The sequence below is a fragment of the Cupressus sempervirens genome, chromosome 6 (genome assembly GCF_028749045.1).
Source record: "Cupressus sempervirens isolate cs-2001-9-10 chromosome 6, ASM2874904v1, whole genome shotgun sequence".
NCBI lineage: Eukaryota > Viridiplantae > Streptophyta > Pinopsida > Cupressales > Cupressaceae > Cupressus > Cupressus sempervirens.
In genome coordinates this window covers 80,637,047-80,709,135 of record NC_143123.1, presented here as the reverse complement: position 1 = coordinate 80,709,135, position 72,089 = coordinate 80,637,047, and the positions used below count along the sequence as shown (strand labels likewise).

At 36.2% G+C, this 72,089-nt stretch overlaps 1 protein-coding gene across 1 annotated transcript; it reads left to right on the top strand.

The window, feature by feature from the left end:
- Positions 1-13,306: 13,306 nt before the first annotated feature.
- On the top strand, positions 13,307-39,925 carry LOC149551257 (uncharacterized). The gene is made up of 3 exons (XM_089790073.1): positions 13,307-13,399; positions 36,543-36,690; positions 39,801-39,925. The coding sequence occupies exons 1-3, from the start codon at positions 13,307-13,309 to the stop codon at positions 39,908-39,910; spliced, it is 351 nt and encodes a 116-aa protein (XP_089646199.1). The 3' UTR covers positions 39,911-39,925.
- The last annotated feature ends 32,164 nt before the right edge of the window (positions 39,926-72,089 follow it).

Below are 72,089 nucleotides of genomic sequence, written 5' to 3'. Positions count from 1 at the left end.
CAATGTAATAGGTTGAATATCTTGAGCTAGGGCTCATATTAGATTAGCATGTTGTTGAGAGGGTAGACACCTTTTTATAAAGTCACATGCATCATGCTCTAGAGTAGGCCAATAATATCCAGCCTAAAGGATTTTCCTAGCTACAACTATTCTGCTCATGTGAGCACCAAAAAGTTTGACATGTACATCCTTGAGAGCCATTCTAGCCTCATTTTAGTCTAAAAATCAAGAGAGAGTATCTTGATAGCCACAATGATATAGGGTTTGAGCTATGATAATATAACGAGATGCTTTATGAATAAGGTTCTAGCATTGGGTTTGCATGAGATGGGGAGATATGATACCATTTAGTAGGTAAGCATGAATTTTGTGGTACCATGGGGATTGGGGACCAATCAAGACACATACCCATGTTGATTCATCATTCTCATATGCAGGCTTTTGTATCTACTCAACTAAGAATTCATACTATGTAGCCTCTCGAGGGATCTGTAAAAGTGAACCAATAGTGGTCATGGCATTTGCAGCCTTATTTTGCAATCTAGGTATCTAGGTGAAATAAATCTGAGTAAAATGTTCTTTCAATAGATCTACCAATTCTTTGTAAGGCTACAACTTGTCATCTTTGGTTTGATATTTTTCCAAAATTTTATAATAAGTTGTGAGTCTCCAAAGACCTATATTTTTGTGATGTTCCATTCAATTGCTATTTTGAGCCTTGCAATAAGGGACTCATACTCAGAGATGTTGTTGGTACATTGGAACTATAGTTTAAATGATTTAGGAATGTAATCACCCTAAGGGCTGACCAAAATTATGTTGGCTCTGGAGCCATGGAACGTGTAAGATCGATCAAAGTATAGCTTACAGGATGGTTGTTCTACTAAGTAGAGGTATTCATCTAGGAATTCCATAATGAGAGGGTGATCTACAACCAAAGGTGCATCTTCCAAGTGATCTACTAGAGCTTGACCTTTGATAGCCTTTTTGTTGACATATTAGATGTCAAATTCACTGAGAAGCATGACCTATCTAGCTAGAGACCCCTTGAGCACTATGCATGACAACATATACTTTAATGGATTAATTTTGGATATTAATTTCATAGTATAGCTTAACATATAATGACACAACTTTTGAGTGAAAAATACCATGGCTAAGAAAGCTTTTTCCATTGGTGTGTAATTAAGTTCATGCCCAACTAGAGTATGACTAATGTAATAAATATCCCTTTCCTTGCCTGCATCATCAAGTTATGCTAGAAGAGCACCCAATGCTATTGGGGTAGCTTTGATGTATAATATGAGTGGGTGTCCTACAACTGGAGGAACCAATATAGGTAGATTAGCTAATTATTGCTTGATCAGTTCAAAGTTGCATTAGCAAATGGGGTCCCAATTGAAATTTTGATCCTTTTTGAGTAAATGTGTGAACGTTTGGCACTTATCAGTGAGCTGGGAGATGAAACACTTAATTGATTGTAGTTTCCTTGAAGAGAGAAAAGATGCCTAAGTGTCTTAGGAGGAGGCATATTCATGATGCCTTTGACCTTTTTAGGGTCAATCTCAATACCACATCATGATATAATGAATCCCATGAGCTTTCCCAAGGTAAAACCAAAGACACATTTCTTGGGGTTGAGCATGAGATGATATTTAGGCAATTGATCAAGCACTTCCTCTAGATGAGATAAGTGATCAAGGGAATTAAGAGATTTGACTAGAATATCATCCACATAATCCTAAATAGTCTTATGGATTAGGTCATGGAAGATGACTATCATGGTGTGCTGATATGTTGCCCCAACATTCTTTAATCTGAAAGGCATCAAGTTATAAAAAAATGTCCCCCAAGGGGTGGTAAACATTATTTTGTGTTGATCTACCTCTACTATCTAAATTTGAATATATCTAGAGAAACATCTGTGAGTGATAAGAGTTCATGGCCTATAGTGAGATCAACGATCATGTCTATGTTTGGCAATGAGAAGTCATCCTTCGAGCAAGCTTTATTGAGATCCTTAAAGTCCATGCAAATCCTAATATTTCTATAATGCTTTCTGATAGGTACCATGTTGGAGATCTATATTGAATAGTCAATCAAGAAAATGATCTTTACCTCTAGCAATTTTTCTAACTCTGCCTTTAACTAGTAAAGAACCTTTGGGGTGCATCTTTTAGAGTTTTTGATTGATAGACTTAGACTTTGGATCCACGACCAAATGGTGTACTACTAGCTTGGGGTCCAATCCCAACATGTCTTGATAGGACCATGCAAAGTGACCAACATTTTCACAAAGAACTTCGATGAGAAGTTCTTCCTACTTGAGTGCTAGAGATGTCACAATGTATATGATCATTAGTACCTTAGTCAAACTGATATTGACCAGTCTAGTTTCTTCTATCAATATTGATGATATGGAGGACCTGTGATCCTATGGGGAAAGGATGAAATCTCCATCCTTAGGTGCCTCCAAGAGGTTTTCACCATCAGATGCATCCTTTATTTTCTTTTCATTTTTTTAGTCATCCAATGGTGCCCTAGAGGAGTTTTCACTAGAGGATGACTTTGCTTTGCTTTTTTTCTTTTTTGTTTCATTTTTTAGTTCAATTTTGTGACTGGAGATTTCCTCCTCCTTGCAGTAGCTTGCTGGATCTAGTTTGTAAACATATGCTGATGGTTGTGGTGGTAATTTATGTAGTGTTTTTGCTCCCATGAATCTAAGGAGTGCATGTTCTATAGAGAATTTGTCAACATGGACAACACTTGGTTGGTCCTAATCAACGAGTTTAGGGTGAGTGGGTGGTAAGTTGATGAGATTTAGGGATAACAAGAAGAGAAAAAAAGCTCCTAGGATAATTTCATAAAGGAAGATATCCTCATAGGATTTCTTTTCTACTTCGTTAGGGATGTCTTCGACCTCAATGAGACTATTTTGGATGTTTATGAAGGCATGGTCTTCCTTTGTAGTGCCCCCAGTCACAAGGAGTCTATAGCCTAAGCCTTTCTTTTTCTTTTCTTTATATACTTCCATAGGCTACTTAATGCCTAACTCTAGATGACCTAGACCACCTCCTTGATAATCCCATTACTCAGTAGCTAGGCAATGTGACCATGGGTATTTTTTTTGAGGTGATTGAAAAGTTCCTCACTTTTTAGATGTGGCTCTTTGTATAGCCATGTACTAATGTTAGGAGCAATTTCCTCCATCAATGATAACTTTGGTAATAAATATGGTAGGGTCCAATTGTTTGAGTTGAAGGGTTGTATCTGACCTTAGCCCTTGATGTGTTGAGTGCTCTTGAGTATGTGGATCAAGTGGTCAAGTGCCAACAACAAAAGCATTTGTGAGACTATAATCTCTACAACCTTGGTAGTTGATCTTAACCATGGAAAGGGTGGAGGCTAAGATGGTATATGGATCATGGCAAGTACTAGAGGAACTAGCCATGGTGTGGCCAATTTTGATTCTAGGATAATGGTTGGTGTAAAAACCTTCAACTACATTGCAATAAGTAAAGGGTTTAGGATTTGCGTGGATGGTTACCTTTGTGACATTATGAGGAAATTTGATGCACTGATGATATGTGGATGGAATGACCTTCATGGCATGAATCCATGGTCAACCAAGGAGGATGTTGTATGGAAGGTTAAGATCAACTACATGAAAAATTATTTCTTTAGTGGCTAGACTGACTCTAAGAGGTAGAAAAATGGTTCCTTTAGTGGTGTATTCCAAGTTGCAATATGATTTGATGGTAATGAATTCATTAAGGATATCTACCTTAGTGTATCCTGCCTATTTGATGAACTTTAAAGTACATAGATTTAGAGTCGATCCATTATTTATCATGACTTGTTTGATGACAAAGTTCAAAACAATGACAACTATGTGAAGTGGAAGGATATGATTAGGTGCGACTACTGGGATGTCAGAGGTTTTGAAGGATAGAGCACATGATGTAGAAATATGGCCAACCAAGTTGCAAAACTCAGTGGCATTTATGTTAGTGATGATGCAAGACTCATGGAGAGTATTGTAGATGATCTCTTGATAAAGTGGGCTTGTTTGTAAGAGATCTAGAATGGAAATCTGAGCTGGCATATTTCCAAGGTGTTCTAAGATATTATATTGTGGTCCTAATGGAGGTGTTCTTGATGAAGGTGGTCTTGACAATGTATATAAAGATGGGCCAACTATGTTGAGTCAAGCTCGTCGAGTAGTAACTGCGCATTAGGCATCTAGGCCTTTGATGTTTATAACACTGATAGAAGGCTGAACTTGTGATATGCATCTGATGAGGTTTCCATAATCCAAGTATGCTGAGGTATAGTTTTGAGACTTATCTCAGTTATCTCCTTGTTTGTTTTAAGTATTGTTGGGTTTTTTTATTGATGGGAGTGTTCATAGGTGCCTTGCCTATATTTGTTTTATGGAGAGGGAAAGCATTTTGGTATATCAATAATCCTGCATTGGGTGAGGCTAGTTCCCCCACCATGATCTCCTTTTGATCAATAAGGTCTTGGACATAGTCCTTGAGTTGCATGCACTTGAAGGTGGTATGCCCTTTGACATGATGAAATTTGCAAAACTCATTATCATTAGACCAAGATGCCCTAGATTGATTAGGTTCTAAGGGTTGTGTTTGTGTATGTTGAATAAGATTATCCTTGGCTAGTTTCTCAAAGATTACATCAAGGGGTTCCCCCAATTGGGTGTATACATGAGGTTTTCTTTGAACACATGGCTTAGGTCCAGCCGAAAGTGTGATAGCATTAGTCTGATTTTGATGGCCAGGTATTTGGACATTGTGTTGATTTTTTTCTATAGGAAGCTACTGATAGATTGGTGGTTGTTACTGGTAAGGTTGTTTTTGACAAAACATGGTGGGAATGTTGGTTGCTATCTTGATGACATGCACATTTCGGGTGTCTATGATGCCATTAGTAACTATGTTCTTATTTTTATTCCAATACCATGGTTTTCCATTTCTTGGACCTCAGTCCTAGGTGTTTTCCTTGTAAAATTTGATGACATCATCCTTGATGAGCCCTTTCTCAAGTCCAATCCCTTTTCCCTTAATGTCTTTATATGTTTGTAAATAGTTCATAACCATGTGATGGACAAGACTAGGATGTGCATTGTTAATGAACATCTTGACAAGGTGATGTTCAAGGATGGTGCATGAGATCTGAGTTGTGAGAGTTTTCCAAAATTATAAGTATTCTGTAAGGCTTTCTCCTCCACTTTTCTTGGTATGAACTAGGTCTACCATAGATAACTTAGTCTTTACTAGATGAACATGTTGAGCCACAAAGGCTTCAGAAAAATTAGGAAAAGTCTTAATGGTACTCTGGGGTATATGAAAAATCTATTCTAGGGTAGACCCCCCTAAGCTTTTCGAAAAAAGTCACACGAGGAATACATCATTATAGGCCACTTCTTGGTAGTGCATATATAATTCCTTGACATGTGTGACTGGGTCACTTTTCCCTCTAAATTTATCAAACTTTGGGATCTCAAAATGTTTAGGAAAAGGTGTCATCGTAATGGTTTTTTTGAATGGATATGGACAATCATTTTTGAATTTGAAAGTTTTGGAGTTTATCCCATCCTTGATGGCCTTAAATATTTTTTTCATCTCTTCCCATTTAGAGTTTATAGGTGGGGTAATGGGTGCCCCTGGTGAGAGGTATGTAGCGAATGGTGAAGGTTGGTATGGAAAACCTTAACTATCATATAGTTACGGTTGAAAGATGGGCTATGCTACTATTGGGGTAGATGCTATTGGTTGTTGGAATGTAGTTTGGGCATACTGTTGCATCTGCTAGGTAGACTAATGATGGGGAACATAGTTCTAGGGTTGTTTCCCTACTAGATGATTCTACAAGGGTGCTTGAGCATACTGTTGGTGTGATGATTATGACTAAAAATATGGTAGCATAGAAAATACCTAGGCCATGCTTTGGGAATGTATACCTTTCCCACTATACGTTGGTTGTGCTCCCACTTGAGAAAACAATTGAGAATTAACAAGTGCTAGGTAATTGATTTGAGGAAGAGTGTTCACAACTGGGTATTGCAGTGGAGGGGTGGTTTGGCTATTACCTAAGAGTGGCATGGAAAATTAGTTGGTAATGGGTGGTAATGAATAGACTTGAGGAGGAAGGGATGAATGTGACTGAGGTATGGACATGGATACTAGTGGTAGGCCCTCATGCCATACCAAAACTTAGAGGTCCTAAAGGAAATGAGGCTGAAGTATTTTGGCTAGTGACAAATAGATTGATAGTGATTTTGGGTGGGATGAAAGATGAAGTATTCAACCCTAATGGAGGCATTCCTATAGTGTACTAGGATTTAGGTTGGATGTTTATGGTACTAGTGAATGGATTGGATGTGTTTTGAGATGGAAGGGAAAATGCAATGTTACTAAGTGAAAAAGGGGTATATTGCAAAGTAGGGACATAGGTGGTCAAAACACATGTAGGTGGTACACTTCTAGTTGGTTGGGATGTGGTATGAGCTAAGGGTTGAGTTTTTTGCAGAATGGGAGCATTGACTTGGGTTGAGGGGATATTTGGGTCTACTAGTTCTGCTTGTGTTGGCTGGTATTCACTATTTTTTTAAAAGAAAGGATCATGAGGGACAAATGACCTTGTAGATGGTGGTTTCCATCCAAAAAAAGGATGTGTAGGATCTATAATGTTGGTAGGTAGTGGTCTTCCAAAATAAAAGATGCCAACATTGTCCCTTAAGATGTTTTCCATGATGGTCTCTCTATTTCAATCTATGATGGCATTAACAATGGTTGTGTGTCCATGTTGGTTCCTAAAAGCATCAATATCTATTAAGGAACCTATTTATTTGGGAATTTATGGTGGTGGGTCTGGTGGTGCTATGGAAACTATGGGGTATGGCTAAGCCTGTGCTGTACTACTACTAAGACTAGGATCCATGTCCTTCTCTTTCCATTTATTCTTGCTAAAACATGTGGTAGGTGGCATGAAATGATGACTACCTTGAGGATGGAATTCAAAAAGGATGATGACAAGTGACTATGAGGAGATGATTTGCCTAGGGGTGACTATGGTGAAGGGATTTCCTAAGATGCAAAGAAGAATGTGTGGAAATATGCCTAATGATATCTGGGGAACCTAAATGATATGATACTAAGTGAAAGAGAGTACATTTCCCTTATGTGTGAACTTAGAAGTGGGATGGTGATATCAAACCCTAAGGTAACCTTGTGACCTTTTGGAAGACAAATGGGGGTCAAGTGCGTAACCCAACCTTTTGCTCAAGGTGATGTGGGACACAAGTGATAGTTATCCTAAACAATGCTTAACTTAAGGATAACTATAATAATGAGTTGGATGGAGAATTAATTCTAGGGAAAAAAATCTTACTAAGGTGATGCTAGATGCTTCTAAGTGATGAGTAAAATAATGGAGGATGCTTGAGCTTATGGTGCTTATTTTGGATAATTTTTTGAAAACCTAAGGTTGATGACAAAAATGGAGGAGATGATTCTACCAAATGCTTAAATGGGATGAAGAGATGTGTGAAAGACTAGGCCTATAAGGGGATAAGTGCATAAGTGTGTGTAGAAAAAGGAGGACCTAATTAGAGTAAGTAACACTAGGGGTATCAATAAGGTTATGGTTGACACTGTGTTGGAGAGTTAAGTTTTGAATTTTATAATCTCATTCAGGTTATAGAGCAATGTTTGCATTGTCTTTCTCAATTTGGTCTAGTTTAGTAATCCTTGGATTGGGGATATGCTTCTTGTGTTTTGCCTCTATTTCCTTGTAAGCTAGTATTTGTGAAAGTTTAGCCTTTTTGAACTTGGTCTTAGTTTGTCCGAACATGAGATAACTCTATGAGATTGATCACAACTGTTGGTTTTTAGAGGTAGTGACTATGCTAAGTATACCTTTTAACCTTGGGTTCAAAACATAAATTAGTTAGTAAGTAACTAGGTTTCAAGAAAATGGTGTGTTTACGTAAAAGGAGAAAAGTAATTTGGGTGTTTTTAGGATGTAAGTGGTAAAGTGGGACAAACTAGGCTTAGGACTATTGCAAATAAACTTGCTAACAATCTCTTTTGAAAATAGGTAAGGACAACTTTTTTTGAAGGTGAATGGTTTTGTTGAATGTTTACAAACAGAGTTTTCGGTCAAGAAAGATAGGTAACAAGGATATTTTGAAAAAGATAATTTTAGACCAAGGGGAATAAATTTTTTTGCAACTAAATTTTGCTAATAACTATTTTTGAGACAAAAAGGATAGTTTAAAAAAAGGTAAAGTTGAACCAATGAGACTAAAGTTGTTGTGAATGGACTTGCTAACAACTATTTTTGAGATAACTAGGATAGAACTCTTTTAGATGCAACATACTATGAGAAAAAAGTTTCTCAAAGGACAAAGCAAATTTGAGAAAAATAAACAAGTGATCTCTTTAGCAAAAGGATTTGATAGTAGCTATAGAAATTGTGTATGTTTTTAAAAATGTTTCTCATGGGTCTTTTGCACAAATAAGACAATTCAAACACAATTTTTATCCCTAAGGTCAAATTTTACTTGCAATATGTTATTCAATGGACCAATTCTAGTGCAATATATTCCTCTAATAAAAGAGGTGAGTTGATACAAGAGTCAATAGACAAATGATACACATCAAAGAATCTTCAAGGAATGGAAAATAGAAGTCCCCCTTCTGCGGGGACAACAACTCTTGGAGATGAAACCCAAGTAGCCTTATGCCTCTACTAAGGGAGCATAATGGTAAGTAATCTTGAGGGATGCTATTTCCTTTGCACCAAAAATAACATACCAAGGATAAAAGGGTAGCTTATAAGTTGGTTCATAATTAGGTATGTGGAGTCAGCCAATCGATTGTTATGTATGTGATCCACTTAAGGATCTATTCTTGACATGCTGAAATTAGGGAAAAGTTTTCCCACCTTAGGCTACCCGCAAAAACACTCCACCTAAACTTTCTTGATAGAGTGAGAAAGTATACCCATCCCCTCATTTATAACTGGCTAGATTCTTTACCGATGTGAGCTTCTCACCAAAGGGGACGTGCTTCCTAGAGGCAGATGAACTCGTTAGAAGCACTCCTAGGTTGTTGTAGATGATCTTGCTAAAAACTTTTGGTACATGTGTCATGTAATTTAAGGTTTTAGTTTGTAGAAAATAGAGAAGACAAAGATGTGCTAGAGGGCACAATCTTAAAACATGCAAGGCACTTGGTTCAATTCTATTTTTGACACTTTAGTGTATCCTAACAACTAGTTTTGAAAATGTGATTTTAGCATTCAATTGTTCATTTCCAACTTCACAATGATGATCAACAGAATAAATTGAATCAACAAAAGGAAATCAATCAAGAAAGCTTTAAAGAGGAGGGAATAAGAGTGAGTTTATCCTTAGATCATTCAAGGTTTGATGAATTCCTTTTAAGCCCTAAAATTGAAGTATTTTGGCATAATGTTCATTTGCACTTTAAACGAAATGTTTATCGCATTGGTTTAGTTTTTAACACTTAACATTCAAGAGTGGATTTTTTAATTAACTACTCAAACATTCCAATGAAAGAGTTCTAAGGTCTAAACATACATTCCATCCTAAAAAGCTGAAATTTGTTCATTTTAAGCACTTAAAGACTAATTTTCTAGCAAGCATTGTAAGAAAACCTACAAACACATGTTAGAATCCTGCCCCTAGAGATACTTGCAAGAGAAGAATTAATTTTTATTCATTGATTAGTTAAACTAGAAAACACACAAGTTTTAATCTACAATCCCATAGCACAAGAACATAGTTTAAAAGTTGCAGGATTGAGGTACAAGGAACTGGTGAAAATGCAGAAAAGTGGGTCGTGGGTAAAATATAATAGGACGATCCTGCAAAAACATGGTCTCGTGGTTTATTGGGGAGTTTTCCCTATAATAGATGTATCTACAAGTTTGATGGAGGAGAGAAAAAGTGGGGTTTAAAGTTGACCAATTTGGTTGAACATTCACATAGGTATTTTATAGCGATCCTGTTGGTAAAAACTGGCATTCCTATTGGAAGAGGGTGTTGCAGGAATGCAAAGAGTAGTTTATGAGGCACATGGTGGTGAGATTTATGATAGAGCATAATCCCACCCTCATGATTTTATGTTCCCACTAGTAGAGGATGACGATCTCGTGGTTGTGGGTCTGCAATTTTGGAGCTGCGGGTTTGTGAACAAAAGTTGCTCAAAGGTTGTTTTGGCTGAAATTTGTTTTTATAGTTGAGAGCGCACTTCTTGATAAGATAGTTTGATACTTGAAAAAATGTTAGAAGACCACCTATGTATGCAAAAAAGTGTAAAATGTTAGGTTGGTTAGTCTAACATAAAGAAGCAAAAAAAATTGATTATAGTGACACGACTACGAGGTCCCATTGGGTGTGCCAAAATGCATCACCTATATTTAGTATATGTAATATTGAATACTAATATAAATGAAGCATTCACAATAATGAAATAAGTAAATACTTATGATAGGAAGAGGTTAATAACCAAGAAGGAAGGCAAACCAAGAATGGTAAACTCCTTGGGTGTAACCTATGATGATGTTGATATGTCCCTACTTCAATAGGGGATGTATGCTCACAGTGTGCTCAAGCTTCCAATAGATGGGTGTTTTATCAAGCATGGGGGTGGATAAGTGATTCAACAATGGAGGTGAAGATAGATTTTAGCATGGTAAGGGTGTAAATGGGTATGTTGTAGTGATTAGTGAAGCATTATAAGTTTGCATGGGTAGATGATATGGATTCTGAGAGGGAAGAGTTTTATTTATAGGCCAAGGGGTAGAGAGATGAATGGTTAGGATGCTTTGGTGTAAGAATGTGAAGGAAAGATAGGATGCATTGAAAGGGAGTACATGAATTGTGCTTGTTTAGGGCCCTAGCCTTGTGACAAGCGTCAAAAGGGGATTGGGTGGTCAAAATGGAGGCTCAAGGGGAGTAATGAGGGAGGATGTGTGTGTAAGAGAGATTTGAGAGGCATTAATGACATGTAAGAGCCATTAATGCTATTGAATAGGGATGGAAGAGGATAAGGGAGACTTGTTGACTTTGTTTTGGTTAGCAAGTCTTAACCCTTGCTTAAAGTTGTGCACAAGTTTAGGAGGGGGATTAGGCTTAGTCTAGGAAGGGGGTTAGGAGGCAAGTGGCTTATCTTTGATGGGATGGGTTAGTTTGGTGGCTAAGTGAGTTTAGTATGAGTAAAAGGGTTGGATTAGGGTCAAGGATAGGATTTAGGGATGGTTAAGGGGTTTGGATTATTTATTAAATGATTTATTTAAAAAAATAGAGGGTCTAAGATTAAATTAAATATATTTGAAGAGTTATTTAATTTAATAGAGGAAGAGGGTTTTAATTGATAAATTGATTTTGGGTTATCATTTAATTTTATCAATTGGACTATAGTTAATTAAATAAATAAATAAACTAGGGGATGACAATTAATGAATTAAATGATAAATATTTAACTAGAAATATCCTAGGAGATGACAAAATACAATTACCTAGTGATATAATCAGATTTAGGTGTCTATATTTTGCCTCTCTTTGACATAGCATTGGAACAACATTATTTCAAAGAAGTTTTAATGTAAATGACGGGAAGAAGATTTTTTAAAGAAACATGGTTGTCATAGTTTCAAGTAGAAGAGGAGAGAATAGACTATGTGATGCCCCCTTGAGAAGGCAACAAGGAAATAAAATGAGGCTCAATGACTTTTCAAAAAGTTGCAATAAGACAAGGGGAGATGGAGGACATAGAAGGATGAAAAGAGGGTGAAAATGAGAATTAAATGGCCAAAGGAATAAGGCTAGATGGAAAGGGGGTCATTGGAGGGGTCAATAGAGTAAAATAAGGCACCACAAGGGGCCTAGGGGGCTAGGAAGGGTTATTTGTGCTCATACGAACAACAAGATATTACTAATTGGAGCTCTGACTTGGATGATACAATGGCTGTACATGGACGACCAAAGCATTGGGTATACATGGTACGATGAGTATGAGAGTGATAGACACCAAATCAATCAGTAGGGTCAAAATATATATCTTTAGTTTTTTATTTTGGTGTGTTTGTAGTGTTCTTGCAATGTAGGAAACATGATCCTGTGGACACGAGTCTGGCAAGATCACTATAGGGATTAGCAGGATTGCGATCCCACAAAAATGGTTAGAGGGGAAGGGTAAAATAGGACTTGAAAATATTATTCATGAAATAAAAAATTAAAACATGATCTAGGTGGCAAGGACATGAGTATGCTAAAATAGGTAGGGTCAATGTAGGAATAGGATAGGGTTTGACCAATAGGGTACTATGGTTGGCTCATTCCCGCAAGAAGGTATATCTATGAGATTGCAAGGGAGAAAATGGTGATTACAAGATTGTGAGGATAGGAATGTGAGATAGGGTTTTTGTGGGTCAAAAGGTCAAAGAGTGATCTCATGATAAGCTGGGTTAGTGGGATCACGAGGGATGAGCATTTGTGGGAACGTGGCAGCAGGAATGTGAGTAAAAAAGGAAAAGGGGAAAGTGGTATAGAAAAAAATATGAATTTGGTAGAGGGATTGCGAGGGGGGGGGGGGGGGGTCAGGAGTGTGTAGAATTTAGATGGTGTATACATAAAAATGAAAACTAACATGTTGTTGGTCTATATGAGTGGTCTCTAGATGCTTTGGTGTCATAGGAGCAATAGGTAGTTGTACTATGTGTCAGAGAGTAGTTCATGCCGACAAACTAGGCAAGGACTGATGGCATCAGCTTGGGATACTTGGCGAGGTTGCCACACACATAGACCTACATGGTGATGTTGATCACCCTATGTGAGTGGTGGCACAATGCGATAGACACATTTCATCTATCGATAGGAGAGATGATAGTCATGCTGGAGAATGTTTATAGGATTTTCAAATTACTAGTGTGAGGGATGCCAGTGATGGCGATTAGGGAGATGACAAGAGAGGCAATTGTATAGTGACTGGTGGGGCCTAAAGTGCTGTACCAGATTCAAAGTAGGTAGTTTCTCCTAGATGAGCACCTGGACAAAGTATCGGTGGAGAGACATTTATTTTTGTGTGTGGGCTAGTATTAGGGTACATTGCCCCAAATTTAGGTGGGACAAAAGTCACTTTGGCCTTGATACTGGCCATTATGCATATTGTGGATGTTGGAGTCCTAGTGGCATGGGGTCATTGATGTTGGTAGAGCTATATTAGGATCTTCATTAGATAGTCTATCAAGGGGTATGATGAGAGTGGAGGAGCGTGTGGTTCCCAACATTGTTATAGGTGTGGGCTTGGGAGTACATCATGAAATTCAGGCTAATAGGGTGAAGGGAGAGGTAGGTGGAGGAGCTAGTGGCTTATAGTTAGGGGAGCCACTAACATGTCATCATACTGAGGATGTGGACTACTAGAGAGTCTAGATAGATGAGATTGGAGTGGTTATGTGGAAGCCATACATGGGTCTTAGGCCATGGGCAGAGGAAAGACAACACTTACTGTATACTATATCACCATGGTTTATTTTTGGGTGATGGGAGTATATTGCAGAGTAGCACTAACCATATAGGGCCATGCAATAGTTTGGATAAGCATAGGTGGCTTCAGAGGAGCCAAATTGGTATCAGAGAGTGACATGCAAGCTGGTGACTATGTTTGGGCTAGAACTCTAGAGAGATGGTTTACTACAGGCTTGGCAATATTTAGTGCCATAGGAGTGGGATTGGTTTGATAGATTGGTGAATTCTAGCTTGACACAAGAGTATCAAGATTAGTTTGAGTAGATAAGGCCAGTAGGCTAAGCTCAGGTGACCAGAGTAGAAGTGGTGGTGGGTGAGATAGCCAAAGTAGTGAGACAAGCTAGATACATAGCTAGGGGACTATGATAGTGGGCTAAGGTAGTTGCATAGAATGAGGGGCTAGTGAGATAGAGGTAGAGGGGTGTGTGGGGGGTAGGAGGAGGTGAGAACACATCTTGAGAGGGGAGAGGAGGGGCTAGTGGTGGAGAGGAGACCATAGGAGGAGGGTGGGCAAGGGCAATAAGGGCTAGTAGGCGAAGGAGGAGGGGGTGGTGGAGATGGTTCATCATTGTGAGGAGGAGTTGATGAACTAGCGAGCCGGTATGTGTCCCTATAGTAGACACATGAGGTGACCAGCCAATTGCTGTGAGATACCTAGTAGGAGAGGGGTCAACTAAAGATAGAGTGAGATCAACCTTGTCATGAGCATGATTTCATGTAGGGACAGGCAGATAGTAGGGATAGAGGTGGGGACATTGTAGGTGGAGGGTAGACAGTTGGAGGGGAGGTTGGAGGTGGTAACACTGGAGAGGTAGATGTTATAGGTGAGAATGGATACTATCTAGGAGGAGAGGGATAGATTAGTGGTGGAGGTGGTGACCTTGAGAGCACACGTGGTGGTAGGTGGAGATTTTAATGAGCTAAGAGGTTGCAAGGGAAGGTGGAGGAGCTAAGGGAGAGTAGGATTCTACCAGGGGAGATATCATGCAGTGGTGCCATCAGAACAGATAGAGCATTATAGACGACTGACATGTTTAGGTACAATTGGGACCCATAGAGGCATGTAGGGAGGGGAAGAGAGTGGATGGAGCACTGGGGTTTCTCAGAGGATAGGTAGGTCTTAGTGCATAGGCTAGAGCCAGAGGAAAAATAGAAGGGTTAGTGGGAGGAAGGATAAGGCAGAGGGCTTAGGCACTAGAGGAGGATAGATGAGGCCACCACCTCCACCAGTAGAAATGCTAGATATAGAGAGAGGCACCTATGAGTCCCATGATGAGGAGGTGATGGAGAAGGGGGATCAGTGATAGGCTATATTTTACATACTATTTTTGGATGTACCGTTGGATGTATTTTTTATGAGCACAAACCCAATGTATTGATATGGGCATTTGTACAATATGGATATTGGATATCTGGACTATGATGGACTATGGTATTTTTTTGTAGGGATAGGTGATTTATTCTTTATTCTTTGTGGATGAGATATATATAGATCGGATTATTCTTTGGGGTGGGATATGGACTTATGATGTCATGATGTTGCTTACTACATGCATGCTTATATATGATTACATGCAGAAGAGAGACTGATATGGTTTTATGCAAGATGCGATGTTTATGATATACATGATGTTACTGATAGTTTGTGATGTAGGAGATGATGTTTATGATGAATTATTTGGATAGTGATGATATTCTTGTGATGCGGGATATGTTGTTTATGATGAGAATTTTTTGGATAGTGTTGATAGTTTGTGATGCAGGATATGATGTTTATGACGAGTTGTTTGGATAGTGCTGATATGTTTGTGATGTAGGATATGTTATTTATGATGAGACTTGTTTGGATAGTGTTGATAGTTTGTGATGTAGGATATGATGTGCTTTATGATGAAATTTTGAAAAATTTTGTTTATGATGATGTTTATGATAACTAAGAAAATAATTGAAAAATAAACCTAAGATATAGTGATGGATGTAATGTGTTTTGACTTCTAGTTTGGGAAAGATAAATGGTAATGAATGTGGTAAATAAATAATAAGAAATAATAATAAAAAGGTAACCCAAAAAATGAATGTGAATGATGATGAAAAAATATGATAAAAGCAGACATAAACTTATGATGATGAATATGCTAAAGAAGAGACTTTAAAATATGATAAAATATGATAACAAGAACATTAATTATGATAATGACTATGACAAAATGATAAAAAACTATGATAAAGTGGATAGGATATTTATGATGATGGAACATAATTTAAAATGAACACCAACTATGATGATAAAATGTGATAAATGAACTCAAAGCTATGAGGATAACATATGATAAATCAACTAAAGATTAGGATGATAAAACATAATAAATGCACCTAACATGTGATGAATGAATTGAATCTATGATGGTGAAATATGAGAAGGTAAATCCAAATTATTATAATGGAAATGATAAATGAACACAATCTATGATGATACAACATGGTAAATAAATTTAACACTATGATGATGCCAGCTCTAGTTGGTCCAACTTGCACGTTGACATTTGGGAAGAAAAGACTTTGGTGGTAGAAGGAACCAATGGGATGGTAGTTGGTAAAACTTATTACAATGCAACCCCTTTAAATTTATTGTCCATGTTGACTTGTGTTCCCCACCTCCCAATCCATGTTTGCATAGAACATGTAAGAGGATGAGATGAATCAAGTATGGGGGGGGGAGGGGGGTGGGAGGGGTCAGGTGTCATCAAAATCCTTGAACGCATGGGAGAAGGGTTTTACTAGTGGAGTGAGTTAGGTGAGATGATATGTAGAGGGGGTAGTTTAAGAGTTTAGAATGTAGTATTTAGAGTTTTTTTTCTCTCTTTTTTTAATGAATTCTAAAAGAATTTAAGGGAGTATCTTTAAAGAATATTCCCTATTACTTTTTGTGAAAAAATTTTCTCATACAATTTCTAGAGAGCATTTTGGCTCTCTCAAATAGATGAAAACTATAAGTTTCCCTTTCTCCTTCAAAGTACTAGGTTTTTGCATAGGAATTTCATAATGGTAAAGTGTATTAATGTTTGGTCATTTTATTGAATGGATTGTAATTAAAATATGGATATAGATTGTTTAGTACCCAAGTTAGGAGTGATTTTAGGTAGTTTACAAACAATGCAATATAAGGTAAAATTCATTGATTTAATAAACTTTATACAAGCTGAGGTTTTATGATGCAAGTAAGATGATTGTATCTAAATCAAACCTTGGTTTTATCACATAATTTTAAGGATGATTTTTTTTGCACATATAGATTAATTAATTCATACATCCACATCCTATACTCTAAAAAACAACAAATTGATCCAAGATTTCCTGAAGAAAGTAGAGAGTTTTCAACTTGGACTTTTTGCAAAGCAATATAATTGAAAGTAAGGTATGATTAACAATCTAATAACACTTGATCACATAATTGTTAGAGAAAAAGGTTAATTAAATTACCTTTTCTCCCTTCTTAAGATTTCACTTTATGCACTTTTACATTCTTATTTAATAATTAATTAGTAATTATTGAATAACATTTACCTTTTAGGTTACCCTTTTACCTTTTTGGTTACCCTTTTTGGGTTTCGATCTCCTACTATAAGGATAGATCATTTGTAATAATCTTGCCTCTTTTTTTAATTTTTGAGAATACAATTTGCATATTTTCAGAGCAAAGCCTCACCTCTTCTTGTTTTTGTCTTCTTTGTGGCAAGTTTTTTACATGTAGGTATTTGAGGGCTTTGTGGAATTGTATTGCGTATTGCTCAAATCCTTCATGATATCGGAGCCAGATCTATTGTAGCTTGTTCAATATTTGAAGAGAAAGGAGAAAGAGAGTTTAATAGAATAGATTTGACATTTTTTTGGCATTTCTCTTTTATTTTTGGAGGTGAGACAATGATAATCTAGAAAAAATAATTATAGAGGTGATTTTCAAACAATGATATCTCACTCATATGAACTCCTTTTTTTGAGCAATTGTTTTTTTTTTTTTGAGGTAGAATTTCATGATCTACACATTGGTAGAGGTTGCTTGTGATCTTTGTTTCTAAATTTTTCTAAAAATCACAAATCTCAATTTTTGCAACTTCAAAGGCTTCATTCAAGTTCATATGGACACATATTCAGGTGTTATTTTTTTTAAGTTCATGATTTATTGTCTACTTTCTAGATCTAGTATCAGTTCAGAATAATATTGAATGGACGTCGTATTTTCAGCATTTGGTAATTTTTTGGCCTACAAAAAATAGGCATTTGTGATTCATATCTGAAGTTTTTTTTCTCTTCTCTCATTTACGCATTCCTTCTAGAAAATGGGGTTTGGTGTTTTGCATTGTGGGGGGTGTTTTGTCATATTGTTTCTATTATTTACTTACATAAACCAGAAGTACATTAAAAAATAATTCAACACCTTCTAAAATAATGGCTAAGACCTCTTCTTGTCTAGAACTTCTAACCCCTTATAATTATCACATATGGAAGACCTTGATGACATGATTTCTCTGGTCAAAAGGGTTGTGGTCTTGGTTAGATGCAGTGTAGCCAATTTTATAGAGGCCTTTTGAGGTCATGCAACATAGAGACAAGATGGAATGGGTAATAGGATTAATTTCTTTATAGGTCTTTGATAGTATACAATTTCATTTTGATGGGTACAATACCCCTCTAGCTATGTGGACCAAGCTTGAAGGTTTTTTTGGTATAGTGAATGAGTTCAGGGAACTTCAGATTGAGGTACAACTTACCTCACTTATACCAAATTATTTTTCCTCCATTGAGGACTTCTTGATAAAATTAAAGCAACTAAGATCTTTACTATAAGGTTGTGGGAAAATGAAGACTAACACTGAGTATATCTACCCGATTATTTCTAAGCTTCATGGAAACTTTTAGATATTTTTTTCTACCTTCTATTCCACCAAAGATGCTTTGGGTAATAGATTTACCATGCCATCCTTTGAGGTTTTTTGTGATCAGGTGACTTGAGAGCAAGCTAAGCTCTCTAAGTTGGATTCTCTCATAGGCTCACATAGTCATGTATTGGTAGCTCGACCATCTTCAAGGACAAAGGAGAAGAATAAAAAATCTCATTCTATAGAGTCTTAGATTGATTCCAACATTCAAATTTCATCTAGGCCACCTCCTCCTAAAGGGGGTAAATCAAAGCCAGAAAAACTAAATTGCATTTATTGTAATAAGCCTAATCATGATGAGTCATAGTGTAATGAAAATATTTTACATGGATATGCCAAATAGGTTTTAGATTTGATAGCTCTCCTTTAGAAGAGCAACATTGATATTCCTTCTACTTCTCAGAAAACTTCATCATCATCATTTTAGTTAGATGGTAAAGATATGGGAAAGGGTCATGCACTACGTGCAACTACTATCCTTCATTCTTCTAGTTGGTTACTAGATTCAGTTGCTTCACACCATATGGCATCTTCTTAGGATTTGTTCTCTTCTTTTGAGGCTTCTCCTAATCCACACATTTTGATGGGGAATAACACTTTTATGACTATATGCAGGAAAGGTTCTATTGACATTGATGATGGCACATTTGATGATGTACTTTATGTTCCATCTTTGTCCTCTAACCTTCTCTCCATTTATCATATTACACACAGTGGGTTAGGGAATATAGTTGAGTTTACATAGGATTCAATGCACATTAGAGATAGCGAGACAAATAATATTATTGCTACAGGGACTGTTGATGATGCTTCCCACCTATATTCCTTCTCACATTTTGGTCCACCATCTCCACTATCATAGACTCACTCTTTTTTTTCATGAGAGTATATTGAGGTGAAGTCAGGTCACTTGAACTTATATGTTATTTCTGAGACCAGTGTTGTGAATTCTACACCTCCGCCTCCTACTCAAATTCCATCTCTTGAACATGATTACTCTTCAACATTTCCTACTATTGAAGCTCTAGTCATCGAGCTACCTACTATAGTTGTTGAGGATATATCAAAGGGCACACATCTCCTCTTAGATTGTAGATTCAATACACCTATTATTCCACCTCCATTGGAGATTCCATTTTTGGATTCTCATGCTTTCTCCTTTGAGCATCATCTAGGGCTTCTAGTTGCACCTTACATGCATGGGTTTTATCATCCTTGTCCACTACCTTTGTTTCCTTAAGATTGGAGCCACATTGGCATGCTCATCAACATAGGAGTTCTACCATTTTGGGGGTAGGGCTATGGAGTATCAAGCTTCTATCATGGAGGATTTTATTATACTTATGGTCTTGAGAGATTCTCTTGAGATGTTTCATTTGTGCATTCTCTTATATCTCTTTTTGGAGTAGAGTTTTTCCCATTAGGTTTTCTCTATTTATCTATTTCATAGAGATTTGATTGTGATTGAGTACCTCATCAAGCCTGGTTGTCGGAACCCAAGTTTTCTTTCCTCATTGCATTGTAGTTTCCTTGCTCTTTCTGCATTGTTTTTAGCTACATTGTTGCTCATCTTAAGGGGGGTGTCAGAGAAAAAGGTTAATTAAATTAAATTAATTAAATTATCTTTTCTTCCTTCTTAAGATTTTGCTTTATGAATTTTTTCATTTTCATTTAATAATTAATTAGTAATTATTAAATAGCATTTACCTTTTAGGTTACCCTTTTCTAGTTTTGATCTCCTACTATAAAGATAGATTGTTTGTAATTATCTTGCATCTTTTTCATTTCTGAGAATACAATTTGCATATTTTTAGAGAAACCCCTCGCCTCGTCTTGTCTTCTTCTTTGTGATAGGTTTTTTACATGCAGGTATTTGAGGGCTTTGTGGATTTATATTGTGTATTTCTCAAATCCTTCAACTCATTGCTTATTTCATATGATAATTGAATTTTTTATTTATAATATTGAAGTTACAATATTTAATCCATTTCTTTCATGATCATTCCTAACATGGATATACAATACAATAGGTGATATTACAATGAAGAAACCTCCAATAACATGACATCAAGAAGACCATTAGTGCTCCAAGAAAACTGGGATTGCTCCATCATAAGAACCTATCTAGACAATCTGCAAAATACAAAGAATAACATTGGAGAGCTCACCTCCCATCCTAGGCCTCATAAGGCTACTCACCAAGCTAGGAGAACTGGTAACCAACCAGGTGACATACAAAATCCAAACACAATGAAATAAATCAACATATAATTCTCATCCAAGTTATGCACAATAGGTTTTGTAATAACTAGTCAAAAGGTGGATTTTACCAAGTAGGAGATTTAATGAAGAACACAAATCATATGCCTCTTCCAAGGCTACCAAATCACATAAACTTCCATTTCTTTCTCTCCTTATTTCCAAAATCAAACTCAATTTTTCATTGACAGGAAAGGGCCCATAACACCTTGGTTTCTCCCTCTCCTCAAGATGAGAAGAGACTCTGAACTGACTTGTGATCCAACTAAACCCTTCCCCCATACATGGCCAATTCTACCCTATCTAAGGGTGAGTAATAAAAACACTCCCTTCACAATTTCCCCAACAAAAAAAGGAAAAGAAACATGAAAAGAAGGCGAGTAAAACCCACAATACCTATCCCTCACATGATACAAACACAAACTTGCTACAATACGCAAGAATTTTACACATACAAGCAATGAAAAAAGGGCATAAACATGGCAATGGAGAACCTACCTTCACAAACATTATTGTTATGATCTCCACAACACACGCCCCATTCCTCACTAGGAATGGGGACCCCCTACCTTTTTTACTCTCGGACTCACAATTCAAGAGTGGGGAGAAGAAAGAATTTGTTTAAAAGTTACATCCCAAAAATCCAAAAAAAAAAAAAAAAAAAATCCAAAAAAAACAAAAAAAAAAATCCAAAAAAAAAAACTCTCCCTTGTGCACGTGCATCAAGGCACGATGCACTTTGTGTTTTGGTGCATGAGGAGGGAGAGCTATATAACTCATTTCCTCCCCCCTATTTCTTCATTTTTATGGTGTTCAAGTGTTTCAAGAGGGAGAGAGAGAGGTAAACCCTCTCCCCCACCTTTATTTTTTGCCCCATATGCTCTCATATGCGCGCATGTGCTCTGAATGTGCACGGTGCTCCCACATGGCATGCTGAACATGCGTGGCACTCCCATGGTGTGGCTGACTAACCCCCACACTCTCATGCATGCCCATGCACTAAATGCGCATGGTGCCCACATGGAACCGCCGACTAATCCCCGTGTTGTCATGCACGTGCGGCACCCACACGGTGCCGTTGATTGACCCCCACATTGTTGTGTGCGACGCTTGCACCTACACTTGTGCAAACCCCCTTTTGGGGAGCTAATGTCGCATGTGGCACTTGCACAGCACTAGCGCAGTGCCCGTGCCCACGCTTAGGTGCTTGTATCAGTTTGTGCCTTTTTTTAGCATTAATATTAAAGGGTTTTAGTTATAATTTTGAATTTTTTTTTTTTTTTTGCAAAAAAAAAAAAAAAAAAAAAAGTTCAAAAAATTTTTATTATTATTATTTTTTTAAAAAATAAATCGAATAAGTCTTCAATCATTTTTTCTTTTATTTTTTTCAACATATATTAACTGATCACGTTTTCTTTCTCATGATGCACAAGTAATACAATCAGATGGCATCTACATCTGGATCAGTAGTGAAACTAGTTGTTTACAAATTTAAAGGTGTAACTCTGAAATCATGGTTACACAATGAGTATGCTAAGATTAAAGACATGGACCTCGAGCACATAGACTTGGGAGAATTCCTAAGAGTTTGCAACAGTCCAACAGAAAGGTCAACCTTCAGGTCCGTACCAATCCATTCTGGATTATGAATGTAGCATCACATCCAGGGACTATACAGTTAGCTGAGTTGATCATGACCTTATCCCGACATTTTTTTCCTAATGAAAGGGTGGTAAAGAGAATTACTAGAGAAGTGGTTTTAGACCTACGACCTGATAATATCAAGAGAGTTTTTCATCTACCAAGAGATGATTAGTTCATTAGAATTTCGTATGAAGAAGCTGAGATGTGGCATAAATATCATTACTAGGAGGCCATTGACATCATATATTCCTTATAATACATTAAGAAGCCATCCTAGGGAAAGACAATCAAAAAAGTGGATATGACTCGAGGATACATGAAGGATGACATCAGATATTCAATCATTCTCCTAGGTAGAGTTATGGGTCTACCTGTAGCAGGTCATCTCGCTCCATTCATGGTCAACTTCATTGAGACCATCAAACACACAAAGATGCCACTGGATTGGGCCACTACACTTAGTGAGATCTTGTGTGACTAGTTGCAGATGGTAAAGGACAAGAATAAGTTCTACATGACTTCTTACGTGGTGTATCTACTTGTAGTAAGGGCAACTAACTATCCTGGGTTGTACAAGAAGGGCAGTATGCATGACCCTAATACATGGCCATATATAGTTTATCCTCAGCTGGTCAAGAAGAAACTCTCACTGCAAAGCAAGGAGTATAGAATTGTGAACGATGCCTTCATCTTTACCATCATTTGATTCATCGAAGGGGATTAAGGGAAGAGATTGTCCAATGAAGCCAAGGCACAGATCACAGCTCTCGGTGCATATTTCATCCAGTTTCAAACATTCACATAAATTTAGGTAGGTGGTGCATCCATCAATCCAAAGAAAGTCCTAAGGTATCCAAGTGACAAGTTGGTCCTGATGGAAATATCCTGATAGATTGAGTCAGCTTATGAGAGGATCAAAAGACAACAAAGGCCTTGTTGGGATTGGCCTTTTTTAATAGGAGCATACTAGGTAAAGAGGAAGCATGATATCCTAACTTTCAAGTGCAAATGGGAGAATTATCCTCTTGAAGAGTATAACTCTCCTCAACCATTCTTCGACAATGTTGGTAAAGTGGAAAACCTGGCAGGAAAGGGGTTCTATCATGATGATGCCATTGAAGATCATTGGATGAATGCCACAAATGACTACGATGTCAGTATCAGAGACTATTGTAGAATGATTTTGTATCTAGCAGAGAAGGCTCTCCATTTGATAATCTCAGATGAGATACAACTACAAGACTCACAGGATCTACTAGATCCCATATTCAATATAGATAAAGTTGGTGAGAGACCCATTCAGAATGCAAAAATTAATAGAGATGAAGGAGATGATATTAATCATCGAGCAAGGCATGTCATTAGAATGACAAAGAGTTGGATCAAGAAACCCTTTCCACTTTATCCAATTCTAAATACAGTGATCTTCCATGCACATGCTCACCCAGAAAGAGGTAAGGGAAGGAAAGTCATATTTCCTATCTTTGTGCTCTAGTCTCCTATCAGGCCTAAAATAGTCTACTAGCTTGATCATCTAGTAGGATACTACCACCCTACAGAGAGAAAGGGAAAGAGGAAGAGAGCCTCTCCTCAAAGGTTTCAAGTAGAGCATGTTGAAGAATAGGCCCCTTCCCAAGAATGGGAATCAAGTCCCCAAGAGCCCTAGGCTAGTGGAGCTTCTCATATCTAGGTTGAATTTCCATTGCGTCCTATTTTGTCAAGTAATTAAGAAGAGGGAGAAATTCTAGAGACATCCATTCCTCTTGTACATGAGACATAGATTAGTGCCTAACTCATCTATTCCTGAGACCATTCTAGAGGAAGAATTAGATGAGGGGGAGATGGAACTAGACAAGGAGGGGGAGAAAGTGCCTCTACAAAGGAGAACTCAATTGGAAAAAGCCATAGAATTGGAAAGAAAGAAGAGTACCACAAATACCTTCCCACCCACCCAAGCAGAAATGGTAGAAATCTCTTCTTTGAAAGATGAAGTACAATGATGGGTGAATGAGAAAAGAGAGCAAGGTGATGATGTTCTCTCCATCCCAAATTTTGATTTCATGCCCATGGGTACAAAGTTAGTTGGAGATAGGATCAGAGATACCCCTACAGGTGAACTTTAGTAGCAAGATTGGATGCAGATGCCACTTGAGACACAAGGTCCTCATCTCACTCCTCCATCTCTAGCTCAGGTCACAATGGTAGATAAGGGTTCAGTAACACCTCCACCTCTGAGTTGAAAAGAAGAAAATGCTCAAAAGGAACCATCATTACAAAGGCAACTGAACCAAGGGTTACTGATGAGCCATCAAAAGAGGCACAAATAGTAGAATGTGTACAACAACCTTCTCAGGAAGTTGAGGACCAAACTATAGGATCTATAAAAACCAAGACTATAGAAGAAGAGTCCTCACAATAGGAGACTCCAAGCAAGAGACATAGAGGGTAGGAGGTAGTTGAACACATCCCTTCATCATCTAGAGCTAAGGCTATAGAAAGACATATACCAAGATGGTTTCTAAAGGAAATAATGAGAAGTGCCAAGCATCAATTTCGTGCTTCAGAGGATGATATTTTTGACATTGCAGAGATGTTGAACAAGCTCGAGTCTCCATTACATAATGCAACACCATTTTTGTTCATCAATACTACATGGAACTAGGACTTATTTTCACAAGTGGCTCACCCTTTGGAAGGTACTGATGCAAAAGTTGTTAGTCTTAAGGATTATGAAGTGAAGGATATTATGTTAGGAAAGCCTACATGGGATACATCCCAACAGATGATGACTATGGGATTCAAGGAGGTTCTTAGCCATATGGAACAAGATGAGATTGAAATTAGAACACTTTAAAGGCAAGCTGAGATCCTAAAGGGATATCTAGCTGAAGTTATTGGTCCTCTTGATTCTGAACACCCTAAGGAGACTTTGAATACCATTCTTAGAGAAGGTGAAGGTGTATGGCTCAGTCTATTTTTTAGAGCTTGTTAGGATTGGCGAGATAGCCTTGTGGATAAAGGTGTCAATATAATCATAAGAATTTTGAAGTTATTGCATGCTACACAAGATAATATTGATAAGATTGTGGCAATTCTGAGGTAGGACTTTAGTATCATGGATGAGGTATGGGCATGGAGCAAAGATTTACAAACTCTACAAGCCATAAAATGGCAAAGGTACTACATTTTGATTGATGTATATACCGGAGAGGAGTTAGAAATGATAGATGATTGGATAGAAAAGATTATTGATGGAAATAAAGTGATGGGAACATTGCATGATGAGATACATAGTTTCAAGGACCAAGCCTAAGAGCAAGTTTGGAAGTAGAAAAGTTGTACAGTGATGCATGCTTGGACATTTTTGAAGATGAAGAACAAGAGAAGCTATTTCTAGTTGAGGTAGTAGTGGAGAACTTTAGAAAGACTTTAGAGGAAGCATCTAGTGATGAGGACATTAGAAAAGCTTTTAGAACAAAAGAAGCACTGATGGAGTTGGATACTAAACTAGGAGACTTTGCAAAAACTCGAATCAAGGTGGACAATTATAAGCAGAGGGTAAAGGAAAAGTATCAGGCTTTAGATCTTCTAGATGTGGCTAAGATCACCTAGATGATAGAGAAATTCAAGGGCAAACATCCAAACATAGCTTTAGGATAAAGATGAACAAAACCCAGATGCCAGGATTTCAATTTTGACACTTAGTAAAATTTTGAGATTTTGACCTAGTTGAGGTCCACACCTCCATACCTCCGCAATTTAGAGCTACACTGATAGTTGACTGCTAGTTTTAAAAATAACATTTTCCATGCATCAGGAGAGCATTCTGATGGCAAGTTAACTCTGACACACACCTAGTGAAGGGGCAACTTCTATTTTTGGTGTCTCCATGCACTTCCACCTTGACTAATGGCTTCCTCCTACTTTCTCTCTCATGTTTTCTCTATTTTTGAATGTAAAGGGCTCATGCATCCAATTAATGAATAAAATATGGATGGAGTCCCTCTAAGCACTAGTTAGATTGTTAGTTTTTGTATATTTAGTTTGTTTAAATATTTTAAAAGCATTTTATTGCATCAAGATATCTCTCACTCTCAACACAAATTGAGGAGATGATTTCTTATAAATACCCCATTGTAAAATGTAAGAAGGGCTGCCATTATTATGCAATAAAATTATGCTTTTAGTGTTAGCATTCAGAGTGTAGTTATTCTTGGCTAAATGTGTTTGTGAATTTTATTCATGAGATTGTGATTGAGTCAAAGGTTTATTGTGTTGTTTCTGGTTGTGCAATCTTTAAGTTGTGGTGTTTGCTATAGATATATGAATTCTGTTGATGTAACGAGCTTGAGAAGAGATCACCCAATTGTGTCTACATAGCTTTTTGTCTCGCATGAGTGCACTTTCTGTGGCCTTGCTATTTGATGAAGAGTGAAACATCATTTGATTTGTTAAAGGTTCTTACCAATGATTGCATTAGTGGATTCTAGGAGGCGCTGCTCCTATTTTCATTGGTTTCCTACCGATTTCTTCAAAGGTTTAACTTGTAGCATGTTGTGTCTTGTAGCTTATGTCCATTTAGGAATTTCAATTTCAAGTCATACGATTTCACATTATTTTTCTTTGCTAACCCCTTGTTATAATAGAACCTCATAATAGTTGTATTGTTAGAGTTGCGTTCATTGAAAAATATAAAATATAAAATTATTGTTCTTTTGGTGTGATGTTTTGAGACAACGGACAAATTTACTTCAATTTCAAGATAAAAGAGTTTTAGAACCAGAAAAGGCCTCCTTGTGAACACTCACATTTATCTTCTACTGAGAAAATTTTGGTACGTCACAAGACAAATACTAAACCTTGGAGTGGATCCGTAAAAATATGTGCTTTTTAAGAGAGGAATTATGCAATGGATTCCTACCATTGACCTCGTGTAAAATGAACGCCCAATAGAAGTGGCACTAGAAGGAGGACCACAAATTGAACATACTCCTAGAAAGGAAGAAAATTTGTTCAAGTTTCAAAATTTTACACTTCTACAATAACCTACGCTTCATAAAAGTTGAAAAAATTTCTTGAGTTTTTGAAAAATTCAGGTCTGCAAATCCATAGGTTCGTAGGTCCACAAAACTTTGTGGTGCACAATATCTAGAACTCTGAGAAAGGGTACTTCTATAGAGGTGCACGTTTCTCCAAAATTTGATGTAAGCTGGAGGATATTGATCCAAAATCCCTGTTTCAATGAGCATTAAGTTCTACACCAAGTACACATGAATTCCTTGAGCTTACCCATTTTTGTGAACCATGTAGTGATAAGGGAACATCCCAAGTCCAACCACTCCCTTTCAAATTTTCATCATCTTCTTCAACTCCACCTCCACTCCAACCACCTGGTGAACCACCACATACTCTGATAGCTATTCCCCAACAACCACCGTTAGGTCCGCCAAATCCTCCCATGGCCTTCTTCACAAATGCTGTAGACTCATAAACTTGAGAGGTGCACCTCATGACCTCCCAAAGAATCCTAAGAAGTTTTGCCCAAGATTCATCTATGGTGAAACACGAACTATTGAATATCATATTAAAGTTTTCAAAGAAATTTGCAACTGAAAGCGAGTGGCTAATGAGGACATGGTTCTTCATTTATTTCCCTACTCTTTGGGGGAAATTTCCTTTAATTGGTACATCAATTTGCCACCTGGATGCATTCGAGACTGGGATACATTCGAAAAATTGTTTTTGGAACAATTCAAAACATTCATTAATCTAGTAGTGATACACCAATAATTCATATCAATAAAAAGGGACCCGGCTGAGACAGTTTTATGCTTCAACCATCAATTTCATATGGCCTACCGCAAGTTGGAAACACCATACACAATACCTTTTGAAGCCACCATCCAGATTTATTTGAATGCTATGGACCCTCTTATTGCGATCTTTCTAAGAAGACTTCCCTTAGCAAATATTGACACATTGGACAAAGTATTTGCAGAAGTGATCACATTGATGAAGCAAGCTAATCCTAATGGAGGAGGAATGATGCTTCCAGCAAAAGTAGTCACTACAATTCCAACATACCCTGTGGGAGCACCCACCATGCCTAGTCAATTCATACCTATGAACCTAGTTCCATTGCAACAGGCACTCGCTCCACAAACTCAAGTGATAACATATCCAGGGTATAAGCCCCCCAAAATAGCTTTATTTGAATAGAAAGCAATGGTTCTTGTGGAAGCAGACAACAATCTCCTTTTAGAAGTTGGTCAAAGTCACAAATGAACAATGAGTTGAAATTTCTTAGATTGTCACAAGGACAAAATAACAACTTCCAAAGAAATAATTCTGGCCTCTACAACAACAATTTTGGTCAGAATTACAACAAGAATTTTAACAATAACAGTAACAACAATACAAGAAACAATGGTGGAGAAAAAAACTTCAATCCTCCTAATCGCAACAATGGCTTCCAAAGAAAAAACTGACAATGGAATACTCGACTAAATAATGGAAGCATTCCTACTAATAACAACAACAACAACGTTCAATATGTTGATATCAATTAGTATGATGATAGCCAAAATGTGTCTAGCAATGATGGTGCGTACTATAATGGTAATCAGGAGGTAAATCAAAATTCACAAGTGAATAATAATCCTTTTGTTCAATTCAATGCAATGCTATTAGAATCTTATGATTCTACATAGAATATACAAGTGGAACAACAAACAAGTGAGGAATTCTCATTCCCATTTTGTTAAGAACCCGATCTTCAACATGATGAGATGTTTGCCTTTTGAAATGACAATCGAAATACATATAACCTCAGAAATAAAAAGGATCCCTTGACCGATGGAATTCCTCATGGTTTGCAACCAACTCCACCTGATCCTAGAGAAAACAACAATCTGCCATCGGTAAGGCCAGCTCAAGGAGGACAACAGTATCAAAATCAAGTGAACATACCAACAATACTGAAGAACCCTGCTTGGTCTACTGAAAAGTATAATGTAGTAGAAGATTTGAAGAAAACTAAAGCCAATATGTCCATGTTTGACATGTTTCAGAATTGTCCACAACAAAGATAAGCACTCATGAAGACATTGGATAATACAAAGGTTTCCCATAATATGAATGGTGTCCCTCAAAAGACGATGCCACAACAAGTAAATGCTGTAGAAGCAATGCCCACTATGTTCAAGGACAAAGTTGAGGTACCTCCATTTTTGCTAAGCATAAGGATATATGGGAAGAATCTTCACAATTGTCTTATTGATTTAGGAGCTTCATGTAATGTAATTCCATTATCAATAGTTCAAAGGCTAGGAGTTAATCCTCAACCCTCTAATTGAGTGGTAATACAATTGGATAAAATAGAGTGAAAGTCATCGATGTATTGAAGGATGTGCAGATACAATTAATAGTTGATCCTAGGATTCAAGATATTATTGAGATACATGTGGTGGATATCCCAAAAACTTACAGATTACTCTTAAGTAGAGAATGGATGAAATGCGTAAGAGGATGGTTTTCCACAAACTTCACCCAACTATGTTTGACATGGAAAGGATTGAACAATCAAATCAAGATTGATGTTGAACCCAAACTAAAAACAATGATCACAGATTACAATGTCTAGAATGAGATAACATTCACGCAATCAGAGTTGGGTTCATGTAAAGTAATGACATTGGATATAGTTTCAACCAATACACCTCAAGATCAAAACAAAGAACCTAAGGTGCCAATACCCAACACTGAAAGACTAACACAATTCATAGAGAGTATGGTGACTAATCTACATTGTTTAGGAGAAGAAGCTGACCATAGCATTCTCCTCCTTCTAGGCTTTTGTCAATTACACGGAATTAGTCACTCTAAATTTGAATGTTCATCATGTCAAGAAGTAGTTGTGAAGTTATTGACCCATATGATGGAGAACAAGGATACAAAGACCTCAAAAGATGAACTCACAGAAAGTCTAGATTCAGTGAATTCATCCAACTTTATTGGACAAACTAAAGAAGAAAATGAAGATTTAAATGTATCATATAGTGATACCTCTTTAGATGGTGGATGTTTATCTTCTCCTCCTCAAGGATGATTAAAGTTCAAAGAAGAAGATGATATGTGAAAGGAAAAGGATGGACTTTAGTAGTCATTCATCTTGAACCTAAAGTTGAGGAAATCAAAGAGCTGATAGGGGAAATTCAAGAGAAACAAAAAAAACACACACTTCCTCTATCCATAGGATATGAAGGGGACTCATCAAGCCCTACATGAGGAAAGTTACAATGGGTTCCCAATAAATAGTCGTTCAAGGCTCAAGTGTAGTGCCTGCCCCTAGTTTACATTTTTCGAGCTACATTTATGATATGTTTGCCAAACTCTTTTAGGCCAATTTATGTTTGATGAGTAGTATCATTATTTTAGAGATTATCAGAGGATGTTTACACTCAGTTTATTATATGATGAGATTACTTGGTACTCTATATTTCGTGCATGTATGATGATTATTCAATGGTTTCAGTTATCGATGATAATTAGTTAAATGGTTCATTATTCCATGTGTTTCTTATGGATACTTACCCCATACTGCATGTGTATGGTGTGCGTGTTGTTTTATTTATGTATGGTGTTTCTGATATGGTTAAGGAAGGGAGTCATAGTCACTTGCTAGTCGGGATCTACACGATGCACCACTTCCTGCCATTGCCTGTTAAGCTTAGAATATTGTGTTTGTACATGCGTGGATTTTATGCAGGTTGCAGGTACCGGGTATCGACTTCCCTGAATTGTCAGGATGAGCGTACCCTATCGCACTGTCTCAATGGTAAGAGAGGGGAGATAAACTCTTAAGTCCAAATCCTAAACCCTTTAGCCAATTGTCCTAATTGATAATTAGGACAAGTATCTAAGTTAAGTACCCTCCGAATGCATCAAATGATGTAATTTGGTGATTATAACCCTTCTGTTTGATTTGGTATGTATTTTTCTATGATGGGTTTTCGTATGTTGCTTTTTGAGTCCTTGGTGTATTTTCTATTAATTAAGTCTAATTAAAAAAGAAAAAAAAGAAAAAGAAAAAAAAAAGGACTAATTAATGATTTAATTTAATAAGGAATTATTATGATATCTTTATATTTAATTAAAATAAATGCTAAATATTATTGTTATTTAAATTAATTAAATATGTTATCAATTAGGTTCTAAAATAAATTAAAAAGTAGAAAGATATAAATTTATTAAGAATTCTAGATCGCATGATCTAATCATGAGTTAAATATAAGAATTAAATTAAAAGATTAAATTATAAAAATTAATAATGTTATTTTAATTTCTTAAAAGTGCACATAAGATTTAAAGTAATAAATTAATTAAGAATTAAAGTCAAGTTAAATTTTAAATAAAGTTATTTTATAATTCAACTTAATGTGCATGAAAGTTGAATGCAAAAGAATTAGAAAAGATAATAAAAGTTAATTTGAGTTAACTGAGTTGTGCAAAGAGTCTTCTCGGGTAAACGCACAATTAGTGCCCCGAATTGAGGAGAATTTGCTTATCACAACTTTGGGGGTTCATTTTCGGGGGATACGAATTTGGATGAGAATTAGGAGGAAGACAATTTTTGGAAGCAAATTTCAGAAGGCTGACACGAAGAAAGTCTCGAAGGCAAAGGTTATTGAGAGGAGTGAATTCACATACAGTTTTCTGGAGGTTGCATAATAGCATCAGGATCAGGTAGGGTCTTGTGTTTTTTATCCATTAAATATGCAATTATCCCTTCCTGCCTTCTTCGTGTCTGGGATTTGAAGATCTGAATTCTCTGTGATAAAAGTTTTAAGCTTTCAATCTTGTGAAGCTATTAATTATTCGTCAATAATTTCTGTATCCATGGACTGGATGAATTAATTAGAACCCTTGTTTTCTTGATTTAGAAATTAAGATCTAATTTGATAAGGGTTTTGTTTTAATGAAATTGAAAAAATCTAGATAAATAAAAAAAATAAAAATAAATATATATATATAAATATATATATATATATATATATATATATATATATATATTTTTCATATTTACCCTTTTGAAGAAATTGCTTTATATAAAAAAATAAAAAAAAATAAAAAAAGAATTTAACAAAATTATTTTTGTTAAAATAAAATTTATTTTATTGTTATTAGAATTAAATAAAAATCATATATATAAAAAATATATTTTTTAAAAAAATAAAAAAGTATATATATTAATGTTAGTGGGGGGGAGGGAATTACCCCGTACCCGCCTCCACTGTCGGCGCAGGCCGACAGTACCTGCGTCGCAGGTACTGCGACGACAGGTACAGAGTACCTGCCGCCGCAGGCCCTGCGACCGCAGGCCTGCGGCCAAAGCCGACGGGCTATAAACGTTTTGAAGATTTCATTTTTTTTAATATTTTTTTTTTTATATATATTTTTTTAATTATTAAAAAAAAAAAGAATTTTATTTAATTAAAAATTTTAAATAATAAAAATTATAATATATTTAATTTTTATAATATATTAAACTTTTTAAATATTTAATAAATAAATATTAATTGTATAAAAATAGTTGTAGATTTTAATTTTGTTTAAATATTAATAAAATTAAACATTTAGTAGTGGGATTAAAATAAATAATTAGATCTAATAAATATTGATTAATTTAATTAAAATTAGTTTAATTAAGTTAATTAATAATGAATGTTATTTGACTAAATTATAAATTTGGATATTGATTTAATGTAAATTATTATAGAACTGGGTTATTCGAAAAAGGGTAGTTGTGAAAACTTTGTTACTTGAATTCGACATTAAACTAAATCACAAACCTTACCTTAACTTAAATAATATACTTTCAGATCCAATCTCTGAGACTTTGATGTTGTCTTTATACTTTGAATGTTTTGGGGTGGTTTAGCATTGACCAGTTCAGGTTGTTACCAGAGGCTCGGGGTTTTGTGAATGTGATGTCTTGATGATTTGGTCTCGATCTTTCTTAACCTGACCATGGTAATGTGATGAAGTGCTCTATGACATGATTGTGTTTACTGTTTGTGATTGCTTTCCAGTTCCTTGTGTGAAGCTGAGATGTATGTATTTGAGAATACCTAACTTAACCATTTTTGAGTCTCGATCAGTTATATTTGATAACCATTTCTGAGTCTCGATCAGTTATACTTGTATTACTTTCTCGTTGCTCATTAGAGAACCATTGGATTTTGTGACTTATCATTGATGCCTTCAGTTGCTGATAGAGAACTGTCGTGATTACTTGATTACTATTTGATGTTATCTGTTGCTCATGAAGAACTGATATATTTTGTGGATTATCTTTTTATGATATTTTCAGTTGCTCGCATAGGACTGAGATGGTTTTATTATGATTCTTTGATTTATGAGTTCATGAGCTAGGGTAGGTTATCTATGTGTAGAGTCGGGAAGTGGCTTGCAATGGGGGTCGGAGCCCTAAGAGGCTGCCTTGAGAAACCCATTGTAAGTCGTTTTTAATAAGTGAAAACATTTACACTAAATGAGAGAAAATGAACCTAACAAGATAATTGTATGTTCTCTCCCATGCCATGAGTGCTAGTACAGACTAGGATGGGGTAGAGAGGACGCTTGGTTACGACCTTGCATTCCATAGTATGCCTCGTCAGTACGAGAGGATACTAGTGGCCGCAGGATCAGTAGGGACCCGGGATTCCTAAGGGATTGCTCGGGTAACTTCTACATGACTTTTGCGATGACACTTTCCCGCTTGCATATTAGGTTTCCTACGTGTCTTGTGGTACCTCTGGGATTTAGATGTCGATCTTTTTAGGAACCCTTGAGTTAGCATACTGATAGGATTTCCTGGACTTAGAGAGTATTTATGATTATAGGTTTTGTTATCCTATTTTGGGACTTGAGACTATCTCCTCAGCGCGGTGGGAGTGGACCATTTAGGTTCCACGTGGTAGGGTGGTAGTGCTTTTACTCTTACCATTGAGATCCATTCCGTGGTCACCGTGGCTGGAGTTTTCGTGATTGGCATTTACCTTCACTATGTTCTTGGATTATTATGATGGATGGTTAGATTTTATGATAGATGTTTTATCATTATGGATGTATGGATGTATCATGTATGGTGAATAGTTTCATATATTTTTACTGTACTTTGTATCATGGATTTGAGGATGTTGTATCTTGATCTTTACATATGTATATTCTTTTAAGCCTTTCATACCCTGTGACATGTACAGTGGATGAATGAGCATTCCGAATTAATTTGCCAAGGAGCATTCGGAACAAATGTATATTATGGACATTGGAGTTTCTAATTATTCTTTTATATGTATGTGTTAGTTGTTAGACTTAGAATTAATTAAATTTAAACGTAACTCAACGTCTTGGGATCTTTAAGAAATGTAACTTGCAATGTATGTTTGTCGATGATTACATGTTATTTCTTCCGCTACTATTTGTTTGATGTGTATGTCATACTTTCTTACTTAAAAAAAAATTTTTTTAGCAAACTTAGTGAAACTTTAGGTTAATTCTTTTGGATCCCTTGGCGGGGCGTTACATCTGGTATCAGAGCCCTAGTTTCTACATTGGGAGCTCTGGGTATATTGGAACGCCACTAGTGTTAACTAGTTGAATAAAAATGCAAACCTTAAACTAAAACTTGAAGCTAGTTGAACTGAAACTGTATATAAACTATTAGTTACCTATTTTATTCATACTTCAACACTCAAAACTTCAAAACTGAAATTATACTTAAACTGAAATTATAGGTAAACTGAAAATTGAAAATATCTTGTTTGCAAAACATGTGTCTTTTATCTATGTATTTCAGTAGTATGTTTCATGGTTATTTTAGCATCTTGTGTCTTGGATATTATTGTAGGATGGTATCGGGGATGAGATCTTCCGTTAGGGGCCGTAGCCTTGGCCGTGGCAGAGGTCGTGGACGAGGCAGAGATGTTAGTGTTCATGAGTCTATCCATGAGAGCCCCATTCAGGAAGAGAATAGGGAAGAGCATGTCAGTGAGCATTAGGAAGAGAACCACGATGAGGGACATGCCGACTCTGAGGAGGTTGATCTGAGGCAAATGATGCAAACCCTTATTGATCGCTTACCTCCTATTCTTGAGCAGGATAGAGCACACCAGGTTGGACATGAGCATAGACACAGATCTAGGAGTCCTCAGAAGGATCGACATAGATTCATAGTATCTTCTCAGATGAAGGATCTTCAGAGGTCCAAGATCAAGCCCTTTAATGGGCAAGGTTCTGGGTATGTAGCTGAGCAGTGGCTTATTGCCCTTGACAGGATTTTTGCTATGCAGGACTTTGACAGTAATGTCAAAGCGAGGTTTGCCATTACCAATCTAGAGTTATTTGGAGCCACCTGGTGGACTATTGAGGAGAAGAAGTTGGGCATTGACATGGGTAGTGTCACTTGGGAGATTTTCTTGGAGAGTTTTCATGAGCGATTCCTACCAGAGGAATGGAAGCAGCATAGAGCAGATGAGTTCCATAACCTGAGACAGTTCACTATGACCGTTGTAGAGTATGAGCGCAAGTTCTATGAGCTCATGCCTTTTTCGGGATTCAGTGACAACCCAGCACAGTTGGCACAACATTTCATTCGAGGCTTGAACAACCATTTTATTGGGGGTGTTAAGGTATTTGAGCTTAAGACCCTCAAGGATGCGGTACATCAAGCTATCCTGGTAGAGCAGAGTATCAACTTTGGGCAAGGAGGATTTGTGGGAGCGCCTACTATAGCAGGATCTAAGGGCAACCACAATTCCGGTGGAATCAGGAAGCCTCCCTTCCCTAGGAGGAATCAGTATTCTCAGCAGCAGCCTCAGCAGCATAAGGGATTTTACCCTCAGGCACAGAGTGGTGGTGGTGGATCCAACCCTAGGATCAATCGCAATGCTCAACGTAATAGACAGAATCAGCAATCTCGACCTGCACAGAGCAACCAGTCTTTTGCTAGCAGGGGTAGCCACCAGCGGTCGAATGCACCACCTTTAGGGAGAGGATCTAGCAGAGGCACGGGATGTTATTCATGTAGACAGATTGGTCATATTGCAGCATACTGCCCACAGCGAGCATCTCAGTATTCAGGACCCAGGCCAGCGGCATCTGAGCCTATAGTCAAAAATACAGGTGGATCTCATAGAGTATTTGCAGCGGTGGATCACCGTCAGGCAGACCATCAGGGGACAGTAGTTGAGACTACAGGAGCTATCCGAGGTACACCTCTCTCTGTATTATTTGATTCAGGTGCTACAGATTCTTTCATTTCTCCATCTCTAGTTGATAAGTGTAAGCTAGAGTCGGTTAAGCAAGACCATGGTTGGCAAGTGGAACTAGCCTCAGGTGCTAAAGTTTCCACAGATTCGGTAGTTCACAAGTGTGGACTTAGCATAGGAGGGTTTGAGACTTCAGTCGATTTTCGAGTTATTCCTCTTGGCTCCTACGATGTGGTCTTAGGTATGGATTGGCTTGGCTCTCATAGGGCTAGTATTGACTGCAGAAAGAAGACCATTATGTGTCAGGATGACCAAGGGAAGGATGTTGAGATTGTGGGGATACCGAGACCTATATCCCTACGAATGATCTCTGCTATGCAACTTAAGCGAAGCTTTCGTAAGGGGTGTCAGGTATTTGCCGTTTCGGTAAATGAGCTCGATGAGGAAGAATCTACGAGGAAGACCCTAGATCACCCTATTTTACAGGAGTATGTTGATGTCTTTTCGAGTGAGATTCCAGGCATGCCTCCGAAGAGAGACATTGATTTTAGCATTGAGCTCACTCCAGGAGCAGAACCTATTTCTAGAGCTCCTTACCGTATGACCACTCAGGAGCTAAGTGAGTTGCGTTTGCAGTTAGAGGAACTTTTGGCCAAGGGTAGTATTCGACCTAGTGTATCACCATGGGGAGCTCCAGTGCTCTTTGTGAAGAAGAAAGATGGTTCTTTGCGCCTTTGCATTGATTACAGACAGCTGAATAAGGTGACAATAAAGAACAGGTACCCTTTACCTAGGATTGATGATTTATTTGATCAGATCAAGGGAGCTACAGTGTTCTCTAAGATTGATCTTAAGTCAGGATACCACCAACTTCGCATCAAGGAGGCTGATATTCATAAGACCGCCTTCCGAACTCGCTACGGGCATTATGAGTTCACAGTGGTACCCTTTGGGCTGACGAACACTCCATCAGTTTTCATGTGCTTAATGAATGGGGTGTTCCGTTCCTATCTTGATAGATTTTTTCTTGTGTTCCTCGATGATATTCTGATATATTCTAAGTCCCAAAAGGAACATGAGGAACATTTGAGTTTAGTTTTGCAGTGCTTGAGAGATAATCAACTTTATGCCAATGCGGAAAAGTGTGATTTCTTTCAATCAGAGATACAGTATTTGGGACACGTTATTTCAGGCAAAGGTATCTCTGTAGACCCTGCGAAGATCCAGGCAATAGTAGATTGGCCTGCACCCACTACTGTGTCAAAGATTCGTAGTTTCATGGGTCTAGCTGGGTATTATCGCAGATTTGTTCAAAACTTCTCCAGAATAGCACACCCTATTACCTCCCTTCAGAGGAAAGGAAAGAAGTTTCTTTGGACAGAAAAGTGTGTAGAAGCATTTCAGAAACTCAAAGAGCTTCTGACCAGTGCACCGATCTTAGCTGTACCTGATCCAGAAGGTGAGTTCATGGTGTGTACAGATGCTTCCCTCGAGGGTATTGGAGCAGTTCTAATGCAGAATGGTTGAGTGATTGCATATGAGTCACGCAAACTCAAGGATCATGAGTTGAATTATCCTACACATGACCTTGAGTTAGCAGCAGTAGTTCATGCCTTAGTGAGATGGAGACATTTCTTGTTGGGACACAGATTTGAACTACATAGCGATCATCGTAGTCTTCAGTACATATTCACGCAGCCTAATCTGAATGCTAGGCAAAGGCGTTGGATGGAGTTTTTGTACGAGTATGACTTTGAGGTGAAGTATATCCAGGGAAAGGAGAATGTCGTAGCTGATGCTTTGAGTCGCAGGAAACATGTGATATCATCTATGACTCTTAGTGTTGATTTGAGATGTCAAATACTTCAAGCACTCCCCACTGATTCATGGTATCTGGAGGTGTGCAGTGAGATCAATTCAGGGAGATCCTTGGAGGGTAAGTTTTTAGGCTATGTCCTAGAGTCAGATGGCCTTTTGAGACTTTCAGGAAGGATCTATGTGCCGCTACTGGATGAGCTTCGCATATTGATCCTATCAGAGGCCCATCGTGCACCTTACTCGGCACATCCAGGTGTCAAGAAGATGCATGCAGATTTGCGACGTTTATTCTTTTGGTCCGGGATGAAGCGTGACATTGCTGATTTTGTGGCTAGATGTCTTGAGTGTCAGAGAGTCAAGGCAGAACACCAGCATCCGGCAGGACTTTTGCAACCAAATCTCGTTCCTTCATGGAAGTGGGACATCATATCTATGGATTTCATAGTAGGATTACCTATGACTCTTCGTCGTCATGATGCTATCATGGTCACCGTTGATCGGTTGACCAAGGTGGCACATTTTGCACCAATCAGGTCTTCCTACACTACAGCTTCAGTAGCTAATGTCTTCATGCGTGACATTGTGAGACTACATGGTATTCCCCGAAAGATCATTTCGGATAGGGATCATGTTTTCACTTCCGCATTTTGGACATCACTACAGCATGATCTGGGAGCGCAGTTGAACTTCAGTTCAGCATATCACCCAGAGACAGATGGGCAGACAGAGAGAGTGAATCAGGTTCTCGAGGATATGTTGAGGATGTACGTGATGGATAGGCAGACTGATTGGGAGGACTATCTCTACCTAGTGGAGTTTGCTTACAACAATGGGTATCACAGTTCTATTGGCATGGCACCTTTCCAAGCCTTATATGGATGCCCTTGTCGTACACCTTTGAGTTGGGATAGCCTTGAGGATCGCATCCTGTTGGGCCCAGAGATGCTTCGTGACATGGAGCAACAGGTGGTACGTATCCAAGAGCACTTGACAATGGCACAGGATAGGCAGAAGAAGTATGCTGATGCTCATAGGTCAGATAAGCAGTTTTCTGTGGGAGAGAAGGTTTTCTTGAGAGTGCATCCGCGGAAGAGTCCGATCCGTTATGGAAAGGGCTCGAAGCTAGCACCTCGCTTTGTGGGACCATTCGATATTCTTGAGAGGATTGGTCCAGTTGCCTATCGTCTTGCTTTACCGCCCAGCCTTGCTCGCATTCATGATGTTTTCCATGTATCAGTACTTAGACAGTATATTCCTGATGTTGTACATATTCTTGATTGGAATGCTTTACAGGTAGAGGATGGGCAGCTGGCTTTGGAGCCAATACGTATTCTAGAGCAGCGAGAGTTGACCCTCAGGGGTCGAACCATAGAGCAGGTAAGGGTCCAATGGGACCCTACTGATGACTCTTCAGCGACATGGGAGGATGCATCTAGATTACGAGATTTATATCCCTATTTGTTTATAGGCTTCCAGGAGTAAGCCTAAGTCTAGGGGGGGTGGATGTAGTGCCTGCCCCTAGTTTACATTTTTCGAGCTACATTTATGATATGTTTGCCAAACTCTTTTAGGCCAATTTATGTTTGATGAGTAGTATCATTATTTTAGAGATTATCAGAGGATGTTTACACTCAGTTTATTATATGATGAGATTACTTGGTACTCTATATTTCGTGCATGTATGATGATTATTCAATGGTTTCAGTTATCGATGATAATTAGTTAAATGGTTCATTATTCCATGTGTTTCTTATGGATACTTACCCCATACTGCATGTGTATGGTGTGCGTGTTGTTTTATTTATGTATGGTGTTTCTGATATGGTTAAGGAAGGGAGTCGTAGTCACCTGCTAGTCGGGATCTACACGATGCATCACTTCCTGCCATTGCATGTTTAGCTTAGAATATTGTGTTTGTACATGCGTGGATTTTATGCAGGTTGCAGGTACCGGGTATCGACTTCCCTGAATTGTCAGGATGAGCGTACCCTATCGCACTGTCTCAATGGTAAGAGAGGGGAGATAAACTCTTAAGTCCAAATCCTAAACCCTTTAGCCAATTGTCCTAATTGATAATTAGGACAAGTATCTGAGTTAAGTACCCTCCGAATGCATCAAATGATGTAATTTGGTGATTATAACCCTTCTGTTTGATTTGGTATGTATTTTTCTATGATGGGTTTTCGTATGTTACTTTTTGAGTCCTTGGTGTATTTTCTATTAATTAAGTCTAATTTAAAAAAAAAAAAAAAAAAGAAGAAGGACTAATTAATGATTTAATTTAATAAGGAATTATTATGATATCTTTATATTTAATTAATTAATTAATTAATTAAATAAAAGAATTAAAGTTGGAAATTAAAGTTCAAGATATATTTAGAACAGAATAATATTTATTTAATTTAATAATAATATATTTGGAGTTCATTTTTAAATAAATGCTAAATATTATTGTTATTTAAATTAATTAAATATGTTATCAATTAGGTTCTAAAATAAATTAAAAAGTTGAAAGATATAAATTTATTAAGAATTCTAGATCGCATGATCTAATCATGAGTTAAATATAAGAATTAAATTAAAAGATTAAATTATAAAAATTAATAATGTTATTTTAATTTCTTAAAAGTGCACATAAGATTTAAAGTAATAAATTAATTAAGAATTAAAGTCAAGTTAAATTTTAAATAAAGTTATTTTATAATTCAACTTAATGTGCATGAAAGTTGAATGCAAAAGAATTAGAAAAGATAATAAAAGTTAATTTGAGTTAACTGAGTTGTGCAAAGAGTCTTCTCGAGTAAACGCACAATTAGTGCCCCGAATTGAGGAGAATTTTCTTATCACAACTTTGGGGGTTCATTTTCGGGGGATACGAATTTGGACGAGAATTAGGAGGAAGACAATTTTTGGAAGCAAATTTCAGAAGGCTGACACGAAGAAAGTCTCGAAGGGAAAGGTTATTGAGAGGAGCGAATTTGCATACAGTTTTCTGGAGGTTGCATAATAGCATCAGGATCAGGTAGGGTCTTGTGTTTTTTATCCATTAAATATGCAATTATCCCTTCCTGCCTTCTTCGTGTCTGGGATTTGAAGATCTGAATTCTCTGTGATAAAAGTTTTAAGCTTTCAATCTTGTGAAGCTATTAATTATTCGTCAATAATTTCTGTATCCATGGACTGGATGAATTAATTAGAACCCTTGTTTTCTTGATTTAGAAATTAAGATCTAATTTGATAAGGGTTTTGTTTTAATGAAATTGAAAAGTTCTAGATAAAAAAATAAAAAAAAAATAAATATATATATATATATATATTTATATTTTTCATATTTACCCTTTTGAAGAAATTGCTTTATATAAAAAAATAAAAAAAAATAAAAAAAGAATTTAACAAAATTATTTTTGTTAAAATAAAATTTATTTTATTGTTATTAGAATTAAATAAAAATCATATATATAAAAAATATATTTTAAAAAAAAATAAAAAAGTATATATATTAATGTTAGTGGGAGGGAGGGAATTACCCCGTACCCGCCCCCACTGTCGGCGCAGGCCGACAGTACCTGCGTCGCAGGTACTGCGACGGCAGGTACAGAGTACCTGCCGCCGCAGGCCCTGCGATCGCAGGTACTGCGACGGCAGGTACAGAGTACCTGCCGCCGCAGGCCCTGCGATCGCAGGCCTGCGGCCAAAGCCGACGGGCTATAAACGTTTTGAAGATTTCATTTTTTTAAATATTTTTTTTATATATATTTTTTTAATTATTAAAAAAAAAAGAATTTTATTTAATTAAAAATTTTAAATAATAAAAATTATAATATATTTAATTTTTATAATATATTAAACTTTTTAAATATTTAATAAATAAATATTAATTGTATAAAAATAGTTGTAGATTTTAATTTTGTTTAAATATTAATAAAATTAAACATTTAGTAGTGGGATTAAAATAAATAATTAGATCTAATAAATATTGATTAATTTAATTAAAATTAGTTTAATTAAGTTAATTAATAATGAATGTTATTTGACTAAATTATAAATTTGGATATTGATTTAATGTAAATTATTATAGAACTGGGTTATTCGAAAAAGGGTAGTTGTGAAAACTTTGTTACTTGAATTCGACATTAAACTAAATCACAAACCTTACCTTAACTTAAATAATATACTTTCAGATCCAATCTCTGAGACTTTGATGTTGTCTTTATACTTTGAATGTTTTGGGGTGGTTTAGCGTTGACCAGTTCAGGTTGTTACCAGAGGCTCGGGGTTTTGTGAATGTGATGTCTTGATGATTTGGTCTCGATCTTTCTTAACCTGACCATGGTAATGTGATGAAGTGCTCTATGACATGATTGTGTTTACTGTTTGTGATTGCTTTCCAGTTCCTTGTGTGAAGCTGAGATGTATGTATTTGAGAATACCTAACTTAACCATTTTTGAGTCTCAATCAGTTATATTTGATAACCATTTATGAGTCTCAATCAGTTATACTTGTATTACTTTCTGGTTGCTCATTAGAGAACCATTGGATTTTGTGACTTATCATTGATGCCTTCAGTTGCTGATAGAGAATTGTCGTGATTACTTGATTACTATTTGATGTTATCTGTTGCTCATGAAGAACTGATATATTTTGTGGATTATCTTTTTATGATATTTTCAGTTGCTCGCATAGGACTGAGATGGTTTTATTATGATTCTTTGATTTATGAGTTCATGAGCTAGGGTAGGTTATCTATGTGTAGAGTCGGGAAGTGGCTTGCAATGGGGGTCGGAGCCCTAAGAGGCTGCCTTGAGAAACCCATTGTAAGTTGTTTTTAATAAGTGAAAACATTTACACTAAATGAGAGAAAATGAACCTAACAAGATAATTGTATGTTCTCTCCCATGACATGAGTGCTAGTACAGACTAGGATGGGGTAGAGAGGACGCTTGGTTACGACCTTGCATTCCATAGTATGCCTCGTCAGTACGAGAGGATACTAGTGGCCGCAGGATCAGTAGGGACCCGGGATTCCTAATGGATTGCTCGGGTAACTTCTACATGACTTTTGCGATGACACTTTCCCGCTTGCATATTAGGTTTCCTACGTGTCTTGTGGTACCTCTGGGATTTAGATGTCGATCTTTTTAGGAACCCTTGAGTTAGCATACTGATAGGATTTCCTGGACTTAGAGAGTATTTATGATTATAGGTTTTGTTATCCTATTTTGGGACTTGAGACTATCTCCTCAGCGCGGTGGGAGTGGACCATTTAGGTTCCACGCGGTCGGGTGGTAGTGCTTTTACTCTTACCATTGAGATCCGTTCCGTGGTCACCGTGGCTGGAGTTTTCGTTATTGGCATTTACCTTCACTATGTTCTTGGATTATTATGATGGATGGTTAGATTTTATGATAGATGTTTTATCATTATGGATGTATGGATGTATCATGTATGGTGAATAGTTTCATATATTTTTACTGTACTTTGTATCATGGATTTGAGGATGTTGTATCTTGATCTTTACATATGTATATTCTTTTAAGCCTTTCATACCCTGTGACATGTACAGTGGATGAATGAGCATTCCGAATTAATTTGCCAAGGAGCATTCAGAACAAATGTATATTATGGACATTGGAGTTTCTGATTATTCTTTTATATGTATGTGTTAGTTGTTAGACTTAGAATTAATTAAATTTAAACGTAACTCAACGTCTTGGGATCTTTAAGAAATGTAACTTGCAATGTATGTTTGTCGATGATTACATGTTATTGCTTCCGCTACTATTTGTTTGATGTGTATGTCATACTTTCTTACTTAAAAAAAAAAATGTTTAGCAAACTTAGTGAAACTTTAGGTTAATTCTTTTGGATCCCTTGGCGGGGCGTTACATCAAGTAAAAGAAAAGTTGAGGACAGATAAGCATAAAGTCAAAAAACCCAAGGAAAATATAGTTTGGACACTCTGCTTCAATGGTTCCAAATGTAAATAAGGAGCTGGTACAGGTATTGAACTAATCAACCCAAAAGGTAGGTTTTTCTATGCCACATATCGATTGTAATTTAGATGCACTAACAATGGTGCAAAATACAGAGCTTTGATTCGAGGACTTCTCTTTGCATTGGAAAAAGGAGTCACCACTCTCATAATCAAAGGGGATTCTCAACTGGTTATACAATAAGTAAAATCCCTATACTCATGCAATGACAAAAGATTAATCGCTTATAGGAAAAGGGTATGGGATATAATGGATGACTTTGAAGCTCTAAACATCAAATCCATTCCAAGGAGAAATAATGTGGTAGCAGACACCCTTGCTATTTCAACTAGCACTTTGCAACCAATTGAAAGGAAAAAGTTAAAAATATTCTTACTAAAATTAGTTTCCATTCCTTCCATTCCTGAGAATATCACTAACTTTTAGGTCTTTTAGGATGATCAACATATACTCAAGTTTATTATGTGCAGTCACCATTTTCAAGGACAAGAGATTGATGATACACCTGAGGACAAGCTTGAAGATGATGAGCATGAGGATGATGATGGAATCCTTAATTTGAAAACCAAAACCATTCTAAAAGGAATGGTTGAACTTGAACACATCTTTGATCGTGACGAATCAACACTCAATGGAAGGAAAACTCAAGAGAAAGGAATCAAAGAACGTGACTCATACAATTTGGGCACTAATGAAGAATAAAAAATGGTGCAAATAGGAATAGCATGCAATCAACAAGAAAGAGATGACATGCTCAAATTGCTTACCGAGTATAAAGATGTTATTGCTTGGAGCTATGAAGAGTTAAAGACTTATGATCCTAAGATTCTCACACATGACATCTCATTGAAACCGAATGCTAAACCTTTCCGACAAAGACAATGACTAGTAAATCTTATTATCGAACCATTGATTATGAAAGAAGTTAAGAAACTTATGGATGCTAAGGTCATATTTCCTATCTGTCATTCCACATGGGTGGAAAATTTGGTTCCTGTACGGACGAAGGCTTGAGAGATTCATCTTTGTGTTGACTTTCGTAACTTGAATTTAGCATCTTAGAAGGATAAGTATCCTCTACCCTCATTAGATGAGGTATTGCAAATTGTTAATGGTTCAAAGGTGATGTCATTCTTGGATGGTCACTTTTGATATAATTAGGTGATGGTCGACAAAGAAGATAGCCTAAAGATTGCTTTCACAACAAAGTGGGAAACATTTGCTTACAAAAGGATGCCTTTTGGGTTGATTAATGCAGGAGCTACATTTCAAGGAGAAATGGATGAAGCTTTCAAAGGATTGATAAAAAATTCTATAGTCATCTACATGGATGACTTGACTATCTTTTCAAAAGATTGAAGTACTCATATTGCTAATCTAAGGCAGGTATTCAACAGATGTCATAGGTATGACATATCACTCAATCCCAAGAAATATTCATTCAGTGTTACTAAAGGGAAGCTCCTGGGACATGTTATTTTTGAAGTCAAAATGTCTATTGATCTAGATAGAGTGGAGTCTATTTTGAAGTTAGCACCTCCACACAGTCAGAAGGAATTGAAATCTTTCTTTGGAAAGATAAACTTTGTATGAAAATTCATAAGTGGTTTCGTAGAGATAGTCCACCCCCTCAATGATTTACTAAAAAAGTAGGCTAAAATAGAATGGGTACCAGAGATAAAGAAATCATTCGAAGATATTAAGATTTCCATTTTCACTGCCCTAGTTTTGGTGAGTCTAGATTACGAGATACAGTTCAAGATCTATTCCTTTGCTTCTGAACACTCTTGCACAGTGATCTTGACACAAAAAAGAGAGAAGGAAGATGAGTGACCAATTGCTTTTATGAGTTTTCCTTTGAAGAACACCGAGTTGAAATATTCAAATATTGATAAAAAATCCTTTGCATTAATCAAGCCAGTAAAGAAGTTTTGTCACTACATACTCAGAAGTAAGGTGTATGCATTTGTACCCGATCCAATAGTAAAGATGCTTTTGATGCAAAATGAACTTGGTGAAAGGAGGGGAAAGTGGATGGCCATACTCCAATAATTCAATCTCAAAATTCAATCTATGAGGTTAGTAAGAGGCCAAGGGTTATCAAAAATGATAACTAGTAACCAAGATGGAAATCAAAAGGAATTCAAATTTGATGATGAGATAGATGAAGATGATCAAAATAATATGGTTATATCACAAGTTGATATCAACCAAGGTGTGGTGATAGATGTATGGTACCAAGATATTGTCTATTATCTCTTACAAGATCAATGCCCCAAATGGATGAACAGTTCACAACGTAGAGGACTTAAGATGAAATGTGAGTCTTACAAGTTACTTGATAACAAGCTATATAAAAGGAACTACGAAGGGATTTATTTGAAATTCTTAGGATGTGAAGAAGCTAAGGATGTCTTGGAAAATTTTCATGACAAGTATGGTATGGGACATGTGTTGGCATTAAGTTATTATTGCCATTAGTGACAACACTTATCTGTATCAGTATAGCTACCAAGCTCATCACTCAGTCTACAATGTATACCGAGCATTCAACGGTAATCATGTATAGTAGTTCAAACCAAGCATTTGAGTGTTAACTAAGTGCAATGTCTATTGAGTGATGAAAGTACAGTGCCTAACCAATGATGAAAGCATAGTGCCTATTGAGTGATGAAAGCGTAGTGCCTACCGAGTGATGAAAGCGCAGTGCCTACCGAGTGATGATGAAAGTGCAGTGCCTACCGAGTGATGAAAGCACAATGCCTATTGAGTGATGAAAGCATAGTGCCTACCGAGTGATGAAAGTGCAGTGCCTATCGAGTGATGAAAACATAGTGCCTATCGAGTGATGGAAGCACAATACTTACCGAGTAATGAAAGTATAATGTTTACCAAGTGAAAGCAAGGTAAACGAAGGATTCAATTTTACCAAGTGATACTATATCCACCGAGTCTCCAATGGTTACCAAGTTCAAAAATATGTTAGGTGATTAGTATGGACTGAGCCTTCACTTCTATCGAGTGCATGATGATGCTGAGTAATGTAGTGGATGCCGAGTATTAGAAGGTCACCGAGTCAGTTCAGTGAACCTGAGTCATTTACTATTTGGCTGACTCAGTAATACTTTATTCACTTGTGTTTTAGCTGACCTTGCAATTGTAAATATTGGAATGGTATATAAGTAATGTATTATATCATTGGAAATGAGAGAATGTATGGATTAGAGCATAAAAAGAGACATGGAATGTTTGAGAAATGTAAAATGCAAATTAGCAAAAGAGCAGAGTAAGTAGCAAGGTCAGCAAGGAGCAATAAAGATCTATCAGTCACAAGAGGTGATATATACTTCAAGGATCTAATAAAAAAATTAAGTTTGTAAGTAGATCCACTGTTTCATCCTAATAGGTGAATCAGCTTTGTAAATCCTTTAATAGGGTAGACTTAACAGTCTTTGTATAAATCTCCTAATAGAGTGCATACTTAAGTGTATGTTTGTAAATCCTCTAACAAGGTGGACCTAGCAGTCCTTTTTGCTCCTAACAGGGTAGATCACCAGAAGTGGTCATTGTAAGCCTTAACAGGCCTGCTTCATACTGTAGGAAGAAGTAAGAAAACTTAAAAGAGAACAAGAAATCCAATCAATTAGGCTATGTGAAGTCTTGGAATAAAGAAACAAGGAAAATGAAGACTTAGAGGTAAGAAATAATCAATCCCTTCAGCATCAAGATCTTGTAAATCAACTATCCAATGCAAATGAAGAAATTATGAATCTGAGATCTGAAAATGAAGACCTGAGGAATGATCTGATCATTGAAAGACAAATCAATGAAAGCTTAAAAAGTGACTTGAGATCTAAAAGACAAATCAATGAAAGTTTGGAAAATGACCTAAACACTAAAAAGAAAATCAATGAGAGAATGATGAAATCTCAAGTAGACATGGCTCAATTAAACCAGCTAGGTGAGCAAAATCTTCATAGACAAAAAGGCAAAGCTAGAGTTGGTTACAAGGAAGAAGGTGAAACTTCCAAAGAAGGTGCCCAAAGGAATCAAAGGCCTACTTGTAATCACTATGGTAAGTTAGGCCACACATCAAATAGGTGTTGGAGCAATGGAAAAAGTAAATTCAATGGTAAATGCTACAATTGTAGTCAGCATGGTCATAAAGCTAATGAATGCAAGGAAAAACCAAAATTTGAAGGCAATTGTCACAAGTGTAAGAGGCATGGTCACAAGGCATTCCAATGCAGATCCAAATCATTCAATATAGCTATAAAACTTGTTAAAGCAATCTTTGGATGGGATTACAATACCTAGTGCATATGTCATTATTATGGAGAATATGGACACATTGGCAAAGACTGCTCAAGACATCACTTGAGAAAAAGAGACACAACAGTAAGATGTTATGCATGCACTGAACTCGATCACATAGCTAAAAACTACATGAATATAGGAAGAGTTGAAGATGAAAAGAAAGCTAAAGCTGAAAACATTTGGAAGCAAATAAGGCAATAGTGGATTCCAAAATCTACCGAGCAAGATAGTTCAAGTGATGGCAATGTCACTCAAGAAGTAGGTGACTCGATCATTTCCAATTAGATTCATAAAGGATATATAAATGTATCTTCAAGCTATATCTAGAGCAGTTCCATATGCAAGAAAGTAATATGATCAAATCAGTATTCTAGATACACAAAGAATCAAACAAAGCATATCTTTTGCCGAGTTGCATCTACTGAGGAAAGTCAGTTATAGGCCTTACCAAGCTGGGTCGGTAACAACTAAAAGTTTTGTTCAATCACCGAGTTGCAAGCTTCTACTGAGAAAGTAAATGATAGCCTATCAAACACTATGTCATTTTAGCTACCTTCGTACCAAGCATTTATGGCAAAAATTTTGTCAAAAAGGGCAGAATTCGATTTCATTCTTCATTGCGATTTTAGAGCTAAGAAATTTCCAGTGATTCCCAAGTAAATTCCAAGCAACTTCAAGTGATTTCAAGCAATTTTAAAGCAACAAAACTATTAAATTTTTTTCTTACACTTACAAAGAAGCAATGGCATCTGGGAGTAGTAGCAGCACCAAGGCGAAAAGAGGTTTAAAAATGCTAGTAAAGGGCACAGAATGGAAAGTGCCCAACTTCAAGATTGTTCTGGCCATTGCAGAATCACTTGACCCAAATGGAGCTCAATCACAAATTCTACCTAAGGTACTTCTTATCAATGATATTCATACTCATTTCAAATGTTCTGTTCAAGAAATTAGAAACCTAGAAATGGACAATGCCCTAGGAGAAATGTGTGTGGATGGTTCTTTGAAACCTGAATTCAAGCATCTTGAAACCAAAGGCTTGACCCATAAATCGCATATGCCTAGAAATTTCCAAACCAAACGGATTAGGTATATTTTAAGTTGGATGTACAATGGGGAACTATGTTTAGAATAGCTAGTTTTAATTACAAAGAAGATGATTAATCTCCCTATGCTTAGCAAAGCAAAAACCACTAAAACCCTAGGTCGGGAGGAGTTACAGAAGAAAACCCTAGCTGAGTGGGATGGTAGAGGTTTGAAGGGTAACATTGTATCAAATATCAAACTAAGGTTTGGCATTCATGTCATTACCTACAAAATCTATAGCTCAAGTTGATTGAATAGTGTACCTTGTGAGGCTATGGATTTGGCATTTAAAATTGTAAAGAAAAATCTTGAATTTGATCTGTCAAAATTATTGTTAAGACAACTGAATAAAAATATGGAAAGTATAAGGACTTCAAAGAATAACCCTTGTAAATTTTGTTATTTATTGACCTACTTATTTTTCTATATTCAAAAATTCTTTCCATCAAAAGGAACAGTTGTATGGAGAAAATACATTCCCATTCTTTATCAGATTAATGAGTTTGTAGCATAAATGGGTGAAAATTTTGATAGCATTATGGACAATTATTTTGAAGATTTCAAAGAGAGAATGAATAACAGGTTCTAGATTCCACCAAAATTAGTTGAGGACTATAGAGATGATATATGTTTTATGGTTGACTGTGATAAGGTATATATTCAAGCAGTCAGACCCCGAGTTGCATGGGTAAAACCTCTTCTATATGAGGTAAATATTGATGAGACCAGGGATATCATTGAAGCATTGGTCAATGAGCTAGTAGACCCAAGGCAACTAATCTTTAGAACATATGATGAGGCAAAGGCCAAAATTGAGCTTGAAATCAAGCTACCCTAGGCCATAAGCAAAGGCAAGAGGAAGATATCAAAATTAAAAACTGCTACTGGTCCTCTTATGCTTACCAAGGGAAAAGGTGAGGATGAAGAAGAAGAAGAAGGAGAAGAAGAAAAAGGAGAACATGAAACTGAAGAGGAGCAACCAAAGAAGAAAGGTAAGGTAACTATTACCAAACCTAAGAAAAAGCCCACTGCAGTATTCTCCAGAAGAACCAAAAAAGGTAAGTAGGAACCTATACTGGTCAAGCCTCCTCTCACATTCAAGGAAAGGCTTAAGCAATTAGAAGGAGCTGGCATCACAAATTTCAAGGCATTGAAATTTGAAACAAGAACTGATGTTGAGAAAATGCAGATTGAGGAACTGGTACTGAATAAAATGGGTAAATGGAAATACTCCCCCGACCAGCTTGCCTCTCAAATCTGCAAAGAACTATTGGAGAGATTGCAACTGAGATGGGAGTGAGCCACCCAAATGGTTAAAGACATATATGAGCAATCTCTGAAGAATCTCCTACCGAGTCTCACTGGAGCAGACATAAAGGTAGCAATGAAAAACCATGAAGGTAAAATGATGATGAGATTTCACACATGTTTGATCTTAATCAAATACATTGAGTGTGTTGTAAATGATGCAACAAACATGTGGAAAAACATCTATCATCTGCAAAAGCCTAGTGAAGATCCATTTGAGATTAAGGATGATGATAGCAGTGACAGTGATGATTTTGAAAGCACTCCATCCATCACAGTTACTCCAGGAGAGTTGCATGCACTTATGGAAGATAAAGAGGAAGAAGATAAGGAGGAATAAGTAAATGAGGAAGAAGACAAGGAGGAAGAAGCAAATGAGGAAGAAGAAGATCTAGTTAAAATTGCAGCAAAAGTGATTGCATCCCTTCCTCACTCTCCACCAAAAACTGTTACATCAACTATGGAGATAGCTTCTGCAATTGAGATTGTGAGCACAATTACCACATCAATTGCTCAATCTTCACTAGCCTCCTCTTAGCTCCAGGTATCTAAAATAGATGTGCCAAGCACTTCATCTATCGAGCTGTCTATCACTTCTTCAACCACTGAGTCAACCTCCTTAACTCCTTCATCATCAACTACAACAATAAGTTCTACAAATTTATATCCATAAACTCCAATAAGTTCCACAATTTTTTTTTCATCAGTTCCAGCTAGTTCTATAGTTTTGTTAGCATTATCTACATCTACTTTAAATCCAATCAGTTCAGATACTGCTATACCGAGTGTATCATCATTTTTGGGGAGCATTCCTATTTTTGATCTGGTTAATACTTCTATTGGCATTCAATCCTCAAGTCCTATCCCAATTTTTACTACTAGCCCTTCCATCTCCACTATTGTGTCTATCCCTAAGGTCAAACTAGTCATCACAAAAGTCAAACAAAAGCATCCATTAAGACTTCTGATCACTGGAAAGGAAATTCTAGAAGATATTGACTTAGACACAAAAATAGTAATTCCAAAGATTGACTATGAAAATGCTACCATTGAAGAGATGAGGTATGCTAGTCAACTAATTGAGATGAAAGCTACATAGAAGAAGTTAAGGGCTAAAAGGGATAAGGAATACAGAATCATTGAGAATGCCAAAAATATTATTACAGATGCTATAGGTGTTGAAGTAGATTCTACTCAACACATTTTGATTTAGTTAGAAGAGGCTATACAGAAATTCAATGAGGATTCTTCCGGACGAGAAAAACTTATTGAGAAAGTAGAAAAGAAATTTGATAATAAAGTGTTAGAGCACATTGCTCAAAATATAGCAATAAAGCAAGTTGAATTATCAACATTTTTGGGAAATTTTGAAAATTCTTTTAATAATGCAGCATCACTTTTTGCCAAACTTTGTGATGTTTCTAGCTTCACCAAAGAAATAAAAGATAAACTAAATAATATTGACATTGATATGAAATCAAGTGCATCAAAATTGAAGGTGGACTCCTCCTCTACAACCTCCCATCATACCAAAATCAGATATTTGGCAGATGTACAGGTAGAACTATTGAGAGAGGAAGCAAGGATCCAGTCTACACTCATAGACATCCAAAACATGATCCTTCCTATCATGGACACAATGCAGAAACATATTACTCATTGCAAAACATTGGTCCAAGAACAAAACTTCTTAGTAGCTGATCACTTGATTCAATTATAAGAAAAAGTTCAAATTGCCCTCTCCACTTGTCAAAATTTGTAGCAGACATGGGATAGTACTTTTGCAACTATTCTTAAGGTACATCAAGAATTTCTATCTCATTTTGGTGTAGCCATATAAATTGTATATATGCAGTCCTTTGGCATTATTGTCAAAAAGGGGGAGAGATTCAGAGGAAAGTCATCACTATAAGTGATAGGGGGAGTTAGCATTCAATAAAAGTTTGCATGTGTATATAAGTATATTTGTATACGTAGCAGTTCTACAAAGATAAATTTTGTAAAATCTAAATTCATTCAGTCAGTCTGTGTACATATGTTTTGGCTTATAAGTGTTTTTGTCACTAATGCCAAAGGGGGAGATTGTTGGCATTAAGTTACTATTTCCATTAGTGACAACACTTATCTGTATTAGTATAGCTACTGAGCTCATCACTCAGTCTACAATGTATACCGAGCATTTAGCAGTAATCTTGTACAACAGTTCACACCAAGCATTCTAGTGTTGACCAAGCACAATGCCTATTGAGTGATGAAAGTGCAGTGCCTACTGAGTGATGAAAGTGCAGTGCCTACTGAGTGATGAAAGTGTAGTGCCTACTGAGTGATGAAAGCACAATGCCTATCGAGTGATGAAAGCACAGTGCCTACCGAGTGATGAAAGCACAATGCTTACTGAGTGATGAAAGCACAGTGCCTACCAAGTGATGGAAGCATAGTAAATGAAAGTATAATGTTTACTGAGTGAAAGCAAGGTAAATGAAGGATTCAATTTTACCAAGTGATACTATATTCATCGAGTCTCCAATGGTTATCGAGTTTAGAACTATGTCAGGTGATTAGTATGGACTAAGCCTTCACTTCTACCAAGTGCATGATGATTCCGAGTAATGTAGTGGACGTTGAGTATCAGAAGGTCACCAAGTTAGTTTAGTGAACTTGAGTCATTTACTGTTTGACCGACTTAGTAATACTTTGTTCACTTGTGTTTTAGCCAACCTTGCAATTGTAAATATTGGAATGGTTTATATGTAATGTATTATATCATTAGCAATGAGAGAATGTATGGATTAGAGCATAAAAAGAGACATGCAATGTTTGAGAAATGTAAAATGCAAATTAGCAAAAGAGCAGAGTAAGCAGCAAGGTTAAAAAGTAGCAGTAAAGATCTATCAATCACAAGAGGTGATATATACTTCAAGGATCTAATCATAAAATTAAGTTTGTAAGTAGATCCATTGTTTCATCCTAATAGGTGAATCAACTTTGTAAATCCTTTAATAGGGTAGAATTAACAGTCTTTGTATAAATCTCCTAATAGAGTGCATACTTAAGTGTATGTTTGTAAATCCTCTAACAAGGTGGACCTAGCAGTCCTTTTTGCTCCTAACAAGGTAGATCACTAGAAGTGGTCATCTTAAGCCTTAATAGGCCAACTTCATACTACAGTAATGAAGCTTTGTAGGTATCATCCCCACCCTAATTTTACTTTCTATTTGAAAGGTTTCTGGGTCACCAAATCACTAAGTACATGTGTTATGGATGTTTTATTTCTTATATATGCAGTAGATTAGATAAGATATGATGAATGGTTAAAGTGCTGAATTGTTTAAAAGCTTTGAAGTTACCGATTCACCCCTCCCCTCTTAGTAACCTATCATATCTTGAATATTTCCAACAACATGGTTTAACAAAAGCAATAGCTCACATGATTTTAAGATCGGGTTATTTTTGGCCCTTGATATTCAGGGATACTTTTGAACATGTGCATTCTTGTCATATATACCAAACTAGTGCTAACAAAGAGAGGCACCCAACAATGCCATTACAACCAATATACGAGGTGCACCCCTTCACAAAGTGGGGATTGGATTTCATTGGTCCAGTAAACCCACCATCATCAACTGGACATGCATTCATTCTTACAGCTAAGGATTACTACACATGATGGACATAGGCAGAGACTTTCAGAAATTGCACTACTAAGGTAGTGATTGACTTTTTGGAAGAACATATTGTTACTAGATTTTGAATGCCATTCACTATTGTACGCGACAATGGGGCTACATTTGCATCTACATTCTTAACCCAATGGGCATTTGAAATTAAATTCATTATCAAGTTCTCAAAGTACTACTTGCAAGGAAATGGGGTAGTGGAGTCTACAAATAAGAACTTGATCACTGCGATAAAATGATTGTTGAAGGAGAATCCTAGGGAGTGGCATACACAACTAAAATATTCCTTGTAGATAGGTTGAGTCAGAGTTAAAAATGCCTTGGGGACTTTTCCATATCTCCTTGTTTATGGAAAAGAACCAGTGTTCCGATTAAATCTTAGGATTCCTCTTTTGAAATTCATGAGTGGGTATGTTGGAGATGCTGACAGAGTACAAATTTGATTAATGAATCTTCTAGAAATGGATGAGAAATGAATAGCTGCATTAGAGCACATGGCTAAACATCAAGCTTTTGTTAAAAGATGGTTCGACAAGAGAGCCATGATCAAATCATTCAGGATCTCTGACTTTTTCCTACTTTGGGATAAGGAAAAAGAAAAGCTAGGGAGTCATACCTAGTTTCAACGCTTGTGGACAGGCCCTTACCAAATTGTGGAGATTCTGGAAAAAATACTTTTAGGCTAAGTTCCTTACAGGAGGAATTTCTTCCTTTTCTCGTAAATGGGAAATTTCTAAAGCATTATTTTGAGGCCTTAAAAAAATAAATTAAAAAATTAGTTAGATTACATTTCCACATTTAGCTTAGATTTTCATTCCGCAAGTGTGTTTACTTTCATGTTGTGTGTTTCCTTTCAAAGTTGCATCAATCCTAGGGGGAAGGGTGTACTTGGGATTTTCTCTTAAGATTTCACTAACCACTTCTTGGTTCTGATTTTAGGAAGAGGTATTTCTTTGTCAAAATATTTGGACGATTGTGTGACTTAGACCAACCAAGCAGTGAATATTTCTTGTGGAAATAGGAGACTCTCAATTTGGAACTCAGAGGCCTAGACCACCAAGTTCTCAACACTTTACAAATTTAAAGATTTGATTGTTTAGGTGTTCTCCAATTGGAAGTCAAAGATGATGAGAATCAATCTAAGCTCTGAGTAGCTCAAATAGGAGGGGTCTCCTTGAAGGGTTGCTAAAGATCATTATTTGGTGTGAGAGTTTCCAAAAAAGTTCTAAGAGAGGAATGCAAGGGATGTTCATAAGAGATCGAATCCAAGAAATGACACTGATGTTTTGATTACACAATCTAAGTGTAGTCAGAGAAAAAAAAAAAGATAGTGTTAAGACTGAAGGATTCCAAGATCTAAAATGGAAAAATATATATTCATAAAACAAAGTATCTTTAATTCAAAATATTGCTTCATCAAAGGTAACAATTTAAATGATATGGAGCAATTACTCAAAAGCCAAAAATTGAAAGAACGTGACATCCCACCAAGAGCCCTCGAACTGACTCTCTCATCTGGTTAAGCAATTGATTGACAAAAGCCGTCGTAGAGTTCCTAAATGAATGAGCTAGGAAGAGTGGAAGATTGTTTTGAGTTGTCAGAAAACTCTGATTGACTATACCTAGACATATCAAAAGGAATTAATACACAATGCACATACTAAGTTTGAAGGTTTTGAGTTCTACAATTTTGATTGAGGAATCATTCGAAAGACACTTGGGATGTTCATAGCTTGTTTGGTGTTCGACACACATCAAAGAAATGTTTCCTAATGAAGAAATTCCTTGGTCATTTCTTCCTTTTTTTGGGGTTATTTGTTCTGGTCTCCATAACACATGCCCCATTCCTCACTAGGAATGGGGATCCCCTACCTTTTTTACTCCCAAACTCACAATTCAAGAGTTGGGAGAAGAAAAAATTTGTTTAAAAGTTGCATCCCAAAAATCCAAAAAAATCAAAAAATCCAAAAAAAATAAAAAAATAAAAAAATTCAAAAAATCAAAAAAATTCAAAAAAATCAAAAATCCAAAAAAATCAAACTCTCCCGCGCATGCATCAAGGTGCGGTGCGCTTTGTGTTTTGGTGCATGAGGAGGGAGGGCTATATAACTCATGTCCTCCCCCCTCTTTATTCATTTTTATGGTGTTCAAGTGTTTAGAGAGGGAGACGGAGAGGTAAACCCTCTCCCCACCTTTATTTTGTTGTCCCCCACACTCTCATACATGCATCTTCACACTGAATGCGGGCAGTGCTCCCGTGCAGCACGTTGAAAGTGCGTGGTGCTCCCACAGTGTCATTGACTGACCCCCACATTCTCATGTGTGCCCATGTACTGAATGTGCATGGTGCCCACACGGTGCCGCTGACTGACCCTCGTGCTCTCATGCACGCGACACCCACATGGTGCTGCCGATTGACCCCCACACTGCTACACGTGGTGTTTGCACTTGCGATTTTGTGGCCCCCCTTTTGGGGAGGCAACGTTGCACGAGACGCTTGCGTAGAGCCAGCGTGGCACTCTTGCTTGCATGGTGCATGCCTGCACCTCGACACCCATATCAGTTTGTGCCTTTTTTTTTTTTTTAAATGTTTATTTTAAAGGGTTTTAGTTATAATTTTGAAAATAAAATAAAAATAAAAAATATTTTTTGCAAAAAAAAAAAAAAAAAAAGTTAAAAAAAAAATAAAAAATAAAAAATAATTATTATTATAATATATTTTTTAAAATAAAGCGAATAAGTCTTCAAGAGGAGACATTTTTTCTTTCATTTTTTTCAACATCTATTAACTGATCGCATTTTCTTTCTTGTGATGCGTAGGTAATACAATCAGATGGCGTCTACATCTGGATTAGCAGTGAAACCAGTTGTTTACAAATTTTAAGGTGTAACTCCAAAATCATGGTTACACAATGAGTACGCTGAGATTAAAGACATAGACCTCAAGCACAGAGACTTGGGAGAATTCCTTAGAGTTTGCAACAGTCCAACAAAAAGGTCAACCTTGAGGTCCACACTAATCCATTTTGGATTAGTGAATGCAGCATCACATCCAAGGACTATATAATCAACCGAGTTGATCATGACCTTATCTCAGCATTTTGTTCCTAATGAAAGGGTGGTAAAAAGCATTACTAGAGAAGTGGTTTTAGACCTATGACCTAATAATATTGAGAGATTTTTCCATTTTCCTAGAGCTGATCAGTTCATCAGAATTTTGTATGAAGAAGCTAAGAGGTGGCATAAAGATCATTACCAGGAGGCCATTGACATCATATATTCCTTATACTTCATTGAGAAGCCACCCCAGGGAAAGACAATCAAAAAGGTGGATATGACTTGAGGATACATGAAGGATGACATTAGATATTTAATCATTCTACTAAGTAGAGTTATGGGTATACGTGTAGTGGGTCATCTCGCTCCATTCATGGTCAACTTCATTGAGAGTATCAGACATGCAAAGATGCCACTAAATTGGGCCACCACAATTAGTGAGAACTTGTGTGACTAGTTGCAGATGGTAAAGAACAAGAAGAAGTTCTACATGACTTGTTACATGGTGTATCTACTTGCAGCAAGGGGATACAACTATCCCAGGTTGTACAAAAAGGGTAGTATGCAAGACCCTAATGAATGGCCATATATAGTTTATCCTTAGTTGGTCAAGAAGAAACTCTCACTACAAAGCAAGGAGTAGATAATTGTGAACGATGCCTTCATCTTTGCCAAGATTTGATTCATTGAAGGGGATTATGAGAAGAGATTGTTCGATGAAGCCAAGGTGCAAATCATAGCTCTCGGTGCATATTTCATCTAGTTTCAGACATTCACATACATTCGGGTAGGTGGTGCATCCATCAATTTGAAGAAACTCCTGAGGTACCCAAGTGACAAGTTTGTCCTGATGGAAATATCCCGACAGATTGAGTCAGCTTATGAGAGGATCAAAAGACAATGAAGGCCTTGTTGGGATTGGCCTTTTGTAATAGGAGCATACTAGGTAAAGAGAAAGTAGGATATCTTGACTTTTGAGTGGGAATGGGAGAATTATCCTCTTGAAGAGTATAACTCTCCTCAGCCATTCTTTGACAATGTTGGTAAAGTGGAAAACCTAGTAGGAAAGGAGTTCTATCACGAGGATGCCATTGAAGATCATTGGATGAATGCCAAAAATAACTATGATGTCCATATCAGAGACTATTGTAGAATGGATCTGTATCTAGTAGAGAAGGCTCTCCATTTGACCATCTTGGATGAGATAAGGCTACATGACTCACAAGAGCTACTGGATCCCCTATTCAATACATATAAAGTTGGTAAGAGACCCATTTTGAATGCAAAAATTGATAAAGAGGAAGGAGATGATATTAATCATCGAGCGAGGCATGTCATTAGAATGAAAAAGAGTTGGATCAAGAAACCCTTTCCACTTGATCTAGTTTAGGATACAATGATCTTCCATGCACATGCTTGCCCAAAAAGAGTTAAGGGAAGGAAAGTCATAGTTCCTATCTTTGTGCTCTAGTCTCCTATCAGGCCTAAAAAAATCTACCATCTAGATCATCCAGTGGGATACTACTACCCTTCAAAGAGGAAGGGAAAGAGGAAGAGAGCCTCTCCTCAGAGGTTTCAGGTAGAGCATGTTGAAGAACAGGCCCCTTCCCAGGAAGAGGAATCAAGTCCCCAAGAGCCCCAGGCTGGTGGAGCTTCTCATATCCAAGTTGAATTTCCATTGCCTCTTGTTTTGTCAAGTTAACAAGAAGAGGGAGAAATTCCAGAGACATCCATTCCTTTGGTACATGAAGATCCTGGTTCTCCTATGGTTCCATAGAAAAAAAAGAGGATTAAAGTTAGATTGAACAAGAGGCAAAGAGTTTGTAAAAGATTAGTGCCTAACCCATCTATTCTTGAGACCATTCCAAAGGAAGAAGCAGATGAGGGGAAGATAGAATCAGATGAGGAGGGGGAGCAAGTGCCTCTACAAAGGAGAACTCAGGTGGAAAAAGCCATAGAATTGGAAAGAAGGAAGAGTACCACAAATACCTTGCCACCCACCCAAGAAGAAATGGTAGAACTCTCTTCTTCAGAAGACAAAGTACAATGATGGGTGAATGAGCAAAGGGACCAAGGTGATGATGTTCTCTCCATCCCAAATTTTTATTTCATGCCTATGGGTATAGAGTTTGTTGGAGATAAGATTAGAGATACCCTTATAGGTGAACTTCAATAGCAAGATTGGATGCAGATGCCACCCAAGACACAAGGTCCTCATCTCACTCCTCCATCTCCACCTCAGGTCATGATGGTAGATAAGGGTTTAGTAACACCTCCACCTCCAAGTTTAGAAGAAGAACATGCTCAAAAGGAACTATCATTACAAAGGAAACTAGAACCAAGGGTTATTGATGAGCCATCAAAAGAGGCACAAATAGTAGAATGTGTACAACAAGCTTTTAAGGAAGTTGAGGACCAAACTATAGGATGTACAAAAACTGAGACTACAGAAGAAGAGTCCTCACAACAAGATACTTCAAGCAAGAGTGATCCCTTCATCATCTAGAGCCAAGGCTATAGAAAGACATATCCCAAGATGGTTTCGAAAGGAAATAATGAGAAGTGCCGAGCATCAATTTCGTGCTTCAGAGGATGATATTTGTGACATTGCAGAGATTTTGAACAAGCTTCAGTCTCCATTACATGATGCAATGCCATTTGCATTCATCACTACTACACAAAACCAAGACTTATTTTCACAAGTGGCTCACCCTCCAGAAGGTACAGGTAGAAGCTATTAGTATTGAGGATTATGAAGTGAAGGATATTATATTAGGAAAGCCTACATAGGATGCATCCTGATAGATGATGACTACGGGAGTCAAGGAGGTTCTTAGCCATATGGAATTGGATGAGATTGAAATCAGAACACTTTGAAGGCAAGTTGAGATCCTAAAGGGATATCTAGCTGAAGTTATTGGTCCTCTTGATTCTGAAAACCCTGAGGAGACTTTGAATACCATTCTTAGATAAGGTGAAGGTGTATGATTTAATCTATTTTTGAGAGCTTGTCAAGATTGGTGAGACAACCTTGAAGATAAAGGTGTCAATATAATCATAGGAAGTTTGAAGTTATTACATGCTATGCAAGAGAATGTTGATAAGATCATGGCAATTTTGAGGTAGGACTTTAGTATCATGGATGAGGTACAAGCATGGAGCAATGATTTACAAATTCTACAAGCCATAAAAGGGCAAAGGTACTACATTCTAATTGATGTGTATACTGGAGAGGAGTTAGACATGATAGATAATTGGATAGAAAAGATTGCAGATGGAAATAAAGTGATGGAAACATTGCATGATGAGATACATAGGCTCAAGTACCAAGCTTGAGAGCGAGTGTGGAAGAAAAAAAGTTGTACAGTGATGTATGCTTGGAAATTTTTGAAGATGAAGAATGAGAGAAGCTATTGCCAGTTGAGGTAGTAGTGGAGAATTTTAGGAAGACTTTAGAGGAAGCATCCAGTGATGAGGACATTAGACAAGCTTTTAGAACAAAAGAAGCACTGATGGAGTTGGATACTAAATTGGGAGACTTTGTAGAAAATCAGATTGAGGTGGACAATTATAGGTAGAGGGTAAAGGACAAGTATCAGGCTTTAGATCTTCTAGATGTAGCTAAGATCACCGAGATGATAGAGAAATTCAAGGGCAAACATCCAAACATAGCTTTAGGATAAAGATGAACAAAACCTAGATGCTAGGATTTTAATTTTGACACTTAGTAAAATTTTGAGATTTTGACCCAGTCGAGGTCCACAGCTCTACAATGCTACAATTCAGAGGTGCACCAACAATTGACTGCTAGTTCCAAAAATAACATTTTCCATGCATCAGGAGTGCATTTTGATGGCAAGCTAACTCCGACAGATACCTAGTGAAGAGGCAACTTCTATTTTTGGTGTCTCCATGCACTTCCACCTTGACTAATGGCTTCCTCCTACTTTCTCTCTCATATTTTCTCTATTTTTGACATGTTAAAGGCTCATGTATCCAATTAATGAATAAAATATGGATGGAGTCCCTCTAAGCACCAGTTAGATTGTTAGTTTGTATACATTTAGTTTGTTTAAATATTTTAAAAGCATTTTATTGCATCAAGATATCTCTCACTCTCAACACAAATTGAGGAGATGATTTCTTATAAATACCCCATTGTAAAATGTAAGAAGGGGATTATTATGCAATAAAATTATGCTTTTGGTCCTAGCATTTAGAGTGTCGTTATTCTTTCCTGAATGTGTCATTATTTTGTGAATTTTATTCATGAGATTGTGATTGAGTCAAAGGTTTAATGTGTTGTTTCTTTTTGTGCAATCTTTTAGTTCTGGTGTTTGCTACATATATATGAATTCTGTTGACATAATGAGCTTGAGAAGAGATCACCCGATTGTGTCTACATAGCTTTTTGCCTCACATGAGCATAGTTTTCATGGCCTTGCGATCTGATGAAGAGTAAAACATCATTTGATTTGTTAAAGGTTCTCATCGATGATTGCATCAGTGGATTCTAGGAAGTGCTGCTCCTATTTTCATTGGTTTCCTATGGATTTATTCAAAGGTTTAACTTGCAGCATGTTGTGTCTTGTAGCTTATGTCTGTTTAGAAATTTTAGTTTCAAGTCATTTGATTTCATGTTATTTTTCTTTCAATTTTTTTTATTTTCTTTGCTAACCCCTTGTTAGAATAGGACCTCATAGTAGTTGTATTGTTAGAGTTGCATTCATTGAAAAATAGAAAATAGAAAATTATTGTTCTTTTGGTGTGATATTTTGAGACAGTGGATAGATTTACTTCAATTTCAAGATAAAAGAGTTTTAGAACCAGAAAAGGCCTCCTTTTGAACACTCACATTTATCTTTTACTGAGTGGATTTTGGTACATCGCAAGACAAATACTAAACCTTGGAGTGGATCCTTAAAAAGATTTTCTTTTCAAGAGAGGAATTATGCAATGGATTCCTATTGTTGACCTTGTGCAAAACAAACACCCAACAGTTATGAAAATGAATTTTTAGATGAGCTAAGTCCTCTCCTTCTTGCAATTCCAAACTTGACTTCTCTAAATGTAGAGAATGAGTGAACAACCCTCAACTCTTCAAAGGGACTCTAAATAGCCCCCAAACTTATCTACCCAAAATAACAATAACTCCAAACTTGACTTTAATCCTCCTATGGTCTTCACACTTGCCCCTATCATCAAGACAACCTTTTGAAAGAGTGAAAACTTGGGTAACCTCATGGAGGCAATCCATTTTTGCAAGAAAGGGAGATTGTGATATTTTAGGGGTCATAAATATTGCTAGTAAGTTTTAGAAAAGTGGAAAAGGTTCCTAACCCATACAGATACCACTTGGGCACTTGAATTATATTAATTTAAGCTTATAGGATCAATTTATGACCTATACAAGTGGCTTAAAATATTTGATCTTCAAAAAATCAAGGATGTAACCTTCCACTAAATCCTAATTAATGGGAACTAATTTAGGTTACTAACTAATCAATATTAGATTAATGGGTTACTCTACTAACACTAAATTGACATGTTGATACACATATGCATATGATGAGTGTCAATTTACACCATACGATTTAATTTTACATAACATTTGATATGTCACAAAATACATACTGATACACATATTATTAGATTAGGATACACATTAAACACCACAGAACGAGGTTTGAATCACTTTATTGGATTCAACCTTAGTCTTATAGTTTGCACATAGGGTCAATAGTGATTCTCCAATTAATCCCATGGTTAATTATCCTGCACACTCAATTCAAATATCAATAGTTTGATAACATCACATTCATATATTTAAACCAAAGTTGCATAATCACATCGATCAAAATATTAAAACTTTCATTTATATAACCTTTCTCATTTTTGCCCACATATGTAATCATCACTACTTACATAATCAAAGTATTTTCATATTCATAATTATGAATCATTTACTAAAAAATACCATCATAATGCATGCCTATACATAAAACATCAAATGACATAATTAAGCATTTTTAAAGTGAAACATCATATGACATAAATAGTATAGACAATTTCCCATCCAAAAAATAATGTTTCAAACATATTGAGTCATATTGTGTCAAAATAAAATGTATTAGATGTGATATGATGGATCGGGGTGAGGCCTCATAGAATTTACTTGTCAAACAATCCACAAAATTTTAACTATTTTGTGCTACAAAATTAAAAAGTTCAATTTTTAAAAATTTAGATCATACCAATCTAGATAAATTTGGAAGCAACGATGTTTTGTTGAAATTTTTATTGTCAAATTTTGACAAAAGCATTCTCAAAATCTAGTGATTTTTATTTTTCACAAATCATGAAAGGTAAAATAAAATACTAGAGATCTTTATTAATCACAACAATGTCATCTTCAAAACAAAAATAGAAGTGCATTGCTGAGAACCTTAAAATAGTCATGTTTAGTAATGTCTAACCAACTGAGATGATAGCTCACCCTTGCGATGGTGGTGCATGTTGTTTCCCCTACCTCCCAGATGCTTCATGTGCTTGCCAACAACCCGTGAATGTGTTTAAGTCTTATATCAGACATTTATTGCAATTATTTAATAATTTAAGAAACTATATTTAGAACCACTTTTCTCAACACTGTTACAATTCAATCTCCACAAATTTAGATATATTATCAACAATAGGGAACACAAAATTTTGATCCCAATGAAAGTTAGATTTTAAAGGGTAAATGTGGGAAATGAAAGAAAGTAATGACATTTTCTTGTGGAAAAGGACCCAATGCCTTTATTTATATAGTTTGCAACAACAAGAAAATTTAAAAGAAAGTTATGAATATTTAAGAAACATACAACAAAATTTTCATTCATAAGCCATTCCTAAAAATACTAGGCCTAAACCCTAAAAATGAACAACATAATTTCTTTGAAGCACCTTGAAAATTAAATGCAAATTTTTCCTTCTTACCACTTTCTTACAACTGCAACAAATCCAATCAATTGGTAGACATATCCAACATAAAATCAAACTATTCCTTGAAAACTGATGATAGTAAATTTCCAATTATTATCGAGTTATAGTGAGCTGTAAAAATATGTAAATCAACTTGTAACACAAATAACATTCACATAATTTTGACTCCACTATTTAACATGGAAAACCCATTAAGGGAAAAACCACATGGGATCAACAACCCAAAATTTTTACTATTCTAAAGTGATCCCTATTAGGAGACCACCTTGTTAAAGGTTACATACACTTTGTTGAAGTGACCTTGTTAGAGGATTTCACCTAAAGATAATCTATACCTTATCACTCCTTGTCTAGGACCAAAAAGAGTGGCTTGATTTAAAGGACTTAAAAACACCACTAATCGATGTTACCATATAGGATTTCACATAGTTGTTAGGTCCAATTGGTACTTCAGAGATTTTCTACTACAATGGTTAAACTATAAATAATATTAAGTGATATGTAAGAATAAAAACTATCTTTGCTTGATTAGATCTTAGTTCTTGCACATTCTCTATCTTTTACTCACTTGACTAACTCTGACTTCCACAAACTCCTTTATCTTCTCTTTCTTTGCTATGATTAGTTCACTTGGTTCTTTTCCCTTTCAACAATTTTGCATTCCAAAGCAACTTCCAATCAGCTCTCCAACTCTACCAACAACTTCAAACCATCTAAATAGGTCAACACCTTAACAACCTAAACTATCAATTTCTCCTCAAATATATTTTTCAATGCCTCCAAATCCTTCCATCTTTTGCCACTTAATCATAATCATTAATCTTAGGCTTAGAGTTGAATTCTTCCATACAATGAATTAAATACATAGAAAATACAACTTTACATCAAATTTTATTTCCACTCTTATCCTTCTTCAAATTCCTTCATTAGATCCTTCTTGATTTTTTTCCATCACTGATCTTGCAACAAACTTTGACTCTTGCATTAGACCTTCTTGAAATTTCCAAATTTCCATCAAAAGTTAGCTTTAGATTCTAATTTCTTAAACTTGTTTATCTAGCCATCACTCAGTAAACATTACATTTACTCAGGAAACATATAACTCAAGTAATATTGACTTGCTTAGGCAACACTATGTTCTCCATCTTCCTTGCAACCACTCAAGAAATACTATAGTCACTTAGTGAATACAATCTCCCTTCATTAACCTTGTAACTCAGAGAAGATTTTGATCTCCAATACTTCTCAATAATACATGATTGTAAAATAATCAAACCAATATTACATAATCATGATCCAACTCATTCAAGTATCCATTGAATACCTTACATATCAAATCTTATTTCATCATACTTTCTTCAAATCCTCTTCACCAATCAAATGATATGGTGCTTTCATAAGTTAGCATAATGTCTAGTTAATTAAGACTTTGGCATTAATGACAGTATAACAACTAATAAGACTCTTTTACATACATTCATAGGATCATTAATTACAATATCACTTGGGGCTAACAATCTCCCCCTTTGCAATTGATGGAAATACATAACATAAGATTTTACATTACAAAATATTACATAAGATAATCAAATGTATGCATTGCCAATAACACAACTTTGCAATTCAGGTTCTTCAAACTGATACTTAGTCTATATCTTCAACAACATAAAAACTTCAATATTACTCCCCCTTTGATTATGATCACTTTTTCAAGTTCACTCTTATGTCTTCTTCATATGATTATGCATATGCTCCCCTTTGTTACTCTTCTCCCCCTTTTGGGCATATTCCCCCTATTTTCATTATTCTCCCCTTCTTTGGATATATTCAACATTCGATATATTCTCCCATTTTTTCATTTTTTTCTTCCAATTATCTTGTTATTCTCACCCTTTAACAACAATGCCAAAGGTCATTACAAATTTTAGTGTGAAACTTATAAAACCTTGTAATTATCTTTGTTCCTTTCATGTATAGATTACATTAGATTCATCACAGTTAACTTCACAACTTTAGAAATTCTCCTAAAGTATGAACAGTTCTATATCAACTCCATAAGATATTTTGATTCATTCACAAATTTATGTAGCATTCAACTTCACATAGTGAATTTTGGATAAAGGTAGGACATCTCATTATAAACAACCATTTCTGTTTATTCATTCTAAACATAAGGCTGAAAATGACAAAAAGAATCTTGCATGGCTATGTTTATCTTGGCTTCTTCAATTCTTGATGTCAAAATAGTCATTGGTATACTCAACATTTCATTTTTTGGATCTTCCTTTATTTTTTTTGTCTCTTCTTTCCTTTTCTTCTTCTGAATAATCTTCTAAATAGGTTATGTAGTCTTCTTCTTGACTGGTAGGTACCATTTTTGCACTTCTAATTCCATTAGCTTTCTTAATTTTTGAAAAATTTATTGTAATTCTCTAACATTTCTTTCAACTCTACTCGCCTCATCTCTTCCTCCTTCCTCTTCCTCTCTTCCTCTTTTATTTTACTTTCTTCTTTCCTCTTCTACAAATACTTTATCAATAAATCTAGCTCTTCAAATGAGTCCATCTTTTTCCACAAATGGTTCTTTTCTTTTTTCTACCTTAATTTTTGGAAACTAGTTCCTCTTCTCAACCTACATAAACATAAACTCATAACCGCACAAATATGAAAATATTATTTTCCTAGACCTTCTGAGCTATAATAATAGATGATGCAACCAAAATTCCTCAAATAATTAACATAAACATACGAGAGAAAGAACACCAAAATAAACACTAGAACTACAAATTATTATTTATTCATCTTCCCAATTCTCTTCACCCTACAATGAGAGAAAATACAAATCCAAAATTACCATTTTTTGGGAATTTTTTCGTAAATTATTTTTTGCCATTTTTTGGTAATTTTAAAAACAACTCCAAAAATGGTGAATTTTTTTGTGAAGCTTCCTAAAACTGAGATATGATGAACTAAAAGCTAACATTTGAAATTTGAAGTAATATTTTGACGTTATTAATAAAAAATAACTTTATAAAAACTAAGAAAAGCATTAAAAGCTTTTAAAAACCACTAAAAGATCATGTATCAAAAAGTGACTAAAAGATCCTACATCGTTTAGGTAGATGGTAACCTCAAGTTTCCAAAAATTCTCCCTCTTTATCCTTTAGATAGATTATTAATATTGGAGATACCATGGCAACTAGCCCCAACTTATGATAGAGTGTGTAAACAACACAAGAAGACATGGGTTTGTTTGATCACCATTAGACCCTTCTAGGTCAAGAAGAAACATGACATAGCCACTTTTGATTTTGAATAGTATCCATACCCCTTGGAAGATTATCCAACACCTTGCCCCTACTTTGATAATATTGGGATGGTACAACATCTTATAGGGAAATAGTTAAACCAGATGTAGCAATTGAAGATCACTGGATGAACTGTGTAGATGACTATGATGTCTAGATTAGGAAGTATTGCAAGATGAGTCTATAGCTGGTAGAAATGACACTTAATTTGGAGGCACCCCTAAAGGTGTGGAACAAATATATTAATGATGTTATGGATCATTATACAATAGGGAAAAGATCTATGAGTGACCCATTATGAATGCAAAGATTGGTCAAGAAGAGAATGCTAATATCCATCATAGGGCCTAACATGTTATATAATTAACCAAGGAGTGGGTTAGGAAACCTTTCCACTTGGACATAGTTCCCCATGTTCTAACTCTACAAGAAATCATACAACCAAAGAAGGGTAAAGGAATGAAAGTCATAGTCCCTATATATCCAAAAAAGTCACTAGTAAGGCATGAGATAATATATCAACATGAAAAAGAAGTGGAGTACTTCCACAATGAGAGGGTAAAGAGTAAGAAAACAAAAATGGTTACTTAAGAAAGAACCCAACAAGAACAAGCTTATCCAAAGCTGACCCAATGAGAACAAGCTTAACCTAAGCAAGTAGAGGCTCTAGTAGAAGACAACCCAACAACCCAAGTGGAGGCCACCTTGTTAGTATCTAAGAGAGCTTGAACTAAGACAATGGTGGTGGGAGAGGAAAGGAGAAACTTGAAGAAGAAAAGTACTCTATCCCCTTAGGTTATAGAGACTCAAAATGAGGAAGAAGGGGAGAGAATTGAGTATATCCCACTCAATAGGAGAACCTAATTAGGAAGAGTTGTGAAAGAGGAAAGGAGGAAAAGCTTAAAATAACTACCACCTTCCATCTTAGAACAACAAATTCAAATAGAATCCTTGGATCAAGAAAAGGAAGGATGGACTAAAGAGATGGGAGGAGATGGGATAAATGTCTTTGATATTTCAAACTTTGATTTCATGCCAATAGGCACACAGAAGGTAGGGAAAATGATAAGGGATACCCCTTAGAATGAGTCACAAGGAGAGGATTGGGATAACTTGCCTCCCTCATGAAAAGGACCATTTAATATACCTCCTCCACTCTCAGTAAACCTTCCATCTATACTTCCTTCTTAGGAAGAACATGAAGCAGTTAAAACACCTCCTTGAGTAATATAGATTGAGAGCTAGACCATGGAAGGAGATAAGTATGTCTAGTCACACGAAGATAACATATTAGAAGAAGGAAAAATTATTGAGGAAGGAGAACAAATTTCCCCTAGAGAAGAGAATAGATCCTCGCCATAGGTAGAAACATAGAATCAATCAGCAATGCTCCTACAACAAGAGAAGACTCCAAAATAAGGTAATAAGGGGATAGGGCTAGCTTTTGAACCATCATCATCATCTTAGCACATGTACCCCATGGGAACTACTTTGGCATGGTTAAAAATGGAAGTCTTAACTTGTCAAAGGAGATATATGGAATGCATGGAGCAAGAGGGTATGGTGGAGTTGATAAAGGAAGTCAAAGTATTGTAACCTATTAAAGGTGATGTTAAGAGACTGGCTTGTATCATGAAGAACAAAAATGAAGATCTATTGGCTTAAATTGCCATCTTGCCTCCCCATACATATACTAAAGATATTTCTCCAAAAGACTATAAATGAAGGAGATAGTGTTGGGAAAGCCCATAGTTTATGCGACCAAGTTCTGATCACCATGGGCCTCAAGTAACTATTTACACACTTGGATTAGGTTGAGTAAGAGATTTTGGTATTGAGAAAGCATAATAAGTTTCTAAGGGGATATGTTAATGAGATAGTAGGCTCAATTGATCCCAACCATCCAGAGGTTTCTCTAGGGGCTTCTCTAGAGAAGAAAGAGTAAGGACAAGTTGCAGAAGAATGTGATTCATTTTTGGATGCTTGAAAAAGGTGGAATCATAGTTTTGAAGATAGAGGGATACATATAATTGAGGGTAATTTGAACCTTCTACACAACATCCAAAATAATTTCAACAAATTGGTCATAGTAATAAACCAATATTTTGGGCTAATGGATGAAGTGCATACCTAGACCAAAGAGTTGGAAGCATTGAAGACTAGCAAATGTCAAAGGTATCAGATGCTGATGGAGGTATATATAATAGAAGAATTTGATAAAATAGATGTTTGGATTGAAATGTATCAACCAATAATAGAGTCATGGTAGGATTATATGAGGATATTTAGGATATGAAGACTAAAGCTCAAAAGTAACTTTCGTAAGAAGATAAATACTATAGTGCCACCAACCTAGAGATTTTTGGGGATGAATTAAGAACTCAAATTTCTTCAGTGGAATAGTAGTACAATAGTTTAGAGCAATGTTTTAGGAAGCTTCCTCTAAAGATGATATTAGACAGATCTTCAAAACTAAAGAAGCACTACTAGAGTTAAATTCTAGGTTGGAGGATTTTGCAAATACTAGTTTAGAGATCAATAATTACCTCCAAGTGGTACATAATAAGTATGATTCCTTGTATTTTTTGGGAACTCAAGATATCATTGCCATCATCCAAAAGTTCATAACAAAACATCCAAATACCATTTTGGTCCAAAGGGAAGAAAACCCAAATGCTAGAAATTGAGTTTTTTTCACTTAGGAAATTTTTGTCATTTTGTTCACTATAAGAAGGTGTACTTTTTAGAATGTGCACTTTTCACAAGGTGCGCCAAATCAAGAGGTGTGTTGAAAATTTTGAAAGTGAAGCAGTGCACTGATAGTTAATTGCCAATTGTTATTTTTGAGCATTTCATGCACCAAAAACACATTTTTATGGTAGTTTGACTCCCATAAATACGTAGGGAAGGCCAAGCTTGCATTTTTAGAAGTCCCAGTGACTCCAAGATCTTCTCATGGCTTCTCTCTTCTTATATTATTTTTCTTTTATTTTTTTAAGTCATGTAAAGGATCATGCACCCATTAATGATTTAAATAAGGTGGAGACCTACTTAGCACTATTTAGAGAGTTAGTTTGTATATAATTAGTGTTATTTTATTAGTTTTTAGCATAGTGTTTACATTAGAAGAGATCTCACTCCTAACACAAAAAGAAGAGAGGGTTTCTTATAAATACATGGATGAAATATATACTCTAGGCTAATATTTTGATGCAATAATAAATGCTATTGGTACTCTCATTCTGAGTGTAGTAAATCTTGTAGGAGTGTTTTATATTTTTGTGAATTCATGTTCATGTATAATAATGAAGCTAATAGTTTTATTGCATTGTGATAATGCTAAGATATTTTAATTGTCATATTTTCTTTATGTTAACAAATTCCTCTATTTTAATGAATTAGAGAAAGGATCATCCTTGTTCTTACATAGTATTTTATCTAATGTGCGTGCACGTTCTGTGGTTGCACAATTTCATGAATTGTGAAACATCATTTAGTTTTCATTAAAGTTCCCAATGAAAATTGTATCAATAGAGTTCAGGAAACACTGCTCCTAATTTCATTGGTTTCTTACTAGGTCCTTTTGATAATTTAAATCATAGACATGTTGTTACTTTGGCAATTGTCCATTAGGATTACTTTGGTTTATGTCCATTAGGAATTTCCCTTTCAATAATTTGTTTTAAATCTCTCATTTCTCTATCTTTGTTATTTTCTTTTCAAACATGTGATTAAAATATGAATTCATATGGTTGCATTGATAAGAAATTGCATTCTTCATAAAATTGAAAATACAAAAATATATTGGTTTTCGTGGTTATGTTTCTTAAAAGTTGTGCAGAATTGGTAGATAC

Bases quoted from the DNA above. Each gene is read 5' to 3' on its own strand.
- LOC149551257 (XM_089790073.1), top strand. From the start codon at position 13,307: ATGAGAGTGGAGGAGCGTGTGGTTCCCAACATTGTTATAGGTGTGGGC. The intron at 13,400-36,542 runs GTAGGTGGAGGA...TACTGCCCACAG, and splicing joins CTAATAGGGTGAAGGGAGAG to CGAGCATCTCAGTATTCAGG. The intron at 36,691-39,800 runs GTACACCTCTCT...AATGCTTTACAG, and splicing joins GACTACAGGAGCTATCCGAG to GTAGAGGATGGGCAGCTGGC.